This window comes from Nicotiana sylvestris, chromosome 2 (genome assembly GCF_000393655.2).
Source record: "Nicotiana sylvestris chromosome 2, ASM39365v2, whole genome shotgun sequence".
Classification (NCBI taxonomy): Eukaryota; Viridiplantae; Streptophyta; class Magnoliopsida; order Solanales; family Solanaceae; genus Nicotiana; species Nicotiana sylvestris.
The window spans coordinates 103373132-103445220 of NC_091058.1; the positions used below are offsets into that span (position 1 = coordinate 103373132).

General features: G+C 37.4%; 4 protein-coding genes and 1 long non-coding RNA gene across 5 annotated transcripts in view; 3 read left to right on the forward strand and 2 right to left on the reverse strand.

Moving 5' to 3' along the window:
* LOC104213747 (uncharacterized) overlaps positions 1 to 217 on the forward strand; it is a 1318-nt gene extending 1101 nt beyond the window's left edge. The window contains exon 4 of the mRNA XM_009763291.2: positions 1 to 217. This exon is cut by the window's left edge and continues 84 nt beyond it. Coding sequence (XP_009761593.1) covers positions 1 to 23 — 23 coding nt within the window. The 3' untranslated portion in view covers positions 24 to 217.
* A 10644-nt stretch (positions 218 to 10861) lies between these two features.
* Positions 10862 to 12781, forward strand: LOC104213748 (glycosyltransferase 6-like). The gene has a single exon (XM_009763294.2). It carries the CDS (start codon positions 11225 to 11227, stop codon positions 12554 to 12556), a length of 1332 nt encoding a protein of 443 aa, XP_009761596.1. The 5' UTR covers positions 10862 to 11224; the 3' UTR covers positions 12557 to 12781.
* A 10510-nt stretch (positions 12782 to 23291) lies between these two features.
* On the reverse strand, positions 23292 to 25318 carry LOC104213749 (putative glycosyltransferase 7). Its single transcript, XM_009763295.2, has one exon. The coding sequence runs from the start codon at positions 24717 to 24719 to the stop codon at positions 23349 to 23351; it is 1371 nt and encodes a 456-aa protein (XP_009761597.1). The 5' UTR covers positions 24720 to 25318; the 3' UTR covers positions 23292 to 23348.
* A 17313-nt stretch (positions 25319 to 42631) lies between these two features.
* LOC138885342 (uncharacterized) lies at positions 42632 to 43697 on the reverse strand. The gene is made up of 2 exons (XM_070166283.1): positions 43659 to 43697; positions 42632 to 43573 (listed from the first exon to the last, which is right to left on the reverse strand). The coding sequence occupies exons 1-2, from the start codon at positions 43695 to 43697 to the stop codon at positions 42632 to 42634; spliced, it is 981 nt and encodes a 326-aa protein (XP_070022384.1).
* A 3429-nt stretch (positions 43698 to 47126) lies between these two features.
* Positions 47127 to 48539, forward strand: LOC104213751 (uncharacterized). Its single transcript, XR_707740.2, has 3 exons — positions 47127 to 47196; positions 47384 to 47467; positions 48228 to 48539. It is a non-coding gene; the product is annotated as an uncharacterized lncRNA (long non-coding RNA).
* The last annotated feature ends 23550 nt before the right edge of the window (positions 48540 to 72089 follow it).

A 72089-nucleotide genomic window follows, 5' to 3' on the forward strand; every position in this document is an offset into this window, starting at 1 on the left:
CTAGTGAAGGCGACAAGAGCTAAAGCTTGGCGGATTTCTTGTGAAATGAAGGACCACTGGAACAGGCAGAAGTTACGAAGGATTGCATATAGATGTTCAATAACACGCCGCGGAAGACAATAACAATCCTAAAAGATCTTTTCGTGTTTTAAATTTATTTATATGTCAATAGATCGGATCTAAGACGTACCTGGTGAAGAAAGTCTCGTTTCAAATTCTTCGATAGTGCGAAGACTCTATGCGTATACATTGCTATCAACTCTTTGATCAATGAAACCCGCAAACAAATTGAACGGAAAACTTGTGCTGAAATTTTTCTCAAAAATCTCAACTCAAATTAGAAGAACAAAAAATATTTTTCTTGTAATTGTATTTTCTCTCTTGGCTTTGTATTGCACTCTCACTTTCACAAAGTGTTTTTCTTCTCTAGAAAAATTATGCAAATTTTGTTCCATCATCTTTTTATATAGCATCACTTATAAACCTCTTTCCTTTTTGGTTGAGGTAATAATTTACTTAGGGTAAAAGTTTATTCCAAAATAAACTTCAATCGAATTGTATGGAAAATTGAAAATCGCGTCTTAATTAAAACGTGACTGCCGAACCATTCCTGAACTCAAAGTTGGATTCTGGTCAATCCAACTTAATGTTGGATTCAATTTATACGTCCATTTATGGACTTTACCTTTTCAATTCCAAATTGATAAATTAATTGATATTATATATATAACCTTTATAAATCAATATTAATTCATATTATATATTTCACATATATATTTCAACCAAAAAAATAATTTATTTTCTATTCCAAATAAAAGCTTCAATTTGTTCACAATACTAATTATTCTGTGCTAGCAAAGAATATAATAATATTTCATTTGGACTAATAACTAAATTATTTGACTAATTAAATTCCTTAATTTAATTATCAAGTAATAAAGTAATTAATCCTTTAGCAAAGATCAGAACACTCATTAGTGTGCGACCCCATAGGTTCAATACTAATCTGGTAGTAAATTGACCACATCAATATACTAATCAAGGGTGGCGTCTAGCAACACTCCTTAACGACCGGATAGCATGAAGTATACAATTTACTCTCAAGAACCCGTAGAAGAATAATGTAGTAATTCCTTCTGTCCTTATAGCTCTGGATCACCCTAGGATATGGTTCAATAGTCAAATCCTAATAGGCGACCAACTATATGTTCATGTCAAATATAATCGACCATTGAATGACCTAAGAAACTCATTTTTTCTTTCATTCAATTGCTCTGGCCAAGGTCTTAATTTGGTCGTTTATAATTCATGACAACATGGAGCTTAAATTCATTACCAAGAGTTGACAGATTCCATCTTGATCAATCACTAATTCTACAAGTATTCATTCGTATCCAATATCCTTTCAACTATCGCCCTAGGGCTATAGGTGTCTAGTATTAAAGCAACAAATAACTTGTCAATTACTATGACGATCTCAGGTTAAAGGAAATTCTTATATCACATTCTCAAGAGAATATCCTATTGAAAGTTTATGGTAATTCTAACCATTAGGGAATTATCCAATGAGTCGGTTCAATGATCATATCTATATATGCATCATCTATCTATGTGATTTAGTTAATGAGATCAACTAATCTTTATCTCATAAAGATGATCACATAAATATTGATCTAACCGGATTACTAATGTCCAAATTAATAATCCTATGATCAAGAATAAATTTAGATTAAGTTGTAAGAGACTTTGCTCTCATTATCATGATCTCTATCACGATGATAAGTCTTAAAATTTAACCAAGGACCTTATCAAATTAATCAAACAATTAATAATAACTATGATAAAAGAATGTCATATATTTTTATATCGAATAACGTTCACAAAAATATGTTCAAATCATCAAATATGAGATTGGATATAGGGCATATCTACTATATCCGTAACAATTTAAACTATAACTGATAAGAAGAAATCGAATTTGATACTACTAGTGACAAAATTTTAAGAAGCAAGTTGGATTTGTATCTTTTCAAAAATATCTAAGGCATAGTTTTTATTTTGAACTGTGTGGTTCATGTTCGTGTACGTATTGCAGTCTGCAGATGTCTTTTTAGTAATTTAGTGCTTCAGCGTAATGTAGTACTGTAAATATTTGTCAATTGATTCATTTTCATTTAATGACATAACTTAATGACACGTTGGAGAAGCCTTGTTTTAAGAAATACTCATAGTTTGGAGAAAACCTGTTTCCGAGAACATTCGAAGTTTTCCGGAAAAGGCATTTGTCTGGCTTGAACTAGTGGTGTAACTTCAAATTAATGACAGTGCTGATCCATTTCCATGGAGCTCTGGCTTCTGAAAATGAGAACTTCGGGCGTCTTACTAACAAACAGAAACACTACTAGAAATCTGGAAAAAAAGGACCAAAATTTGACGACTAAAATTGGTCTGTCAAGAAAAGCGATCAACGTTGGTCGCTAAATTGGAGAAAATAATTAAATAATTATTCTAAATACATTAGCGACCAAGGTTGATCGCTTTTTGGTCGATTATTTGGTCAAAATGTTGACCGGACTGGTCAGACTTGCTTGGTCAAAGAAATACTGAAATTAGCGACCAACTTTGGTCGCTAAAGTGGGACCCACTTATAAAATTTTAATAATTATATTATTATTTAAAAAAATTATAAAATATAAATAAATATAATTTAAAATTAGCGATCAAAGTTGGTCGCTAACGAAAGGAGAAGCAGATAGAGACCAACTTTTGTCGCTAATCTGGGACCCAGTTATAAAACTTTATTAATTATATTATTATTTAAAAAGATTATTAAATATAAATAAATATAATTCAAAGTTAGCGACCAACAAGGGAAAGCAGATAGAGACCAACTTTGGTTGCTAACCTGGGACCCAGTTCTAACCTTTAACAAATATACTATTATTTTAAATATTATATAAAATATAAATAAATCTGATTTAAATTTAGCGACCAACTTTGGTCGCTAATTTTAATTTTTTGGATAATTAGCGACCAACTTTGGTCGCTAATTTGAAATTCTGGATAAATAGCGACCAAAGTTGGTCTCTTTTCAGGTCAACATTGGTCAAAATTAAAAATCACTTTTGTATTTACTATCTAAATAATATAAATGTAATATGTTAACACTTTTGTAATACAAGGGATGAATACACTAAAATATATTCCACATGCTATATATATATATATATATATATATATATATATATATATATATATATATATATATATATATATATATAGTTAAAGTAGTACAACGAAGCATGTAATATATATATATATTGAATCATCGACTTATAACCTACTTAGATGCGTCGTTGAATATTAAAAGCAAAACGTCTCGACTTATATCAATTAATCTGTTATAATTTATTCATCGACTTATAACCTAGTGATGAATGAATGTAATACATCAACTCTGTTACAATACAAATAATGAATACAATATCATGTACTATAACATGCTATATATGTAGTTAAAGTAGCACGAAGTGTGTGTGTTATATATATACACACACTAACATATACTATAACATTCAATTCGTATCCTAAAATTTTAATTTATAAACTAAAAGTCGATGAATCAATTATAACATATTAATTGATATAAGTCAAGACGTTTTGTTTCTAATCAATACTCTCTCTCTCTCTCTCTCTCTCTCTCTCTCTCTCTATATATATATATATATATATATATATATATATATAGCTTATATACTATATATATATATATATACACTATATACTATACTATACAATATATATCAAATATAGCTTGTATACTATGCACTTAGTATATATAATACACTATACTCTCTCTCTCTCTCTCTCTCTCTCTCTCTCTCTCTCTCTCTCTCTATATATATATATATATATATATATATATATACTATATATGTACATAATTTTAAATTGAATTAAAATCCTAAATTTTAATATTCAATATTTAATATCGAATATATATATATATATATATATATTTTAAAAAAACAAAATAGAATAAAAAAGTTATTTAATTTTTTTTTAGAAATAGCGACAAACTTTGATCGCTTTTTTGGTCAAACAGTCAAAAGTAGCGACCAATGTTGGTAGCTATTTTGGTCAAATAGTCAAAACTTAATTAGCTACCAAAATAGCGATCAATGTTGGTCGCTTTTTTGTAAATCCAGACTCGAAAACGGATTTTCCCCTCCCATTCTCTTATTTTCTTCCCAAAATTTTCCCAAATTCTCTCTCAACACATTCCCCTCCCCTTCTCTATTTCCCTCACACAAATCAATCTCCCCACCCCGCGCCATCACTGTGACCGCCTGAGCCACCGCCGGAGCCGCCGCTGCCACCACTGCCGCTGCCCCTTTCTCTCCTTCTCCACCTAAAAAAAAACTAGGTTTGAATTATAACCTTGAATCTTTGTTATTTCTAGTTTTTGTTTCAATTATTTCAATATTTTAGTTTAAGGATATGAATTAGTGTTTAAATTCTTTGAACATTGTATTTTATTGAGGATTAGGGTTCAGGTCTTGTTTTAGTTAGCTTTGTTAATTAATTTTATTAACTAATTAGTTTAGTTAGTGTTGAATTTAGTTTAGTTAGATTTGAATTATACTTTGTATTGTCTTGATAGTTTAGTTAGAATCTAGGGTTTAGTTTATGTATTGAAATTTTAGTTTATAAATTGAAATTTTTGTGTATGAATTGAACTTTTAGGATATGAATTGAATTTTTTGTGTATGAATTGAACTTTTGAGATATGAGTTGAACCTTTAGGATATGAATTGGACTTTTAGTTTATGTATTGGAATTTTAGTTTATAAATTAAAATTTTAGGATATGAATTGAACTTTTGTGGATATGAGTTGAACCTTTAGGATATGAATTGAACCTTTAGGATATGAATTGAATTTTTTGTGTATGAATTGAACTTTTGTGGATATTAGTTGAACCTTTAGGATATGAATAGAAATTTTTGTGTATGAATTGAACTTTTGTGGATATGAGTTGAACCTTTAGGATATGAATTAAACCTTTAGGATATGAATTGGACTTTTAGTTTATGTATTGGAATTTTAGTTTATAAATTGAAATTTTTGTGTATGAATTGAACTTTTGTGGATGTGAGTTGAACCTTTAGGAATATGAATTGAACCTTTAGGATATGAATTGTACTTTTAGTTTATGAATTGGACTTTTAGTTTATGTATTGGAATTTTAGTTTATAAATTGAAATTTTAGGATATGAATTGAACTTTTGTGGATATGAGTTGAACCTTTAGGATATGAATTGAAACTTTTGTGTATGAATTGAACTTTTGTGGATATGAGTTGAACCTTTAGGATATGAATTGAACCTTTAGGATATGAATTGAACTTTTGTGGATATGAGTTGAACCTTTAGGATATGAATTGGACTTTTAGTTTATGTATTGGAATTTTAATTTATAAATTAAAATTTTAGGATATGAATTGAACTTTTGTGGATATGAGTTGAACCTTTAGGATATGAATTAAAATTGTTGTGTATGAATTGAACTTTTAGGATATGAATTGAGCCTTTAGGATATGAATTAGACTTTTAGTTTATGTATTGAAATTTAGTTTATAAATTGAAATTTTAGGATATGAATTGAACTTTTGTGGATATGAGTTGAACCTATAGGATATGAATTGAACCTTTAGGATATGAATTGAAATTTTTGTGTATGAATTGAACTTTTAGGATATGAATTGAGCTTTTAGGATATGAACTGGACTTTTAGTTTATGTATTGGAATTTTAGTTTATAAAATGAAATTTTAGGATATGAATTGAACTTTTGTGGATATGAGTTGAACCTTTAGGATATGAATTGGACTTTTAATTTATGTATAGGAATTTTAGTTTATAAATTGAAATTTTAGTTTATAAATTGAAATTTTTGTGTATGAATTGAACTTTAGGATATGAATTGAACATTTAGGATATGAATTGAATTTTTTGTGTATGAATTGAACTTTTAGGAGATGAATTGAGCCTTTTGGATATGTATTGAAATTTTGTGGATATGAATTGAAATTTAGGATTGCGGGTGGATTTTGTAGAAGGGGTTGATGACTTTATTAGACATGCAATGGAACTTCCACCAAGAATAACTTAAATACAGTACCTGACAGAGTGGGTCTTTAATTGTTGTTCTCATTAGCGACAATGATGATGAGAAGGCAATGTCATGTGTTTCAAATAGTGATGGTGTAGGCATGAATTTAACATTTCCTAAGCAGATAAAAGAAGAGGTTATAGAGGAATTCTCTACTTCATTTTCCAAGAGGAAAAGAAGTTTAATTGAGAGTGACAAGGTTGATGGTAATGGAAAGTTGTCCGTTGCTCATCGCAGTTCCCATAAAATGAGGATCATAAGACTTTGTGATGACAAAGACGAAAGGAAGTTTTATTCTCAACTTTCTTCCAAGTCTGATCCATAAAAGCTTAATGGGATTGGTGATATTTCTTCGGATTCAGACAATGATTTTAGTGACAAAAGTATGGAAATGCTAATCAAAAGAATTAAAGGTAAAACGCTTCTCTATGGAAGAGAAGTTTGGAGAAATCTGCTGCCTATAAAGTGCACATATCACGTTCATGCAGAGTTCAACATCCTTCTCTTCCAAGAAAAAACGTTTTACCTTTAATTCTTTTGATTAGCATTTCCATACTTTTGTACTCAAATCATTGTCTGAATCCGAAGAAATATCACAAATCCTATTAAGCTTGTACGGATCAGACTTGGAAAAAAGTTGAGAATAAAACTTCCTTTCGTCTTTGTCATCACAGGGTGTTATGATCCCCGTTTTATGTGAACTGCCATGAGCAACAGACAACTTTCCATTACCATCAACCTTGTCACTCTCAATTAAACTTCTTTTCCTCTTAGAAAATGAAGTAGAGAATTCCTTTATAACCTCTTCTTTTATCTGCTTAGGAAATGTTAAATTCCTACCTACACCATCACTGTTTGAAACACATGCCATTGCCTTCTCATCATCATTGTCGCTAATGAGAACAACAATTGATCAAAGACACATCCTGTCAGGTACTATATTCAAGTTATTCTCTGTATCCAAGTTCATCCCGAGTAATAGTACCACGAGGATAATCACCAAAGCCACCAGACAGCTTTATGATGCCAATGAAGCAAGATGAGCTATTCAATGAGACTCGTATTGTAAAGAAGAAGAAAGATACTGATCCAGAAAGGTGGGTCGAGGGCCGAGCCTCGACTATACATGTAAGTTTTTTACTTTTCATTAAGTATTTTGATATACTTTTGTATAAATTTTGAAATACTAATTCAATGTAATTTTTCTTATAGGTTCGCTTCACAGCTGACATGGAGGAATTCATACGCAGTTAGCCACCTAATGAGTCGGGCGAGGCAATCCAACTTTCGGACGAGGATGTTGAAAGAACACTCTTTGAGTACTTTATATACTTTGAACTAGACAATAGAACCAGTTTTCGAATGGGCTTGTAATAAGCGTTAACTTAGTTTTGTTAGCTTAATGTGTTAGTTGTATTTAACTTTATACTTTGTTGGTTTTAATGTTGTTTTTGTTGTTGTTGTTGTGTTATTGTTGTTGTTGTTAGTATTATTGTTGTTGTTGCTTGTAATAGGGAATTTGGTATGCTGGCTGGTGGTGTAGCTGCCAAAACAGGTAGTTTCTGCCAAAATTATACCCAGAAAAGCGACCAACTTTGATCGCTTGTTGGTTGCTTTTCTTATTAAAAAAATTATTTTCTGGGCAATAGCGACCAAGGTTGGTTGCTAATTAACCCAGATTTCTTAAAAAGCGACCAACTTTGGTTGCTATTCTATTAAAAAAAATAATTTCTGAAAAATATGTTTAAAAATAATTAAATTCTTGCAATTAGCGATCAATTTTGGTCGCTTATGTTTAAAAAAATTAAAAAAAGCGACCAACTTTGGTCGCTATTTTCCAGATTTTAAAATATAATATTTCGTTTATAGACCAAAGTTGGTCGCTATATTTTGATTAATAATAAATAAATAAATAACGTAATTTAAATATAGAGACCAACTTTGGTCGTTAAATTTATATTATTAAAATACTAAAGTGACCAAAGTTGGTCTCTATATTTAAAACCCGGAATATTTGGACCAACTTTGGTCTCTAAGATAAAGCGACCAACAAAATATCGACCAAGCCAGTTTGGACGCTTTTTGGTCGCTTTTTGACCTGTAAGCAACCAACTTTGGTCGCTTTTTGTGGTCGTTTTTTTCCGGATTTCTAGTAGTGAAAGGAAAATTAATCCACTGACCATGAGAGATCATCAAAGTTACGTTATGCAATCTTAGTTTGGGCTATTGTGCAGTCTTATAAGTGTTAGACCTCCGCCACTTTGAGCTTGACTTGACAACGAGAGTGTTGTCATGGGACAGCAAGAGTGTTGTCAAGCTAAGGTGCACGAGTAGCACCAAGGCAAAAAGGGAAATGGGCAAGTGATGGCCAAGGCTTTGACGAAGGCGAGACAGCTTGGCAAGATCTTGACAATAAGATGCGAGCTAATGGTGACACTTGATCATGGCAAAGGCATTAAGGCATGAGGCAGTGATGCCAAGCCAAGGCAAAAAACGAAGTGGCAAAGGCAGGCTAAAGTGCAACAGAAGGCAGTGCGTGGAACAGACTTGTCATGGCATTGGGGCGTAGAAAAGAGCCATGTTCGTCGGCAATGGCATAGGCAAAATGTGGCTACAATGGAGCTGAGTACAACGCATTGGCGCCTGATTCAAGCCAAGGCACGAAAATGGGCAGCAAGCTTCAGATTGACCAAGTCAAGGGCGGTTACGGCGCATGTTGTGCACATGGGCAGCAGTTGGCTTTATTAAAAAGCTGGCAGATAGTGTTAGCACGTTTTTGGCCATGATTCATTATCATTAGCATGATCTTACATGATCCTAGTAGTTAGGGGATGTCAACTATACTAGGCTAAAATAGTGGATTGTGTGAGACAAGTGTCTAAGCCTAAGTGTGACAAGTGTAAGACAAAGTGGTTGTTTCATGTGTTATAAATGGGCAGCACCCTTATGCTTGTGGGCAGGAGAGAAAAACGTGTAGAGTGCATGTTTTAGAGTTAGGAAAGAGTTCCTAAGTCTTTGAGAGAAAAATCTGAGGGTCAAGAGTGATCTTCTTTTGTACACGGCTGTACTTTGAGTTGAATTTCTTTGTATGCTAATACAAAGTTGGGAAAAAAGTTTCTTATAATTGTGCTTGTGTTCTTTATTTTCTGTTGCCTTACTTATTTTCGTTGCCTAAAATTAGTCCAAAGACTTACTACATTGAAGCTGCCTAAAAATATTCTAAGTCCAAAGTTGCTGTAATTTTGCCTAAGTGTTGTGTGAAGGCTAAAGTCAAGTGCGAGACGTGCAGGCTGGTTTTCGGCAGACTGAAAACGCGCATGTGACACTAAGCTTCTTCAAGACCAAATCAATTTTTTTTTTCCAAAAAGAAGTGCTTTTGTTTCAAACTTGAGTGTTTGGTCAAACTTTTGGAAGGAAAAAAAAAGTGCTTTTGAGTAAAAGCAGAAGCAAAAAAAGTAGTTTCTTTTTCAATTTTTTTTTAAAAGCACTTTTAAAAAAATGCACTTAGAAATACTTTTTAAAAGCTTGACAAACACTAATTGCTGCTGAATAGTGCTTCAAATTAATTAGCCAAACACAAACTGTTTTACCAAACTTTTAAAAAATATTTCTAAAAATAAACTAATTTTAAAAACTTGGCCAAACATGCTGCTATTGGTTTGGAATTGGGCATCTATGTGTGATGATGATATCCGTACTCAACTTAAGGATATTGTGTTAACTAAGCCTGAATCCCACTTTCATGTCGCGTTGGCCCAATTTATTCTGAGATCAAAATGCAATGGTGATTCGTTTTTAATCGGACCGTTTCCTGGTTTTGGGTAGGCTAACAATCCATACATCAATGCAAATGCACGTCAGATTAGTAGGGTATGGTGGCAAATGGGACTTAGCCCCTTTCTTCCTATTTTTTTTTTTTTAAAAAAAAATATAACTTAAAATAGACTCGTTAGAGTGACAGATGAGAGAAGTAGAAGAGTGAGTGATGATTGGCAAAAAGTTAGTACCATTCGAGAGCTCAATTAATTTGGATTCATATGTGATAAATCTACAAATAAATGTAAAAAGTAAGAAATATTACCATATAGTTGCTCCAGCGCCAGGAATTCAGGATCTTAGCCAAGCGGAAGGTATGGCGTAAAGTACTGAGGCAGCACTTTCATATTTTAAAGGTGCGTGGTCACTTATTTAAGATTCTTTTGTTCTTATCTCCAAAAATCAATGGTCTGTTATCATTAGTCAATAAGATTACGATATTGCAATTCTTGTTGCTATTATTGCTAGCCGCCACAAGAAAAGGTGTATGTTAGTAAAGTCATATGCACTGCTGCACTTGTGGAAACTTCCACAATTTGACACTTCGTGGATTTGTTAATTCACAAAGTAAAGTTATATTTTAAGTGACTAATACAGTGTAAAAATAAATCTTTCAGCTGTATACAAGTTAAACGTTTATTTTCCTTGGACGAGAAAGATGCTTGAGAGTCACGTTTCCGTACTCAATATGCTCAATCCGAAAAAAAGTCGTAAAATGGATGAATCTGGAAAATCTAATATTCTTAGCTAGTCCCAATACAAAATCAGGAAAACTTAATATTGCACATGGTAACAGCCTTATCAGTCCCCAAATCTCAACCCTAGATAGATTAAAAACGCCCACGTACCCTGTTAGCATTAAAATCTTCTTACTCAACCAGTCCATGCCCATTTTGTCAAAATTAATATTTTATATGGAAAGCAAATGCGCGAATTAATTACAGATCTTAAGTTTCCTTGTAAGAATCAAGAAGCCCTACTTATAATTTACTATATATTATTCCTTCTCATCGATTCCACAATATTTTAATTTTCAGCAATTTTCGTTACTCAATTCCTAAAGTCCAATCAGATCCATCCAGCTGACTAATTAATATACTATAGTAGTATTTCTACTGCTGGTCCATTTAATTTCCATAGACCATTTAAAGCACACATTGCATCCCGAGACGTTCTCACTCTAAATCTAATACTACTCCCATATTTGCAATTACCTTCCATTTACGTACACCGGCCATGGCCCATAACGTGTTTCGGGCCAAACAACAATCATCTTCTTCACGAGACAAATCTCTCTTCTTAGCAGCCATAGTAGCTCTTTTACTTGTCTGTGCTATTTGGTCATTCACTGATCCTTTTCCTAATTTCTCAAATTTCTTATCCAAGCAAAACGTTACTTCACCGGAATATTGTCCACCGGACCGGGAAGCCGTTGACCGGAGATATGACCCACCGGAAAAGACATTCTACGATGACCCGGAACTCAGTTACACTATTAACAAACCTATCAAAAATTGGGACGACAAGAGAATCCAGTGGCTGAAGCTTCATCCTACATTTGCCGCCGGAAGAGCTAACCGTGTACTCCTCCTCACTGGATCACAGCCCACTCCATGCAAGTATCCTAAAGGTGATCATTTACTCTTAAGGTTTTTTAAAAACAAAGTTGACTACTGTAGAATCCATGGCTACGATATTTTTTACGGTAACACGTTTTTGCACCCTAAAATGCGTTCCTATTGGGCCAAGATACCGCTTGTTCGGGCCGCCATGCTGGCCCATCCTGAATCCGAGTGGATTTTATGGATTGACTCGGATGCTATCTTCACTGACATGGATTTCAAAATCCCACTGCACAAGTACAAGGACTACAACTTCATCGTTCATGGCTGGCCTGATTTGATTTTTAAAAAGAAAAGCTGGGTCGCCATTAATGCAGGGATTTTTCTTATAAGAAACTGCCAGTGGTCCATGGATTTCTTAGACGTTTGGGCCAATATGGGCCCGAAAAGTCGAGAATACAAGCAATGGGGCAAAATATTAAGGACAACTTTCAAGGATAAGACTTTCCCAGAGTCCGACGATCAATCGGCACTGAGCTATATTATAATGAAAGGAGAAGAAAAATGGAGGCGCAAAATTCACGCGATTACTGATTACTCCTTACACGGGTATTGGTTAGGAATAGTAGATAGATTTGATAACATCACGGGAAATTACGTGAAGATAGACAGAGACGTACCAAAGTTGCGGAGGAGACACGCGGAGGCCGTGAGCGAGAGTTACGCGGCGGCGAGGGAGCCGTTAGTGGCGGAGGGCAGTGATTGGAAGGGTGGTTGGAGGCGGCCGTTTATAACGCACTTCACGGGATGTCAGCCGTGTAGTGGGGACCATGCTGCGGAGTATGTGGGTGATAAATGTTGGGTGGGAATGGAAAGAGCGTTGAACTTTGCGGATAATCAGGTGCTACGTAATTTTGGATTCATGCACGATGATATCAAAAGCAATTCACCTGTCTCTCCGGTAAATTTCGATTTTCCAGCTGAAGAGGTAGAAGAATTCGTGTGAATTAACAACGCACACCTCAGTTTTTACTGTTGGATTCTTGCTACGTTCATAAGTCTTGTGAATTTTGGATGCGTTTTAATTCCAGTCTCTTGATCTATATTTTACCGCTATTACCGCTGTATTTGATAGTTTATTATTGGAATAGCAACAAGTTTTTATAATCCCATTCAAAAACAATGGGACAAGTTTTACCTCTAGCAATTCACTGTGGGAGCTTTTTTGCAATCCATTTTTGTTTCTGGTATTTTCTTTATTAAAGTAAACATTTCTTAGTCCAATTTCTCCCGATATCCGCATTGGGGCCCGAATATATTCGGATCCGTGCCGGGTAGAACCCCATTCGGAGAAAGCACTCCCTGCCAAGAATTTTTTCATACCCGAGGCTCGAACTAGACCTCTGGTTAAGGGAGGAGCAGTCTCATCCGCTCCGCTGCACCACCCTTTTTCGTAAGCCAATACTTTGGGCAATCAAATAGTATTAAGAAATGTCTACTAATGCGGACAAGATACTATTTTGGTCATTCATCTTTTGTTTTCCAGTTCCAAATGAAAGAATCGTTTGAGGACAAGAGCACAAAATAAAAAGAGAGTTGCCTGAGGTAATTAACAAAGAACAATGGCACAAGTTTAAGCTAAAGCAATTCAGTATGGAGCTTCTTTTTACCACTCACCCTTTTTTATTTCATGTAGAAGTGTCTTAATCCAGGTTTGTAAGTATAATAGTTTGGCAATTAATAATTCAAAATGCAAAGTTCCATATTTTAAGGAAATGTCGACAAGTGTGGGCAACACTTTCTGGGTCATCATTCAACCTATGATTTTCCCGTTCCAAACGAAAGACACGTTTGAAAAAAAGTGCGCAAAAGAAAATATAAAGAGAGTGGCCTGATTGACTGAGGATTGAGGGAGATTGGATAATAATAATTATAGAAAAAGAAAAGAATTAGAAGATGCAGGTAGCTCCCTTAATTAGTGGCGTGTTTCATCAATTACATATTTGTCAAAATTTGCACGCCAAAGTTGTGTGACAAAGCTTAAACCAAACTTTCACCAATCTCCACAAGAATTCTTTTCTCTTATTTGTTTGCTTGTGTCTGCTGTCTAGCCCCAAATTCTTCTTTTCCTTTTCTATTCGTTCTTTACCTTTTTGAATTCCACTTCAGTTGTATTTTCCCTGCTAATGCCTTTTATTCATGTTACTCTGGACAACAACAGAATGAGACTAAGAAACACAAATGTTTTTCTCCGTTATTCTTGAAATTTGATAGGTAAAACTATAAGTTGTAGATAGATTTTTCAAACATATAATTTGATCAATTTCCAAAGGCCATCATTGCAAGGTTACCAATTTATACTTAGGATAGATACTTATCCTTTTTCATTTAATAAATAATTTGAATGAATAAATATCTTTCATTAGATAAAAAGGGAAAATTTTATTTTGTGTCTCATAAAACTGACACTAGTTGTATGAAGCACTTTTTTGTCTCGCAGTTTTGTGGACCCAAATTTTGTGAATCCAAAAGTGTAAAATTTGGGGTTCACAAATTTATGAGAGAAAAATGAGCCTCTAAGTTGTGTGAGACCCACAATAAAACTTCTCGATAAAAAGTAAATGAAAGATATGTTGAATAATTTATACTTTGATGTAATTTCAATTTTATGTTTCTTACCATCCAATTCTACGACTTTGTCAGGGGAAACTGAAAACAGAAAAAAAAATCATGGTGTCAATCAGAAATTTATTGACTGGTCTCGCCTGTAAAAGCGGAGAGATCCACGTTTACCCTTCTAGGGAATGAAATTTTGAGAGACCCAAGTGGGTTGGGAACTTCCACTTGGGCCGACCAGTGGGTGGCCACATGAGCCCAAGTTTTAAATTTTTGTTTAATTGATACGCAAACGTTACTCTTGATTTTTTCTCTTATCACAGTAACCTCCTTAATCTGGCTTTGGGATAAGAAACATAAGATCAAATGACACATGAGTGACACCAACATACTTTTAAGTATGAAGCAACAAAATTCATTTTCTTTGCGTCTTTGCATGAAGATAATGCAGTAATATCGTTTCGAAAGCAACGCGTCCGAAAGAACCTATACACATGTTTATAAAATACGGAAAAATGGCCAAATATATTCATGTACTATCAGAAAATATTTAAATGTATCCCTCGTTATACTTTGAATCCAAATATACTCATGCCGTTATACTATTGATTTAAATATACCCTTTTTTAGTTATGTTTGTCCAAGGTAGACATCAAATCCTACATGACACTAACATTTGATGAGATGGATGTCACATGAATTGCCACCTCAGCACCCCTAACCCATTTTACCCTCCCTTATATTTTTTTCCACTATTAAAATTTCACCACTATTGCCACCATTACCGCTACCATGGAAAATATTGTATTTCAAATTTCAGTCTTCTATATATGGATTGGGTTGCTGGGTGGCATGCCATGTGGCATCCACATTATCAAATATCAGTGCCACGTATGATTGGATGACCACCTTGGACAAACTTAACAAAAGAGGGGTATATTTGAACCAATAGTATTACGACAGAGATATATCTGGACTCAAAGTATAACGAAAGATATATTTAAATCTTTTTCATAGTACAAGAGTATATTTGGCCCTTTATCCTATAAAATAATGTTGTTTGGACAAGATATAATAAAACAAACTTAAAACACAAGAAATATCCGGTCCATAATCGTGCAAATCAATGGAATGGCTCTCTCTCTCTGTACATGGACTGACAACATAATTGGGCTGCCTGTGCTGGTGTGGGTTCAAATCCATGCGCAAGTCCAACCTCTAAAATTTGCTATTCGTAGTTCTTTTACTCTCTCGTATTTTTTCACACAAGAAATGGACTGAAAACGTAATTGGGACCAAGTCTTACCCGTAAATTTTGGAAACGCATTTTCACATCCAAATATCTTGTAGAACATAATCTAGAATAGTAGTATTACCTTTATCCAATTCGTGTGTCACTCTTTACTTTTCAGTCTGTTCCAAAAAGAATATCACCGTTTTATATTTAAACATAATTTAACTTCAAATTTTTTATTGTACTCGTAATAAAATAATTTATAGCCAAACAAAGATTTAAGACTTGCTTCAAATCACAAGTTTTAAAAGTCTTCTTTTTTTTTTTAAACTTTGTGTCATGCCAAATGATACCGTATAAATTGTACCGTATAAATTGGGACTGATGAGTAGTATTTTTACTCTGATTTTATTAGAGTCCCACGTCTGTGTGGGATGGGATCATTTGTCTACTTATTGCTATTGCTTTGGTTAATCTTCATTTCATGAGCTAGTTTAATTTGGGTTGAATTAGGTCCAAACTTCACTTATTATCCGGTGCCTGGAATGTTTTTTAAAGGTTCTTCTTCACCAAACTTGAGGCTATTTTATTTCAAGCTTTCACATCCTCGTTTAGATGTCTTAAGTTTCAATGATGAAATTATGAACTCACAATTGTTACATGTTATTTCATCGTTGTTTATGTTCGTTTATCCATTAGATATCCACATCTTACAGTCGTAACCAATTATCAACTAATATCATCAGCCCATTTCATGCTACTCCTCCTAATTAAGTTATTACAATAAATTAAAATGCCCATTATGATCAAGCTGGTGTTTCTGGACAGCACCACATGGTGAATATGTTCTTCACCAATACAAGTTGCTTTCATTCCTTATATTACTGTTGTCTAAACATGTTTGCTCACACTAGCAAGTACCTCTACTTAAGCATGCCATGAATTTTTCTGTGTGGCTATAAAAACATATTGCAAAAGTTAAAATAAAATCAATAATTTATATTATTTCTAAATATATCATTCTTTTTATAACATATTAAGGAAAAATGTCAGCGTGAATGAAAGAGATGTAGTACTTACTGCCAAACATATGTTGAACGATATTTAACTTTATACTATTTTCTTTTAGTTTGCATTCTGAACTATCAGATTACAGCGACTATTTCTGTTTGCAGGTTCCAAAGTATGTTTAACTTGTGTCAAATCAAATAGGATATTTGTTTAATTAATTGGGTGGACTTCAATTACATCTCTCTTCTTATTTATAAAAGTATTTTTTATTAGATATAAGACACTTGTTCGTTTGTCGTTTTGTCACAATTATATTGTGGAATAGTGAGTGGGGTTGTGATAATATAGAGGTCTTTTTGTGTCTCTGATACTCAACACCTCAAAGAATCAAAATTGCCAGCAGTGACTATGCGAGTCTTCTACCAAACGACATAGCCATGCCAGATCTCAGGAAAAGATTGTTTCCCCAGACATATTTTCTTCACTATCTTCATTAGAATACGCATTTGGTTTCCCTCCCTGTTGCTTTATCTAATAATATTTGTGCTTTTATTGTTGGGTTTTCAGAATATTCAGTATCCAGCCCAAAACAAAAAGCATAGACATGGCCCAATTATTTATCTCTTGATAACATTTAGCATTAGTAGCTCTTAATAGTTAGCCCATTCATATTTTCAGTCCATCGGTTATGTAGTTCTCTAACAGGAGAGTTCTAGAACCCCTAATCCTCCATTAACAAACCTTCAATTTGTTCGATTCTTTCATTGTTAACATGGTATTAGAGCGGTGAATCCGTTTGTCCACATCTTCTTCTATCGAGCGGTGTTACCCCATTCGATTTCGTCAAGTTTCCATTTTTGCTGAAGCTTTGTGTTTTTTGGCTGCTGATTTCGGTCAAGGATGCATTTTTTTGGATTTGTCTACATTTTCTCGCAATCGACAGTGCTACAATGCTGGTTTACTCTTGAATTTCTGGTGTTCGTCGAAGTTCTTCTTCAGTCAATGGTTTAGGGTTCTTTTTCGAAATTGTTTGAAGCTCCATCGAAGATATTAATTGCATATCCATGCCTTTAATTCTTCAGGTCGCGAAGAAGGCTGGTATTCCTATCACTTATCCGTATTGTTACATACAAATTGTTAGTTCGTATCTTGTGGTTATTGATAATTGTTGACAATCGTTTGCTGGGTCAAAGTTTCTTACTTGAATCGTTGTGTGACTACATTGTGCTTTGTTATCATGACTGGTACTACTGATTCATCTACCAGTATTGGTGGATCTTCTAAGTATACTTCTGACCCTTCCTCCCCTCTATTCCTTCTTTCGTCTGATGTTCCCGGAGTGTCCCTTTTTGAGGGACTGGTTTTGGAGGTTGGAGACGTAGTATGATAGTATCCATGTCCGCTAGAAATAAGATAGGGTTTATTGATGGGTCATGTGTCAAACCTGATGCAAATTCACTTGAGTATAAGCAATAGGATAGATGTATCCTATTGCTTAACATGGTTATATCGTGGCTGACTAGTTTCTTATCTCCTGATATAGCTGAAAGTGTCCAATATTCTGAAACAGCTGAAAGTATTTGGAAACAGTAAAATAGTAGATATGGAAGTGTAAATGGGACCAAAGTGTTTGAGTTAAAGAGAGAACTTGCTTCTACTTACCAAGGTTCTCTAGACATTGCCTCATATTTTAACAAACTTAAGAAGATATGGGATGAACTGGGGGTAATGTGCAGCAGCCATGCAAACTCCTGCATTTGTGTAGCTAAAGAGGGACTTCAAAAGGAGAAAGAAGAGGACAAAGTCCATCAATTTCTTATGGGCCTGAATGAGGTGTATGTGGGTGTTAGAAGCAATTTGCTAATGATGCATCCATTACTATCTCTGGATAATGTCTACAATATTCTTCTCCAAGATGAAAAACAGAGGCAAATTAATCCAACTCTTCCATTTGTCTCTGAGTCAGCCTCATTTAATGTCAATTCTGGTGTAAACAAACCTGTTTAGCCTCAACTCAACATCCAGTTTCAGGGACACCAAAGACAATTCAATCAGAGGGTGAACTTTGATCAATCTAGGGCTAATACCTTTTGTAAATATTGTAAGAAACTTGGGCACTCAATTGATAAATGCTACAAGCTCCATGGCTTTCCTTCCACTTTCAAGGTTGCTAAAGGAAGAAGAACAGCTGCAAATGTGAGCATAGAGTCTGATTCTTCTGCTCCTGAACATCTTCTTGGTAGTCAGACATCTCTCCACACTGCTGCTTCTAGTGATCAAGGTTCTTTAGTACCTGGTTTAACTAAACAGCAGTATTCCCAGTTGATTTCATTACTACAGCAAACTCATCTCTCTGATTGTGGGCCTCAACCCAACGTCATGAGTTCTGCCAATTTCGCTGGTACTTTACTACCCAAGAATATCGTTTATAGTTTCAATTCTACTTTGCTGAGTACATCAGATTCTTTGACTTGGATAGTTGATTCTAGTGCATCTGACCATATGACTTCTAATAAAGACTTTCTTATTAATATCACTCCATTACCTATTCCCTTTCTTGTTTCCCTTCCAAATGGGTATAAGGTTAAAGTTACATGCACAGGTTCTTTTGTCTTAACTGAGTCTATCATTCTTCAAAATATTCTTTATCTTCCTTCTTTTAAACATAATCTCATCCCAGTGCATAAACTTACAGAACAATTTGATTGCATAGTTCAGTTTATCAAAATGTCATGCATCATACAGGGCCCTTCTCTGAAGAAGCCTCTGGATCTTGGTAAATTGGATAGTGGATTGTACAAGTTTGTGTGGGAGAAACCTTCTCAACAACAGCCTATCCTATCAGATGCATGCAGCAGCTTACCATCCGTGTCTGATTCTAGTTTTTTTCCTTGTTCTGTAAATATATTGTCTTCCACTTGTAATAAAGCTGCTATAAATACAACTGACATTGTTTGGCATCATAGACTTGCTCATGTTCCTTTTGCTAAAATGAAATGCATTCCTGAAATTTCTTCTGTTATTTCATCCACAAAATTATTTTCATGCATCATTTGCCCAATGGCTAGGCAAACTAGGCTACCATTTCAAGATAGTTTTATTCGTAGTTCTAAACCTTTTCAACTTATACATGTTGATACTTGGGGGCCATACCACACTCCTACTTACTCTGGTTCCAAATATTTTCTCACAATTGTTGATGATTTTTCTGGAAGTACATGGACTCATTTAATGGGTTCTAAAAGTAATGCTTTTCCTCTTTTGAAAGCTTTTGTCCTAATGATTCAAACTCAGTTTCATGTCACCATCCAGAAAATAAGATCTGACAATGTCTTAGAACTAGGAGCTAGTAAAGCTGCTACTACTTTCTTCTCTGACCAAGGAATTATTCATCAAACTGCCCACACACACCACAACAAAATGGTGTGGTAGAAAGAAAGCATAGAATCCTTCTTGAGGCTTTCAGAGCATTACTCTTTCAATCAAAAGTTCCAATAAGATTCTGGGGTGATTGTTTACTCACAGCTACATACATTGTCAACAGGCTTCCATCTCCTTTATTTCACAACAAATTTCCTTATGAATTGTTGTTTGGAAAAACACCAAGTTACTCTCATTTAAGAACCTTTGGTTGTCTTTGCTATGCTATTGTTCCAATTCCACATAGGGATAAACTAAAACCTAGAGCCATTCCTTGTGTGTTCCTTGGTTATCCTTTTGCTAAGAAAGGTTATAAACTGTATAATCTGAACTCTAGGTAATGCTTTATTTCTAGAGATGTCATTTTTCATGAGCATCACTTTCCCTTTTCTCCTGATTTTTCCTTCCCTGATATCTCTGCATCTTTCCCACCTACCTCCCCACATCCAATAAATTCTCCTGTTTCCTTCTCCTATGATGAGTACCCTCCTGTTTCCTCTTCTCTCCCCTTTGAAGAACCTGCTCCTCATGTCTCTTTACCAACTTCCAGCCAAAGTGAATCTGTTCCTTCTCCTTCTAATTCCACTTCTCCTTCTCCACCTGCTCTATCCTCACCTCCTCCTACTTGTTCTTCTCCTACACTTCCTTCTCCTTTCAATCCTAATTTTTCCCCTATTCCTTCTGACTCTTCTCCTTCCTTACCCATCAGAAAGTCTGCTAGATTTCATACCCAACCTTCCTATCTTAAAGATTACATCTATCAACTTCCCACTTCCTTTTTTGGCTCTATTACTCAGCAAGTAGATTTTGAACCTTACACATATTCTCAAGCTGCTCCTATTCCAGCCTGGCAGGATGCCATGACTAAGGAAATTGAGGCTTTAGAGGCTAATCATACTTGGGATATTGTTGAACTACCTGAGGATAAGAAACCGATTGGGTGCAAGTGGGTTTATAAAATTAAATATAAGGCTAATGGTGATGTGGAACGATACCTAGGCTTGTGATTAGGGGGGACGCACAGGTTGAGGGGGTTGATTTCAATGAGACATTTTCTCCTGTGGTAAAACTTTCCACTGTTAAATGTTTAATTGCAGTTGCTGTTAAGAAAAACTAGTCATTGTTTCAACTTGATGTCAATAATGCATTTCTTCATGGTGATTTAGATGAAGAGGTTTATATAAAATTACCCCCTGGCCTCTCTGTTACTCCTTCTTCTTCTGTTCCTTTAGTTTGCAAGTTAAAGAAGTCTCTTTATGGTTTGAGACAGGCTTCTAGGCAATGGTATGCCAAGTTGTCTCAAGCTCTTTATTCTAGGGGCTATCATCATTCCCCTAATGACTATTCTTTGTTCATCAAAGGGTTCCTGGTCATTTGGTAATACTAGCAGTATATGTTGATGATATTATTGTTACAGGTAATGATCTGTCTGAAATTTCAGTTCTGAAGCAAATTTTAGACAATGAGTTCAAAATCAAAGATTTAGGTTCTTTGCATTATTTTTTGGGGATTCAAGTTTCTGTTATGCCTTCTGGTCTTCTTTTAAATCAAAAGAAGTTTGTCATTGATCTTCTAAAGGAGTATGATTGTTTGGAAGCTAACTCTGTTGTCAGCCCTTTGGAGTTGAACCAAAAACTCAAAGCTGATGTTGGAACTCTTTTGCCCAATCCTGAAAGGTATAGAAGTCTTATTGGGAAGCTATTGTTTCTCACTCGCACTCGCCCAGATATTTGTTTTGGAGTTCAACATTTAAGTCAATTCTTACACACTCCTAGAGTTCCTGGCAGCTATTCATCTTCTCAGGTATCTTAAGGGCACTATTGATCTTGGGCTTTTTACTCTAACTCTTCTGATTTCTCTGTGAAGGCTTACTCAGACAGTGATTGGGCTGCATGCCCTGATACTCGCAAATCTGTTACTGGCTTTTGCATTTTCCTGAGTGATAGTCTTATAGGTTGGAAATCCAAGAAACAACCTGTGGTGTCATTGTCTTCAGCTGAAGCTGAATATCGCGCACTAAGCAAGGTCGTGGCAGAGTTATCTTGGTTATCTAGGCTGTTGGTTGATCTTGATGTCTCTTCTTCTTCTCCAATTTCTGTCTTCTGTGATAATATGGCGGCTATTCATATTGCCAAGAATCCAGTCTTTCATGAACGCACCAAACACATCGAGGTGGACTATCATTTCATCCGAACCACGCTGGCTGAAGGTCTCATTCAACTGTTCCATGTCTCCACTACTAATCAGCTTGCTGACTTATTCACTAAGTCACTGCCTGGAGCTACTCATCAGTTCTTTTCGGGCAAGTTGAAGGTGGTCTCCCCCTCCAACTTAAAGGGGGTGTTGGGCTTTCAGAATATTCAGTATCCGGCCCAAAACAAAAAGCATAGACATGGCCCAATTATTTATCTCTTGATAACATTTAGCATTAGTAGCTCTTTGTAATAGTTAGCCCATTCATATTTTCAGTCCATCGGTTATGTAATTCTCTAACAGGAGAGTTCTAGAACCCCTAATCCTCCATTAACAAACCTTCAATTTGTTCGATTCTTTCATTGTTATCATTTATTTGTATCCAAAAAGAACATAAGAGGAATACATCTTTCTAGAAAAAGCTGAATATGCAGTATAGAAATGTCAACTCGATCGGTGCATAAAGTATCTCACGTTCATGCAAGGTTGTGTGATGCTTAATCCGTCACGAAAATAACTTTTAACGTTGCTCCAAGACTTAATATATAAGGTAGAAGATCAGCATCTCAAAATCATTACAATGTGTCAATTTCATTGGCAAGTACTACGATACTAAGCTGTTCAATCAAATGTCCCTTTTGGTCACGCTCTCTAGGTCCATGTTACCAAACACAGTACCTCTGAATAGAACCACATGCGATTTTGTGAGTTGTGGCCATGTTCTTTTATCAATACAAGCTGCTTCCAAGCCTTGCATTTTTTGTCCTCAAAACTGTCTACTCTAACATGTGCAAATACTTCTGTCTCATAGATGTTTTTCCTTTTCCTTATACATACTGCAAGAGCTTCTATGTACCAATAGAATTTTTTTTACACTATTAACTCACAATACATGATAATAACATATATTCATCCCGGGGGGATGTAGAGTATGGAATACGGGTTTTCGGGAACCCAACAACTCTTGCATAAACTCTGTATTTATATTAAAAAATTCACTAAATATTTGTAAATATCTAACTGTGAACCCAGTTATTATTGGGTATTAATTTGAAATTACGGTAGGAACCCATAAGCCTCAAATCCTGGATCCGCCTCTGTATTCATCCATAAAAAGTGAATTAATAGTATACTAATTGTGTAAATATCTTTAAGTTGTCACCATATATAGGTAATCTCCATAATCACAAGTCACAGCTACCTCTACACGACAACATTCCAAATTGCACCATAAAATAGGAAGTTAAAAAGATAGAAAACGAAAAGATTATATAATACATGTTTATATATAGAGCTTAAAATTACAAAGTAACGAAGAAATCTATTAGGCAGGAAAGTCAAAAGGCACAGGAAAAACAGAGGAAGAATCAAGCAGATCTTTATGCATATAACCATACTTCCTGAGCACCTGATTATCAGCAAAATTCAATGCCTTCTGCATAGCATCAAAGCAAGTTTCACCAGAATACATCTGATTGTGGTCCCCACTACAAGGCTGACACCCTGTAAAATGTGTGATGAACGGCCTTCTCCAACTGTACCTCCCATACCCAGCATCCTTAAGGTGTTCCTCCCACACCTTACCATAACTCTCACTTACTTTTTCACCATGTCTCCTCCTTAAACTAGGTACCCCTTTCTCTATACCTAAATACTTGTCGGTGATATTATCTAATGTTCCTACAATTTCCACCCAATACCCCTCGAAATAATACTGGCCTTCTACGTAAATTTTATCTCCCCATTTTTCCTTCTCCTTCAACAGTAAATAAGCTAATCCCGATTGATCATCTGATTCTTGAAAAATCTTATCTTTAAACGTGGAACGTAAAATTTCACCCCATTTATCGTATTCCGGCGACTGTGGGCCCATCTTGGACCAAGCTTCCATTAAGTCCATAGACCATTGACAATTCCGAATCAAGAAAACTCCAGCATTGATACTTGTCCAGCTTTTTTGCTCGTAGATTAACTTCTCCCAACCATGCACTACGAAATTATGGGCTTTGTACCGGTCCAATGGAAGCTTGAAGTCCATGTCGGTGAAAGCAGCATCTGAATCGACCCACCAGATCCACTCAGCTTCAGGATGAGCTAACATGGCTGCTTTCACCGCTGGCATTTTTGCCCAGAAAGACCACATCTTAGGTTGAAGTAAAATGTTGTTGTAGAAAATATCGTACCCGTGGATTCTGCAGTAGTCCACTTTGTTCTTGAAGAACCTCAGCAGTAAATGATCGCCGATCGGATTTTTGCACGGCGTCGACTGTGAACCGGAAACCATCAGAACCCGGTTTTCTACTCCGGGAACAAATGAAGGATGCAGCTTCAGCCATTGCCTTCGCTTTTCGTCCCAGTTTTTCACCGGCTTCTCAATAGTGTATCTCACATCCGGGTCGTCATAGAAAGTCGGGTCGGGCGGGTCGTACCGTAAATCAAAACCCGGTGAAGTAGGCTCTCCCGGAGTTTCCAAAGCGGACTTCTTACCAACGGAAGAAGTGAAAAAACTTGGATCAGTATTTGGGCTAGTGCTCATAAACGACCAAAAGGCCCAGACCACTAGTAAAGCCACAATACTTCCACCGGCACATAGAAACCCATCGGAGAATAAAGAAGACACTTTGCTCTTACAGTTTTGCTTGGGCGCCATTGAGGAGTAAGATGCTTGTGTTTGGACTAACTGTGGAATTACCATTTTATGAGAGAGAAAACATACGTTACCCCGCCAAGCTGGCTTTTCGTCAAGTAGCAGAAGAGTTGTCACTATCTACTGGACATTGTACTAGGAGGAGTATCCAGCCTTGGTCCAGTGCTAAAACTTAGAGCAGCAATTTTGGCAGTGACTGAGAAAGTATACTAATTCGGGAAGATAGAAATGAGAAAAGGTGAATTGAGTGACGATAGAAAGTTAGAAATGAAGATGGAAAGAAGTGTCGGTGAAGTGTGTGACTAAAGACAGTGGCAGAAGGAAGTGTTCATCGAATCAGCTCACTTAACTTTCTTTTTTGTGCTCTTTGACTAGGCGTTTGGCACAACTGGTGATTTAATCGGTTTGGTGCGGCATTTAATGGAGGGTTTTTGCTTTCTAGTGCCAAATACAAAAGTACGCAGAGTTGGGGGCCCAAATGTTGGTTTTATATGGTGTTTCTGTTGTTTGTGGTGCTGAAGAGGTGAAGTGATAAACGGGGTGGGACACGTGGAAAATGTACCGACAGTTTAGGCTTTTCCCTTTATTGATTTTCGAGTTTATTAAGTACTGTTTGTATTAATGTGTTTGGGTAATGGAAAGTTGCCGTTTAATCCGAGTAATTGTCGCCTTTTACCGCGAATCAGGTCTATACAACTTTAATTAATAGCATTTTTCCAACCGTAATGATGCTAATAGCCACATCAGAAACCATATTAGGGTCAAAAAGAAAAATCGTGTAAGGTTAGGACATTGGAATGGAGTTTTTTTGGCTTCTTTTACTTCTTTAGTTAACGGTTACTTTGTCTTTTTTCTTTCTTTTTTATGTTATTCATGTTTGACCAAAAAAAGTAATCTTACCTTTTTTATTAAACTAATTAAATAATAGGATGGAGGGTAAATCCTAATTAATGATAATTAATTCTAGATTCGAAATGAATAATATGAATAGAAAAATATAGCTGAGTATAAATGCTGGTAGTGATTATGGCCAGATTTAATAGAATAAAGAGAGATGTATTAAATAACATTAAATGACAATAAAATGTAAATAAAGGAAAAAAATCACCCAATCTTGAGTGAGACGGATCCTCTTTCATTTGATAAAGATAAATAACAGACAAATACAAGAACCTTAGGACCCCTTTTTAGATCTCATGAAAGTCTGGGATCACAGATCCTCTAGTCTCTTTAAAGATATGTGTTTACCTATTTTCTAGAGAGGGAGAGGGAGAGAGCTCCCCTTTCTTTGGGAAGTCCTCTCTTCCTATTTATAAGGGGTATTCATAGAAAATTCAAAGCAAACAAGTTGTTTCATCACTGTCCGACCTCAACCTTATTGATGACTGTCCGACCTCGACTTGATAGCCTAATTGATGACTGTCCGACCTCGACCTGATTGATGACTATCCGACCTCGACCTTTTATCTCTGCACGCCGAATTTCTCTTATCTGATTTTAACCCATACCATTCACAAGAACGGTAACTTTGTCATTAAACCTAGGTGGTTGTTGAAACCGGATAAAAGCCAACCCTATGTACTTTGGTTTACGAATTGATACGCTGGTTGTTGTATATCGTCTTGCTAAATCCAATAGAGGAACGTGGCAGAAACTAGTACTAATATTTTCCTATTAGTTTAACCCCTAAAACTAACCCCTATCCGTAAACCAAAGGATTCTACCGCGTAACTAGTTTTAATTGTTAATTAAACTACCGATGACACATTAAGGATTAACCAGAGTGACGAGGTTGGGTACATTAGGTAAAGCCAAGTAGGGTGCTAATATGATATACTCTCAAATGTAAATAGTAGATATACTGTATCGTTTAGTTTAGTATCAGGAGAATAAATAAAATGCTGCAGTTGACCTGAGCGGTTTTGACTTTGATGATTGACAAAGAAATATATGCATGAATCAGGTCCATGGACAATGTACATAGGTGACGGGCAGAATAAAACAAAAGACATGCACGTGAAAGAGATAAGTATAAGTGGTTATATCTGATATTCCCTGAACGAAAATGTTGTATATTTGATAAGGAGCATGACTTCTTACTTGAAGAGAACTCTATCCAAGATAAGGGAAGAGTTAGAAGTTGAAGTTGACTAGAACTCATCCATCAAGGAAGAGTAAAACATTTGAACTCTAGTTAATCTTTATTTATTAACTCTATATATATATCAGTTGTGTTCTCTTTTACAGGTGATGCACATATACTGAAGTTAAGCACGGATTGAGAGCAAAATAGTAAGGCATTTTGCGGGCAATTCCTGTGAGATTTAAGAGTGCGATTCTGAAGCTACACGAACCAGATTGAAGAACCAGCTTCATAAAGAGTTTTATGTGTCTTTCTTTATTTCTAGTTCAAAGTGTAGTAGGCATTTTGAGTTGTACCTTTCAGCTTTCTTAGAAGCAAATTGTACTAGGTACCTGAGTTGTATCTTTCAAGTTAGAATTAACTTAAAGTAGTCGCAACAACTTGTGGCGTGTTGTTATAAGGGTTAGAGTTAATCCTTAGGTTTGCAAGAGGTTGTAAACTCGAGTTGTATTGTTCAAATTAGATTTAACTTGAAGCAGTCGCAACAGCTTGTGGCTGGTAGCTATAAGGGTTAGAGTTAATCCTTAGGTTTGCAAGAGGTTGTAAACTCGAGTTGTATTGTTCAAGTTAGATTTAACTTGAAGCAGTTGTAACAGCTTGTGGCTGGTAGCTATAAGGGTTAGAGTTAATCCTTAGGTTTGCAAGAGTTTGTAAACTTTGTTGTTGGCTCAGAGTTGTAGTGAAGTATTTGGAGAAAATCTTACTGGGTAGTAGGTCATGGTTTATTCACCTTTTGCCGGGTATTTTTCACGTAAAAATCCTTGTGTTCTTTATTTTCTATATTTATTATTCTGCAACTGTAGTGTAAGGAACACGTAAAAGAACCAGGTCCTTCTATAATTTTTACACACGAAAAATTGGACACCACACAAATTACCCCTCTCCCCCTCCTTGTGTGGTATTGAAGTATAAAACATCAATTGGTATCAGAGCGAGTTATCCTTGAAGAGGCTAACATCTTAGAAAAAGATCAAGATGAGTGAACTACTTGAAAACTGTAAAAAGCGATTATTATTATTCTTTGTAGAAGGAGAGGAGAAGAGATCACTTGCAGATGACTGATGGATGCTTCAAATGTGGTAAAAAAAAACCACATGATCAAGAACTGTCCTATGTGGAAAGTCGAGTGGAAAAAGGAGAAATCTAAAAGAAGGAACAGAAAGAAGGAACAGGTTCATGATGAGAAGAACTACAACAAAAGGTCATCCAAAGCAATGGTTGCTGCTTGGAAAGATAGTTCAGATGAGCACACTGATGATAATATTGAACGAGCTCACATAGCAATTCGAGAATCTGAAGATGAACATGATGAAGAATATGAGATAAGTTTTCTGGACCTTAAGGATAAAATTAAACTCCTTTCTAAATATAGACTATTAGAATTGTTGCCAACTTTAATTGATGGATCTAAGAATATAAGTTCCAATAAAGAACAGTTGTCAAAAGAGTGTAACTTTTAAAAGCAAAATGCAAAAACCTGGAAATAAACATTTGTAAAACTGAAAAGGAAAATATTGCTTTGAAAAACCAGGTTCATGCACTTGATACATCTATCTTAGAAATTCGATCTGAAAATCTGAAATTAAAATTAGGAACGGGTAAAAAAATAGCTAGTGACACACAACTCTCACTAGAAAAGGATATAGGAAAGGTAAAAGATGAACTTTATAAAAGGGATGAACTGGTAAGAACCTTGAAGGAGGACTTGACTAAGGTTAAGCATGAGTTAGATAGAACATGTAAATGGAACCGGTCCTGTGATGCACTTTCATGGCTACAAGAACACCATAGTAGCAACAAAAAAGGACTTAGCTTTGGAAACTCTGCACCTAAGTGAAATCACAAAAGCAAGTACCTTACACTCCCTAAGAATAAAATTTGCACACAATGTGGTAACATGGGTCATTATAAGAGTGAATGCGCTGCAAAAGAAAAAGCAAGTCAAAAGAACAAAAATTTTGTTCTAGGAAAAAATAGGCTGCCAAGTTGGGCTAAAAAGAATTTGATTCATCCTTTTGCCTATAGAAAAGGACCCAAACTAGTTTGGGTTCCTAAGACTAACCCCTCATTTCCTTTTGCAGGTCCAAGTAAAGGGGAGCAACCAAATATGGTACATGGATAGCGGCTACTCAAAGCACATGATAGAAAGCAAGAACTAGTTCCTTTCACTTGAGGACCTTAAAGGAGGTAATGTCTCCTTTTTGAAATGGAAAAAAAGGTGAGATCATTGGGGTTGGAAAGGTAGATAAGACTAATTCTCATTCTATTGAGAATGTCTACTTGATAGATGGACTGAAGTACAATCTAATAAGTGTATTACAATTGTGTGATAGAGGTAAAATGGTAGCCTTCACCTTGTTTTGTGACTAATCTTACCACTAACAAGATAGTTTTGCAGGAAAAAAGAGTGAACAACATATATGTTGTGGATCTGTCCACACTTTCAGATAATGAACTCACTTGCATAAATGTGTTGGATAATGATCCCCTCCTTTGGCACAAGAGACTTGGACATGCCAGTCTAAGCCAACTCAACAAATTAATTTTACGGAAGATAAAATTTGTGAGGCTTGTGCAAGGGGAAGCATGTAAGATCCTCTTTTAAAAGCAAGAAAATGGTAAGTACTACCAAGACGATGGAACTGGTCTATATGGATCTTTGTGGACCAATGCGAATATTGAGCAGAGGTGATAAGAGATATGTTATGGTGCTTGTTGATGATTACTCTAGGTTTATTTGAATACTGTTTTTAACATCTAGAGATAAAGCATTTGACATGTTCACTTCATTTGTTAGAAAAACTCAGAAACAACTAGGTAATCAACTTGCATCAATTAGGTCTGATCATGGTACTGAATTTGAGAATGTTAAATTTACTGAATTGTGTGATGAGCATGGTATAGGTCATAACTTTTCTGCCCCTAGGACTCCACATCAATATGGAGTAGTTGAAAGAAAAATAGGACATTAGAGGAAATGGCTAGGACTATGCTACTTGTTAGTAAATTGCCTCATAACTTCTCGGCAGAAGTTGTGAACACTGCATGCTACATCATAAATAGTTGCATGACTAGACCTCTTATTAAGAAGACTCCCTATGAGTTACTTAAAGGGATAAAGCCAAATATATCCCACCTTAGGGCATTTGGATGCAAGTGCTTTGTACAGAATAATAGAAAATACTCCTTAGGTAAGTTTGATCCCATAAGTGATGAGGGAGTATTCTTGGGATATTCTTCATATAGTAAAACTTATAAGATATATAACAAAAAAACTATGTGTGTAGAAGAAAGTGTGCATGTTGTTTTTAAAACTAACATTCTTTCTGAGAGGTAGAAACAAGATGATGAAGAGATTGGACTGACAAGAAACTCAAATGATGAAGCCACAATCGAGCCTGAAGCTGCATCATAGGAAGCAACAGGTGATGGAACATGTCCTTCCACCCAAGGCAACCTGACAGGGGGAAGTGACTAGAGAGGAACTGATCCTCAAACCTCGAGGGAACCTGTCCATGAACCTATTCCTCAGTAACAAAACCAGGAAGGAACAACCAAATAAATTAACACTCCTATTACCGCATCTACAAAATTGGATTTGGATGAACCTGGTTCATATGTTGATTAGAATATGTATAGGGGAATGATTGGCTCTTTGTTATATCTCACTGCTAGCAGATCTGACATTATTTTCAGTGTAGGCCTTTGTGCTAGATTTCAGGCAAATCCAAAGGAGTCTCACTAGACCGCTGTCAAAAGGATCTTGAGATACCTAAAAGGCACTACTGATCTTTGTCTATGGTATCCAAAAGGTAGTAATTTCAACTTAGTGGGATATACTTATGTTGATTATGCAGGTTTTCTTGTGGATAGAAAGAGCACCTCAGGTATGTCACATATTCTTGGCTCATGTCTTATATCTTGGGCTACCAAAAAGCAAAACTCTATGGTTTTGTCTACTGCTGAAGCTGAGTTGTATCCCCATATTTTGTGATAACACTAGTACAATTAGTATGACCAGAACGCAGTCCATCACAAAAGAAATAAGCACGTAGATATTGGGCATCATTTTTAAAGGGATAATTTTAAGAGGTGTTGATCACTGTGGCATTTTGTGCTACTGATAAGGAAACTGCTGACATCTTCACAAAAACTTTGAGTAGGGATCACTTTGAAAGGAACAGGTTAGAATTAGGGATGATTAAGAACACCTAAAAGAAATCGGTTCTAACTCAATGATTGGTTAGATAATTTGTGAATATTGTGAATAATTAGATTAGATATTGCTTAGTCTCATGCTTTTATTAGTATACTCTTGTGACATGTGCTAAAATATCTCACTGATGTATAATGATATTATCCTTATTTTCTTGGAAAAAATCAGTCTTACACAAGAGAACTTTCAGTGAAGAACCTGGTTCATCGAGCTTATAAGGTATATATTCTACACTACGCATAATTTGAAATATTTGCATATGGATCATGAACAGAAAAGTGTTCCACTTTATCCCAAACTACTTTTGAACCAATTAGTTACAAACGAACTAGTTTCATCAAGAGTCCCACGCGCCATAATTGTTGAAATATTTGTGGAAGAGTCGAACGTCTTTTCAAACTGAAACTTTCAATGTGATTAGACTTCTAGACTTCAAAAAGGTATCGTTATACACTCAACCTTTCCCTCTTTAAATTGGTATGACCTTACCCTCTTATCTCAAATTTTTTCGAAAGACCAAAATCTCCAAAACCTCAAAACTCTCTCTATTTCTCTTATGTTTCTGAACTGATCAAATGGCAAACACCCATGAGAATCCCCAAAACACTGAAAACCCTTCCTCACCACCCAAAGAACCTTCACCCACTCTTTCAACCACCCAAACCCCCAAGAAAAAGCATATCAAAATGATTGCACGCAACACAGTGGCCAGTAAAGAACAAGCTAAGAAATTGAGTGAGATGCTAAAAAAGCCAGTGAAGCAGAAGAACCCTAAAAATCTTATGAGTCCTTCAAGTATGCAACTGAGGGGGAAGAACCAGTTTTATCTGAAACTAAGCAGAATAACTTCTGGGTTAAAATATTCTGATATTGCGTTTAAAATTGTTGAGAGTCTTGAAAATAGGTTTGTGTTGGTTGGTATGATTGCTGGTGTAGAAACTGGTGGGTCTGGAAAAATTGGTAGTAAAAATAAAAAAGAAAAAAAGAAGAAAGTGAGGGTGTTGAAGTAGATGTGAGGGGAAAGGGAGAAGAAAGAGTGGTTGGATCTCCTTCACCCCCTCTTGTTGGTTTGATTGAAGAAGTTGGAGCAATGATTGTATCAAGTAAAGAGATTAGTGATGATGAGGAGACTATGAATGAAAGTATGGGGATAAAATCACAGGAGATAGGTGATGATTCTGGTGATAGAAGTGCAGCAGATGGGCTGGTTAGGTTAAGGAAACGGTCTCATGAACCAATTCCTTCTCTTACTAAAATAGACAAGAGTCCTGATCTGTTGCAAAAGGTGTCAAATAATTATAATCAAAAGAAGAAAAACAAAGTTGGAAAGACTAAAGAAATGACATAGGCGGCACTAAGAGAAAGAGTGCTCCTTCTATCCTTGTAGAAACTCCTCCACAAGAGGAAGAACTACAAGGAGCCAGAAGAAGCAGAGTGAGGCTAATGTAAAAAGGGCCTTACCTGAAAATGCTAAGAAAGTTGCCTGAAAAAAAGGGGCTGGTAAGACAAACGGAGTAGTCCAAATTGAGGAGAAGAACCTGGTTCTTCAAGATGAATATGAGGATGTGGAAGTACCCATACCTAGTGCCAAAAAAATAAAGACGTCTCAAAAGAATTCTCGAGAAACAGATGCTAAGGGCTCAATTGTGTCTAAAAGAACTAGGTCTACCAAAAAGAGCAAAGAGGCTCAAATAGTGGAAGAAATGGCTAAGGATACTGAGATTGAAATGCTGAAGTAGAGGCTGAGAGAGACTCTCTCAAGTGTAAGCTTGCAAAGTAAAAGGAGAATAATGATAGTGTTCTTTAAGATATATTGAAACTATTTCACGCCAAGAACCAAGAACCTGGTCCTTCCCAGTTTTAAACCCTTCCTAAGTCTAGTTTGTAACCAGTAACCCAAGTGGGATATTTTTTGTTTTTTGCTCATGGTTCTATATTTTTATTTCTTCTTATGCCTTGTGGTAGGATCTTATCAATCAATGAAATTCGCTGCTTTTTCGCTAATTTTTTGTTGATATTTCTTAGATGGCTAATATCTTTAGATTGAAAAAGAGAAAGTTGAATCCATGTTTGCATTTGAAGTAGCCCCAGTGGTGAGTGATATTTGTTAAAATCTGGTTACTTACCTTAATTATGCAACTTTTCGATGATGCCAAAAGGGGGAAGATAAGGTATGCTTTTGCTTTGGACTGTGATGTTTATACCTAATGAATCTGGTCCTTGATGATTTGTGACTTAAAATAAAAAGTGTTCTAACATTGTGTTGATGTTGAGCTGAGTTGAAACAGGTTCCATGCTTATGAGAAGCATTGAGTTTGTCATCATAAAAAATGGGGAATTTGTTGACCTGAGCGTCTTGGTTTTGACGATTGACAAAGGAACACATGCATGAACTAGGTCCATGGACAGTGTACACATGTGATGGGTAGAATCAAGCAAAAGGCATGCACGTGAAAGGGATAAGTATAAGTGGTTATATATGATATTCCCTGAATGAAAATGTTACATATTTGATAAGGAGCAAGACTCCTTACTTGAAGAGAACTCTATCCAAGATAAGGGAAAAGTTAGAAGTTGAAGTTGTCTAGAACTCATCCACCAAGGAAGAGTAAAGCACTAGAACTCTAGTTAATCTTTATTTACTAACTCTATATATATATATCAGTTTTGTTCTCTTTTACAGGTGATGCACACATACTGAAGTTAAGCACGAATTGAGAGCAAAATAGCAAGGTATTTTGTGGGCAATTCCTGTGAGATTTAAGAGTGCAATCCTGAAGCTACACAAACCAGATTGAAGAACTAGCTCCATAAAGAGTTTTGTGTGTCTTTCTTTATTTCTATTTCAAAGTGTAGTAGGCATTTTGAGTTGTACCTTTCAACTTTCTTAGAAGCAAATTGTACTAGGTACCTGAGTTGTATCTTTTAAGTTAGAGTTAACTTAAAGTAGTCGCAACAACTTGTGGCGTGTTTCTATAAGGGTTAGATTTAATCCTTAGGTTTGCAAAAGGTTGTAAACTCGAGTTGTATTGTTCAAGTTAGAGTTAACTTGAAGCAGTCGCAACAGCTTGTAGCTGGTTGCTATAAGGGTTAGAGTTAATCCTTAGGTTTGCAAGAGTTTGTAAACTTTGTTGTTGGCTCAGAGTTGTAGTGAAGTATTTGGAGAAAATCCTACTGGGTAGTAGGTCATAGTTTTTTTTTACCTTTTGAGCCGAATTCTTTCCACGTAAAAATTCTTGTGTTCTTTACTTTCTACATTTATTATTCCGCAACTGTAGTGTAAGGAACACGTAAAAGAACCAGGTCCTTCGATAATTTGTACACACAAAAAATTGAACACCACACAAATCACCCCCTCTTGTGTGGTATTGAAGTATAAAACATCACTGCCGTTTGGATAAGGGATTTAGTAGCTAATGAAAAGGGTCTTACAACGTCGTTTGAAGGAGTTAGTTAGACGGTAAAAAAGAGCAGAAGTCATTAACAGAATTTGGGAGGTTGTTAGGGATTTTTATAGTGATTAGTTGGGAATAAATAGGGAATTCTGTTGTACACATTCATTATAGCATTTTATGATGAAATAAAATCTCGTTCCCTTATTCTTCTTCACTGAATTGTCTCTTCTCCTTTCAGTTTTTGTTCAGGAGATCTCCTCTTTTAGCTCCTTAGAAGATTGAGTTTCTTATTAATTTCTTGTTTATAATCTCAGGTGTATCAATTTGGTATCAGAGCCACTAATCCTCGGAGGAATATAGCCATGGGGAAAACACGTTATGCCGAACTTTGTGAAGAAGTTGATAGTATGAAGGAATCGTTTGAGGAATTTTGAAAATCTATGGAGGTTCGACAGGGTCAGTCCATGGAGGAACTCAAAACTTTCCTGGGTTCTTGGATGAGTGAATACAGACCTACAATGAGTGAAAATCGTTCCCAAATCCCAGGGGAAATCCGAATCTCAAAGAGCACCATATGAATGATTCAGAAATTTTGATTACTCGCAAGCATCAAATTCAGTTTCCAAAATTTGATGGGACTGAGTTGAGGGACTGGGTTTCAAAAAGTGAGCAATATTTCGTTATCGACAATACGTCAGAAAATTTGAAGGTCAAACTAGCATCAATGCATCTGGAAGGAAAGGCACTGCAATGGCATCAAGGATACATGAAAAGTAGGATTACTCGAGAATGGCCGATATGGGGTGAGTATGTTAGAGCTCTTTTTGGTAGGTTTGGTACTGCATTATATGATGACCCAATGGGTGGTTTGGAAGATTTTAAACAAACTTCTTCTATACAAGATTATGTTGATATATTTGACAAGCTATTAACTCGGGTGGAATTAAGTGAAGAGTCCATCGTTAGTTGTTTTTTAAGGAGTGTAAAACTAGAGATTGGCCTTACTATTAAAATGTTTCAGCCCAGAACCCTACAAAAGCCATAGGTCTTGCTAGGATCCAAGATCAAACCTTATCCTTACATAAACAACCTTCCAAATCTTTACCTCCACTACTTCCAACCCTAAGACCAACTCCACACAAACCTTCAATAGATTTTTCTCATAATCCAGCCTATAAACCATCACCAAAGAACCCTAAAGTACTGTTCCGCTGAGATTGAGGAAAATAGGCCAAGGGATTATGTTTTTATTGTGATGAGAAGTACTTTATTGGTCATCAATGTGCTAAGAAGAGGCAGCTTTCTATATGGAATTGAGTGACTGTAGCGAATTTTGGGAAGGAGGGGAAAAAGGGGATAGTTCACAAGACTAGAGTATGATGTAATTGCCTCCAAATGAGGAGTATGATGAAGAAAATGGGGCTGTAATGATTCCCCAGGTGTCTGTGCATGCAATGACTGGTTTGATGGATTATAGGACAATAAAAATTACTGGTTCAGTAAGGGGCAAGGTTGTTCACATCTTGATTGATACAGGAAGTATTCACAAATTCTTGGACCTGAACACAGCTAAAAAATTGGGATGTGCTCTGTGGGCAATGCCTCCATTTGCAGTTGCAGTGGCAGATGGGAATATGGTGTATAGTAAATATATGTGTGAAGGGTTTTCCTGGAGAATGCAAGGTGTGAACTTTGCTGCTAATATGTTGATTCTACCTTTGGGTGGGTGTAGTGTAATTTTGGGAATTCAATAGTTGATTACTCTAGGAGATATCAAGTGGAACTTTAGACAATTGAAGATGGAGTTTATGATGCAGGGAAAAAAAGTGTCACTCAGGGGTATGCAACCTCCTTCAATGAAGTTTGTGGATCAAGATCAGATGAACAAATTACTATCCCAGCCAGCTTCTCTTTCAATGATGTCTGTAGCAGTAATAAGAACAATCCCGAAAGTCACTAGTTCAGCAGGAGCATTACAACAGATGTCTAAAGATAGTGACTCCTGCTAGGAAATTGAAGAAGTGCATGAAGTGCTCCAGCAGTTTGCTGACCTTTTTGGACCGCCCCTCATAGGGCTCATGATCACAAAATCGTATTGAAAGAAGGAACTTCACCTGTCAATGTAAGGCCTTATAGATACCCTGCAATGCAGATGAGAGAAATTAAATAGATAGTGTAGGGCTTACTAGATACTGGAGTGGTAAGGCATAGCACCATGATGACGTCCAAATCCACTACTAAAAAGTAAATGGACACGGTCGCATGCAATATAATTTACCCAACTATGAGTCGGGGTCGAATCCTACAGAGAACAATATGTAGGCGATTCGGAATGTATGAGAATTATCACTTGTTATGCAATGCCAAACACTTAGAATTATGATTATAAAAATATTTATAACTAAATGCAAAAATCTAAACTAACCTAGAAAGCAAATAAAATGATCAATGACTACAAGTATGGATACACGGGGAATTACACTCAAGTAACGATCCAATGTATTTCGATATCACAAATATGAGCAAGTTTATGTTAGTTAGCCTCGGATAATAATTCTATATCAGCTTCTTCCAAAGACTAACAAGACGTCCTAATTGAATTATTCCTAAATCAATTAAGAGATTAAGCACACCCGATTATGGCTATAAGTAGTTCAATCCTATCCCAAGGTAGAATCTATAAAATGAGGGTTAAAGCTTCAAGTTCTTGTTAATTAGTCTTTTCCAATCCCAAATAATCTTTCCCAAAATTAATTCGAAATTAATGGGCGAGTCCTAGGGTTAGTTAATCCCTTTGAAAACATTAAAGAACAAGAATAATTAAAGAAACAATAACTCACTTCATAAAAATAAAAAATCATTCAATACATAAGCACAACAAGATATTTAATCCACACTTTAAACATGAATATTTTCATAAACAAGATTCAAGTGTTGGAATAAATACTACACACTTAGATATACAATACAAAGCAAGGAAATGAAGAAATGAGCATAAATGAGTAAGAAATTCTCAACCAAAAGCTTCAAATCTTCAAGACCAAAGTGTGTGTGCAAGAACCCTAGCTCCAAAACTTGTGTGCTTCTCTCAAAATAGGTCAACGACTGCCCAAAGATATCCAAAGATGTGTTTTCAATAGGCTAGGTCGTGTATTTGTGGGTTTGGAGTTGAGAAAATGTGAAATGTCATTCCTGCCCAGGTCTGAAGCCCGTTGACCGCACCTGCGGAAGAATCCTCGCAGATGCGGATCGCCTATCGCAGATGCGAATATTGAAGGGAACTTCTGGCTTCGCAGATGTGGACTCTCAAGCGCAGATGCTCAACCGCAGAAGCGATACTTGTCTCATAGATGCGATCCCAGGCAAAGTAGCTCAGTTACGCAGATGCAGACCATTTCCTCGCAGATGCGAGGTCACTTCTGCGATCAGTCTTCCGCAGATGCGGAATCACTGAAAAGTTTTACATTATTTCAACCCGTTTTTGCTCAATTCCACTTCAATTGAATACAACTCTCTTCATGGCATCATTTACCTGAAAATCTAACAATACACACCATAAGCGCTCCTCATATTATAATTAACGGACATAAAAACTAAAGAAAAGAGACTTGAATGAATGGTAAAATCACCACTCATCAACACCCCCAACTTAAAGCTTTTGCTTGTCCTCGAGCAAATCAAAACCAACAGTTCAATGAGGTTCTACCATTTAAAGCACAAGTAGTATTGCTATCATTTACAAATCATATTCTCCAATTAAGCACCATACTTATGGATTTGCTTGGTACTAATAATTAGGCTCAAGCATATGAGTCTTAACCAAATAACTCCCTTATTTAAAGACAAATTCAGGAAATGCAAAGGCGTTTCAAAATAATCAAGTGACAACAATAAGCCTCAAGAAGTGACTCAAAAGTACTAGTCTACTACATATGCTCAATTTATTCATTTTCGGATATATCAATGTCACTAATCCATCCTAATTCATGTGCCCTCACGAGAAAAAAATCCCAAAATTACCATATTTACAATAATAACGCAAGGGAAAAATGCACAAAGACACTCACTCTCAACAAAGAATTTCAAGTGTTACAAAATATCATGCCATAAGCTTGCCCTTATTTTAATTCACCTCCTATTCAAGAACATTCGGTTGGAGATCCCATAAGGACTTTTTAAACTTGTAATGTAGGTTTAGGGAAGGGTCGGATAAGCATTTGGGATACAAGTGGTACACCCTCCTTGAACACTACTCACATTTGTCTTTCTTTTTGCATTTTTCTTCTTTTTAAACCACATAACCCTTATTTGCATCTAGTTACCAACATAGACCACCTTAAAGTACCTCTCTAATTTTCTTATGACTCCATATATATATATATATATAACTATTTTCTTTTGGAGCTTGAGTAATTTCATATGAACAACTTTGAGGTATATGTTTCTACACTCAATGTACAACCTTACCAATTTCCAACTTGACACCAACACCCCCATCTTAGGATTTTAACCTCATTCTCAATATTCAAGGAGGGACGAGTTCAAAAGAGGGAATTATTTCACAAAAGGGTAAAGGTTTGTAATGAGGTGGCCAAAAAAAAGGTTAAAGGCTCAAATGGGGGTAAACCAATGATACTATTTATGCAATGGTAGACTTGAAAGGCTAAAGAGGCTTTTTCAAAGATCACAAAGAATGCCTAAGGTCATCCCTCCAACCAAACACAACTAACATTCGCATTGAAAGACCAACCGGGTAAGTTCTACATGATAGAAGTAAACATAAGAATTATTTATAATAAAAACTAACACTCATGGCATATGAACTAAATAAGACGGATCAATTTTACTTCTTAATAAGAGAATCTAGAGCAATATCATACTAACTAATGGGCAAAGAGTCACCAAAAGAGCCAAAAAGTTATCACAAAATTATTCTTCCTCATGCAACTTACTTTTTCGATTTAAAACCAAAATTCGGAAGGGTATTTTTAATTCACATTTCACATACAAGAGACTAATTCTATTAGTACCAAATAATCCAAAAGTCTCCACATAACAAAACAAGACTAATTCCCTTAAGAAAGTCATTACGCCATCCATCATAGGGAAAAGTCACCCGGTTCAACATAAAAATGTTCCTCAGGAAAGAACTGTAGCATAAAGAAAACCCAAGAAAATACTACTAAAGAAATAAAAATAAAATAATGAAAACTACTAAAGAAGATAATTAACAAAAGCAACTAATACTAAAGGAGCAAAATTAACATTAACTAAAAACTACTAAAGAATAAATAAAGGAAGAGAGAAAAAATAAAATAGAACAACAACAATGACTAATCTGCACATATATAACTACTCACAACTACGCTAGGCAAGAGCACATGATAAGCAATAACAAAACAAGCCTGGCAAGGGCACACAATATCCATACAACAGAATGGGCGCAAGGGCACAAGTCAAGTATCAATTTATCAACAAAGTGTACTCCTTAAAGCTACCCCCAACTAACAACATTGCAGTGTCCTCACTGCAGAATATCAAAATAAAATACAAGTAGTTTGAAGGTCTCCCTAAGGTCTGCATCAGACTAGCAGACTACGGGAGGAAGGCTAATCACTGTCGTGAAGAACTCGCAGCCTCATCATCATCGGTATCATCATCGGCAGCATCTGACATGAAAGAATACTCTTCGCTATCATCGTCCTCCTCAATTGGAATCTTCATGTTCTGCTGCCCCCATTTAAAGATGGCCTTGATGCCTCTCCACATCTTAATCATGAACTTGCCCTTCTTCTTATTCTTCACCTTCTCCTTTTGGAAGTTTGACTGAAGATCTGCATGTGCCTTGACCAAGTTGCCATAGGCTGTCTCGAGTATGCCAACAGATGCTGCTATTTTCTCCTAAGACTCTGCATGCTTTTTCTGTGCATCTAAGTAGGTCTTCATGTCTTCCCTGGTGAAGTATGCGGACATAGGCTGGGAAGATGAGGGCCCGTTAGGGAGCTGTGACACTAAGTCACGAATGGATGCAAGCTAGGAGTTTAGCATCCCAAATGGTGCCTCAGGTGCAGCTGCCTGTGAGGATGACTCTGGTCCGGCAACAGTGGTGGTGACTTTCTCTTCTTGCTCTTTACTGCACTACCCTTACCCGTTACTCTCAAAGGATTTGTCAGCTAGCAACTAACGATCGATGCTACGCACCTCAACTTCTGCCCGCCTGTACAACTCTGTGATCAGTGAAGGAAACATCAACCCTGCGTTGTCGTCTAACAAATACTATCTCAGCTCCCTCAGGATGTAGTGACCAACATTCATAGGAATGCCGTCTAGAATGCATGCAATGATCAAGGCTTCAGTGTAGGAGAAATTTGAATTATTTCCATAGGGTGACACCCTGTTGCAGAGGATGTAGAGCCACATTTTGGCTACAGCTGTGAAGTCGATCGATTTCAAACCCTTTCCCTTATTGGCCTATTTTGCTGTCATGCTTGCAGGATAGAGTTTAGAACCAAGCCACTCTTCATTGTCGCAATGATCCTTTTCTCGCATTGGCTCAAGTGGATGGTTAGGAATTCCGAGTATGTCATTAATCTGCTCAGTCCCAAACCTCACTATTTTGACTCTAATGATGAGTTGTGGGTCGACGAGGTTTGTGCACTTAAGATTCACATAAAATTCACGTACCCACTCCTCATTGGCTTTGCACGGAGTAGGAATGAAGCATGACCATCCGGAGGTTTGGAGACGACCATAGAATTCTGGGAGCTGCTCGACAAATTTATCCTCGGTGATCCCTTTTTCAAGCACGATATTCTTTGTGATAAGATTGTCATAATACCAATGATGACAATCAGCGGACATGAAGCGTGAATTATCAAATGGTTCCTCAGCCTGCTCCTTAATTTCATGATGAAGCAGAGCATTTTCGTTCATGTTTGGGTCCATTTTAGCTCAAAGTACCTTGAAAAATCAGAACAATATTAGTCAGGTAGTAGAATCATGTTGAGCGATTTAAAACAATGCAATTAGGCCAAAGAATCAAGCTGAACGGGCCCGAAAAGCTCCTGCAGAAACTACCCAGTTTTCGCACCTGCGGAAGAACCATCGCAGGTGCGGTCCCGCTTCTATGGGTTTTCCTCCGCTTCTGCGATTTTGCTCAGTTTGCCAAAAAATGCACTGGTGGAACAGTCAACACAGGTGCGAGGCCGCATCTGCGTCACTTTTTTTGCTTCTGCGGTGTTCATCCAAGGGTTCAAACACCTAGAAATTTTTGACTCTTTTCACCTCTAACATGATTTTTAGCGCCTAATTTTTACTTAAGACTTCTAAATTAGTGCACTACATGAACTTATGACTCTATCGAGATTGATTTTGTTGTACTTAGCATATAATTTTCTTTTGGAAAATTCGTCAAACACATTGCAAGCGGTGAGAATTTATGCTTTTTCACACAATTGGGTTCCTAGATTTCCCAAAAATTTGTTCTTCTTCATTAGCAGCACACACAAACCTACTCTCAACCAATTTCCTCACCCTAATATCAACATAAATCATAGGGAAATGGGAAATCAGGGGAACAACCATGGGAACTCAGAAATGAGGAAGAAGAAGAAGAAAAGAGAAGTAGAAGAGAGGAGTAGATGAGAGATGCCCGTGTTGTCTTGTGTGAGAGTAGTAGAAATCAAGAGCAATGGAGAATTTTGAGTATGTGTGATATGGGGGAGTTTGGGTTTTGGGAAAAAAGTTTAGAGAATACCCGATGAAATGAGAGATTAATTCATTAAACTTGCCCGATTTTTCGTACCTGCGATTAGAGAAGCACTTCTACGCAGCCGCTACTGCGAGAATTTAATCGCACATGCGAAAACTGCGCTTCTACGAGTAGAAACCCACTTCTGCGTGGCCACATCTGCGAGAAATGTTCTGCAGATGCGGTTACACCAGATGACTGGTGCCCAGATTTCTGTAGCCACTATTTTTGTGCATTCCAAAACCTCAAACTCCTCAATTCAAGTCAAAAATTCTGAAACTTGGCAGATTAGTCAAAAATAATATTATAAGCATACTAAAAAGGAAAATTTCAAAAATGACTAAAAATTTTGAAAACGATGAGTTGCATCCCACCAAGTGTCGCATTTAACGTCGTGGCACGACGCGGATCAACTTTACCACTTTTCTCGCCACTTGGACGATATGAACTAGGCACCTAACTTGGAATCAAGCTTTTGACTACGAGCAGTGGGGGTGGTAAGTAGATGATCAAGCCAAGCATTAATTTCTTCATTTTGCACTTCTTGGCTTTCATGTGAGGAATGTCATTTTGCCTTCTTGTTTTCTCAAATTGTAAGATGCATGGCCCTTGTCTTTCCTCCTCGCAATCCCTTATTGACTCGTGTAGTTCAATTCCCATATCCCCACACAATTTCAATGTTGAAAAATGCTTGGAATGAGACATCAAACCTCCAAATTGCAATTCTTCCCGGATTTTGACATCCTCTTTTTCTCCCGAACTAGAGTCAATCTCAACCAAATTTTCATTTACACCCGTTGACTCTAATTCCATATTTTTCTTGGCATCACTAACACTCATGAAGTCGGTTGGCGGATGTTCAATTCTTGATTCCTCAAAGTAAAGCTCACTTTCTTCCTCGAAGTCAGACTCTTCTTGACTTCTTTCCACACTCTCAAGTTGGTGGGCATAGTGAGCCTCAACCAATATTTTCATTTGATCTTTCAAAGTGCGGATATCCTCATCATTTTGAGTCAAGCCTTGTTTCAAGTCCTCGAGTGTCAAGCTTTGCTTCTCCTCATTTTCAAGAATGGCCTCCAACATGAGCATCATTTTCTCATTTTGAGCATTTGAGAGTTCTTCTTGGTTTTGATCAAGTGCCAAGGAAGGATTTTCGGCTTCAACCTCCAAGGAAGATTCTTGTCTATCATTCACTTTCGAGGATTTTTGGACCTCTAAGGCTTCAAGCATTTCTCCCATTTGTGAGTTCAACCTTTCAAGCGCCAAGTCATTTTGGAGACTATTTTTCAAAAGCTCCTCCAAGGTATTTTGCTCTTTGTTTCCTCCTTCAAGTAGACATTCTAACATGAGCTTGAACTCTCCATTTCGACCATGCTCAATTTCTTCCACCTCACATCCCTATAAATTTCATCACAAAAAGTAGAATCATCATAGCGAAGACTTGGGGAAGGGAAGGACAAATAAGCACAATACTCTCAATGACCATTTTGACGTCCACACTTATCACAAATACTCCACTCATGGGTTTGAGATTGTGCGCACAATCCGCCCCCAGGAGAATTTAAATAATTTTGCCACGAGTGTGGTCCTCCACAATAAGGACAAGGGTCATTAAAATATATGAACAGCCATCCGGCCAATTTTTATTATATGATGCTATTTTTGAAAAACTAAGAAAATAAACAATAAACAAACAAGAAAAATAGACCAAGGTAAGAAAGATAATTACATGAATATTCACAAGTTTGGACCAAAGAACTTGTGCTTATTTCTTAAACAACCTAAATTACGCCAAATTGTTCCCCGACAATGTCGCCAATTTTGATGACGTTCAAATCCACTACTAAAAAGTAAATTGACACGGTCGCATGCAATATAATTTATCCAACTATGAGTCGGGGTCGAATCCCACAAAGAACAATATGTAGGTGATTAGGAATGTAAGAGAATTATCACTTGTTATGCAATGCCAAACACTTAGAATGGTGATTGTGAAAATGTTTATAACTAAATGCAAAAATGTAAACTAACCTAGAAAACATGTAAAATGATCAATTGCTACAAGTATGGATACACGGGGAATTACACTCAAGTAACGATCCAATGTATTTCACGTTTTTACAAATATGAGCGAGTTTATGTTAATTAGCCTCGGGTAATGATTCTATATTAGCTTCTTCCAAAAACTAACAAGACTTCCTAATTGAATTATCCCTAAATCAATTAAGAGATTAAGCACACTCGATTATGGCTATAAGTAGTTCAATCCTATCCCTAGGTAAAATCTATAAAATGAGGTTGAAAGCCTCAAGTTCTTGTTAATTAATCTTTTCCAACCCCAAATAATCTTTCCCAAAATTAATTCGAAGTTAATGGGCGAGTCCTAGGGCTAGCTAATCCCTTTAGAAACATTAAAGAATAAGAATAATTAAAGAAACAATAACTCACTTCATAAAAAAAATCATTCAATACATAAGCATAACAAGATATTTAATCCACACTTTAAACAAAATATTTCCATAAACAAGATTCAAGTGTTGGAATAAACACTACACACTTAGATATACAATACAAAGTAAGAAAATGAAGAAATGAGCATAAATGAGTAAGAAATCCTCAACCAAAAGCTTTAAATCTTCAAGACTAAAGTGTGTGTGTAAGAACCCTTGCTCCAAAACTTGTGTTCTTATCTTAAAATAGGTCAAAGACTGCCCAAAGATGTCCAAAGATGTGTTTCCAATAGGCTAGGTCGTGTATTTGTGGGGGGTTGGAGTTGAGAAAATGTAAAATGTCATTCCTGCCCATGTCTGAAGCTCGTTGACCGCACCTGCGAAAGAATCATCGCAAGTGCGGCTCCGTAGATGGGGATCGCCTATCGCAGATGCGAATATTGAAGGGAACTTCTGGCTCCGCAGATGCGGACTCTCAAGCGCAGATGCGTAACAACAGAAGCGGTACTTGTCTCGCAGATGCGATCCCATGCAAAATAGCTCAGTTCCGCAGATGCAGATCATTTCCTCGAAGATGCGAGGTCGCTTCTGTTACGCCCCGCAATATTACGTTGATATTACGTCCTGCAGTATTATATTAAGACGATGTCGCACCTGTAGTATTGTACATTGAATTTGTCGTAAAGTAATTGACATCAGTCCAAGGAAAAGATTATTTGGAGATTATAAGGATTATGCTATTTCACAAGTGATGAGTAAATTCGTGAAGGTGAAAAGGGAAGCAAGTCAAAGAAAATAAATTTTCGTCCAAGTTTGGCATGTGAGGATAAAGTACGGGCCGAGCGTTAATACCTGATATTTACGGACTAGTACCATACAAAGTACCATATGACCATGATATTGGGATATATAAAGTGTATTAAAAATAAGTAGAATTTTAAGTAATTTGAGATAATTCTTAATTATGCGGGTAATTAATTAATTACCGGGTAGCGGAATATTACCTAATTAAATTAATTGAAATTTTTTGGATAAAGAAGGGAAGAGTGACATGGCAGCAAGCCACTTCCAAATCTATGACTCTTGCTCATTCTTTAATATAGGTGGCAAAATCAATAAGTTAATACCAAGACACTTCATTTCTTACACAAAAAGAATCCTACAAATGTTAGCCTTTTCCCGTTAACTATAACTAACGTTGGCCATTTTGACAAGTCTTGAACTCTCCATTCTCAAAAACATTGCAAATCAGATTTTATACCTTAAGCAACGTGATTCCTATAAGTTTTAACAATTGCAGCGAGAATTTTTAAAGTCTTAACAACGGAGAAATTTTGCGGTTTTAAAAAAGTACGGTGCAATTTTTTCCAAGAAAATCATACGGATTTTTCCCTATTCCAAATATATTAAAGCTAAGCCCTTTCTTCATTTTGGCATGATCTCGTAACTACGTGAGTTTGATAACGAGACGTGAGTTTGATAACGAGGCATAAAGAGAATTTTTATAACTACATTTGGTAGTACCAGATGTAAGATACCTAGCTCGATACACTGCATCTTTTTGGTGGATATTACCGAAAATTATATTCCCTATCCCATGAACATGGAATTATTTTTCTTGGAATTATCTCTTAATAAGAAAACTAAGATAATTAGTTTGTTTTAACGTAATGCAGGAATTGGGCTAACAAAATTGGAGAGTTGAATCTTTTTTTAATTTATTTTTAGTTAGTTGTCAGGTATCTTGAATCCTAGTATAGTGTAGGTTTCTTATATAATTCTAGTCTTCCTTTTTTTATATTTTCATATCGGATAAAAAATGAATCCGGTATCATAATTGACATTTTCACTGGAAGGTCTTTTAATATTCTATCTAGCAACAATTGACAAACAAGTAAGATGATGATTAATTCGAGACCGTTAGCAATTGTCTCCATTACTTGAGCCAATGAAAATTAAACTTTGCCGAATTTATGTATATTTTCCAACAATTGACAAACAAGTAAGATGATGATTAATTCGAGACCGTTAGCAATTGTCTCCATTACTTGAGCCAATGAAAATTAAACTTTGCCGAATTTATGTATATTTTTCTAGTCTGATAAGTTACAATATTCTCCTTATCGGGACTTCATATTTAATTGAGTTTTTTCTTCTTCCCGCCAAGAGAGTAGAGAGTCTATATATACAGTATTATAGTATTTTCATTACCATCGAACTATAATCGATGGGCAGGCCCCTATTGGGCAACCTCTGATCAGATGATAAGTTATATACCGAGCCTACTATGACCAAGCACCTATGAGCGAGCCTAGTTGGTCGAGATACAAAGCCTAGTATGGCCGAGCGCTTATGAGCGAGCCTACTACGACAAAGCAGTTATATTTCTATTATATAGAAAAGGAAGATGGTCGACCAAGGGTATAATTGGTATTTCACTTTAACCTATGCTTTTCTTACTGAAACGCGTGTTAAAAGCCTACCGGCTTCTTCCGTCTTGCATCATCATTAAACAAAATATACGGAATGTTCCATTCCTGCTCTCTTCCTATTATTCAACCATTCTCTCAGGTTTATTCTTCTCTTACTCCATTTGAATTTTATTATAACTATTTATTTTATGAAGGTCCATCTCATCTAAGACCATATAAATGGAAACCGCATCTCATTCTTACTTCTCTTCTATTAATTAGTTGCTCTGCCATCTTCTTATAAGAACTTTTTGACTGATTGATTTCAAACTGGGTTAAATTGCAAGGTAAATTGGTCTACTTCATATTAGAGTGGGATAAACTTCTTCTACTCCAAAACAGGCGAGGACCCAATTCCTACTTCTCTTTAGGTAATTCTTTATATACTTTAAAAACTGATCCACATTTATCTATTGCTACTTAATGAGTTACTATTGCTTAATTGGATTTGTTACGAAATAATTGAGTCACATCAATTTTTGATTTTCCTTTAGCAGGTTGGGTCATGTTTAAATGTTTAAAAATGGTTGAGTTGCAAAAGAAATATTATATTTAATATGCCCTAAAAGTGTAGATTGACTTTTGAGTTACAATTAACAAAATATAATAATTTTTTAGTTACAAAATAAAGTAAAGTGATTTTCACAAATAATTTATTATAGTGACCTTCCGAGAAATTGACTCGGAATTTAATGATGGTTTTAATATTTTCTAATTTGTTATTATAATAGTTGAAGCGCTATCCTTTTCGGGTCTTGCTTGATCGAAGGAGTACAACTTTCATTCAATATGTTCTTTTGTTGTATGAATGCTGACACATTTCATTTTTGTGTGTTATTTCTGAATTTTAAAGTAGCATCATTCGCCCTTTTTATTCTTTGTTTTTCTTCTTTCTCACAAATTGTGTTTGATAGATGAATGAGCTCATATTTTGGAAAGTTCGAATCGGATAGAAAAATTCTATCTTTGCCTATATGCATTTAAATTTGTACTAACTGATGTTCAAAATTTTTATTCGTAGTTTTGTTTTCTACCCTCCAAATTAAGCTGTCATGTTCACTCTCATTGTCTCTGTCATGCGAGTTTGGCTAAGATATTGCTATAATAATTCGTCTTGCATCTGTCTTGAAGGTTGATATTGGTCTAGCTATGGGCTTTCAAGGAATAGGGTCGCCAAATAAAGCTTGATGTCATAATACTGGATTATAATGTTGTTGTTGTAAAGGTTTGTGTATCGATGCGTTGTCATCTTTTACTGGAAGTTTTCAGGCTCTTTTTCTTATTAAAGGTAAAATGTCTTGCATTGTTTACTTAAAGAAATTTAACATATTTTTAAAATAGTACTTTAAAGATGTCTCTAATGTTTTTATAAATTTTGTATTGGCACATATGATATTCCCATAAGTCAACCAATTAAGAAACTAATTTTGATTAGTAACAAAATTGCCTATGCTTACACATGATTCATATGAAAAAATGTGTAGCAAAACCTACTGTGATCTTGATATTTACTTAAAAACTGTTAGTATTCCATTACTTTACTGTTGAAAATCAGCATTTAGTTGATTCTTCTTAACAGAAAGGAAACTTTCCTGCATTTTACTGAAAGAGAAAAAAACATCAAGTTGATGACAAACACATACTTCCATTTAACAATATATACAGACATAGGGAGCTTTAAATATGTTAACTGTTTACCGTAAAAATAGTAATAACAATTAAATTTGATTTTGTGGCTCTAAAAATATGTGATTTATTTTTATGCTAGTTGTTAGGCAATAGATGCTAAGTGAGGAATTAGAAAATAATGTAGTAGCTTGTAAATAGTGGAATAATCAAACCAAATGGCTGGAAACCGGGGCCTCGAGTTTGCATCTTCTGGGCCTCGAGGTCGAGTCGGGCGCTCGGCTAAGGGTCGTCGATGGAGGATTAATAGTTATGACAAATTTGATGGCAGTTCTTTATGACCAATAATGAACAATGAAGAACAATGAATAGAACACAATGAATATAAGTAATAAATGTAAGTAGTGAGATCAAGATGTTAAGTTAGGAAGTAGAGAGAATGTTCTTGTATATTTAATATTGAGCATCGGATTTCCCTACAAAATGACAAGGATCCCCTTTATATATGTAAGGGGAATCCCAACATAGTACAAATGTATTTATTATAAAGATATATGGCTGATACAACCATTTAATGACATGGTACGGGCTCATGCTAGCCTAATAGACCTAGGTCAGCTTTAATCACGTGCTTTGGGAACCTACCGCCTGTCCATCATGGCCTTCGATTTGTACTGCCTCGGGGTCGACCGTTAAGAACCCTCGGGGGCGAACTCTGAGCTAAACTTCGAGCCTTCCGGGGATGGTCTCTACGAGGCGCCTTAACGATCATAAAATCGGGCCTTCGATTTTACCGTATACAGATAGTCCCCGCATTTTCTAGAATAAAGTGATAGGAAACAGTTTTGAACTCCTACTCCTTAGGCACTATCATCATGACGTGAGCCTATCAGAGCATTAAATGCCATAACTCAAAAAGCCGCGCAAGTGTCACTGTTAAACACGACTATCGAGAATCATATAACTATTGGTTCGTCCTTTCCGCTGCCCATACGACTTCTATAAATACCTCAATCGTTTAATGATTCACACTTTTACAACATCTTCAGACTTTCACATTCTTCCTTTTTCCGTTCTTGGTTCCTTACTTACTTTCTCAGAAAGGCCTTTCTACCACCATGGCTAGAACCTCTTAAACAGTACCTCGAAAAGAGGATGGTGCCTCTTCATCTCGAACATCCAAGGGAAAACCCGAAGTGGCACCCACCGTTGAAAAGTGTACCCCTATCGAGTTCGGTACTGTGAACGATTTTTCTATCGAGAGACCCCCTCATCTACACCGGGCCGATGCGAACACCTGTCCCAGTATATCAACGTCGTGACTGATATACAAAAAGTGAGAGACAACTGTCGATGGGAGAGGACAGTGCTGGTTGAGATTCCTAGTTCTAACGAGAGCATAACAAATCATAAGGCCGACTTTCTTCATGTATATACACACCTATTCACTTTGGGCCCTGCCGATTCTTCAGATCCTTCTTCTCCGGCGATAGATCCGGTTATTCTTGACTTCTGCCATAAGTATAAAGTGACGATTGGCCAAATTTATCCATCATTCTGGAGGATAGTCTATATGCTCCGATATTTCTCTAACAAAGTCGTGGGTATGACTTTTACCTTTTACCACTTGATCAGACTGTATAGCCCTCGTCTTTATCGAGGCTTGATTAAGCTTTATTCTCGATCCGCGAAGCCATTTTTCTCGAGCATTGATGAGAACAAGGATCGAGGGTGGATGAGCAGGTTTGTCTGAGTGAGGACGTCGGAGGAGTGGAATATGGAGCATAAGTATCTCTCCCTCAAACAAGCTTTATTGCCTTCTTACCTTCTTCTAAATAAAATTATCTACCCTTCATTTGTGCAGCTATCGTTTGGTATCCTGAAGTGGTCCAGGACCTGTCGGGGTGGATTAGGCAGTTGGATACTTCATTCCCTTATCTTGAACGTTCTTGGCCCAACTTGGCTAAAACGCAGTGGTCGGCTAAGAATCACGGTAAGCCTTTTTGTTGTCACCTCTACCATGTTTCAATATCTCTTTCGCATGGACAAGCTTTGATTACTATGCTTGCACAGGCCTTGGCGATGGAGTGCTGATGAGACCGCTTCCCGAGGGTGAGGAAGAGGCCCTGAAGCCTGATAAGGGCAAGAAGAGGAAGAAAAAGGCGGCTGTTGAATCTCATGTGGCAAAGAAGCCCAAATCACGCAGGCCTCGAACTGCTGCCAAGGTCTCGGCTTCAGCTTCTGGAGCAAGTCCCAGTACTGGGGATGAAGACGACGATGATGATGAGTACCATTTGGTACAAAGGACGAGGTCGGGTACCGATGTCCCGTAGGTGGCTGTGCCGAGGGCCGCTAAACTAGGAACGCTCGATTCGGTTCGAGCTCATGTTATGGAGACCCTCGAGGAGGGTATGGATACGATCCCCGAGTTCCCAACCGGACATGGTATAGTCCCTATCGAGGAGCTCGTTGCTGAAGACTTCGAAGGGCCTGGGCCCGGAGCTTTTCGGGGACAGGATTTGCCCTTTGGAGATATCGATATCTAGGGTGGCCTTAATTCGGGTCCTCGATTCTCACCAGGGGAATTCAAGGATGCGCAGGACCCATGTGTCACCAATGTGGGGGGCCCTCACGATGGAGGAGATGTGCTTGAGAACTTCCTCGATGATGTCGGTGAGGACATTGATCTCGACGCTCCCAACGCTATCGAGGAAGCGGAGAAGTTCCAGCAGCAGGTGGTACCTTTTTATATAATTTTCATGTCTCAAGTATTTTTTTCCCATTTTTCTAACTCTTCTATTTTGTTGTAGGCCAAGAAGATGTATGATCATGCATTCTGTAGGCTCCAAGACGAGCTTTCATGACGTGGAAAGGAGCTCGAGATGCTTACCTCGGGACTGAAGAAGTCGGAGGTCTCCTCTACCTAAAAGGAGGAGGAATTTAGCGGGCTTTGGGCGAATTTGGAGGGAGTGCTCCGAGAAAGGGTTGGCCTTGCTGATCAGGTAACTCGGTACTCTTAAACTCGTTCATCATCCTCACAATTCGATGCTTACCAACTTATCTTTTCCTTTGCAGATCGGGCAGAAAGATGCTCTTGCGGGGCGACTTTAGGAAGAAGTTGCTGCTATGAATGTGGAGATCCTCGAGCTGAGAAGGCGAAACGAGGTCGTGATCTCGGAGTTGACATCGACCTAGGGTCTTCTCCGAAATGCTCGGGAAGAGGTTGCTGCACTATCCGCGACCAAGTCTGAGGCCGAAGAGGATGCCGCTATATACCTGAAAGGCACCGCTACTGCAAACAAACTAGCCCGAGAGATATTAGATAAGGCTGAGCAGAAGCTGGCTCGGACAGTCGCTTATGCTTGTGCAAAGGCAAGGAGGCAGGCCCTAGAGGAAGCCAACGCTAAAGTTGTCGATCTCTCGGCTGAGATCGAGAAGGCCCGAGATTTGGAGGAAGAATTGGCATTCTCGGCCACTTCGGATGAGGATCCCAGAGATGGTTTAGAGAGTAGTGGTGGCGAAGAGTAGACGTACGTCATCTTTCTTTTTTTTCTTTTTGTGTATGTATTTCCCGGGAAAGAAGGTCTTGTAAAGATGCCCCATATAAACATATTTTTTGGCAATGTGAGAAAATATTTCAGCTTCCAGTCTTGAATTCTTTATTTTTCTGCGACCACGCGGAGTTTAGCCTTTGAATTTTGATGTCGACTCTTAGAATTTTGATGTCGACTCTCGAGATTAGGTCGATAGCTTTTTGTAGTCGATGCTTACAATAGTAGATGTTGTCCCAAGAACAAGTGAAGTTTTGAAGAATGACAAATGAACTGAGTCATGGACCAGACCCATCTTGTGCACTGTCATGATCAACCTACACATGTGAGATGCACATGAAGGTGATAAGTCCTACTGATCAAGCAGCAATATCTCCTGATCTGATCGAAAAGGTTGCATATTGTATAAGGGGAGAAAGTCTCTTTATATGAAGAGAACACAATCCGGATAAAGAGAGTGTTAGAGTTTGATATCTTCAAGGACTCAACTACGATAGAAGATCAAAAGTTGAGTCCCAATCAAACTCTGATTTCTAACCTATTAAATGACAGTGATTGTTCTCTTTTACAGGTATTGCACAAACGCAGAAATTAAACTAAATTGAAAGTAAAAGAGCAAGGTGATTTTGCAAGTAATTTATGAGAGATTTGAGTGTGCACTCCTGAAGCTACTTGAACGAGATAGAAGAACTAGTTTTATTGTGTTTTTTCTTATTCTAGTTCAATTGTAGTAGGTGGTTTAAAGTTGTACCTTTCAAATTTCATAGAAGCAATTGTATTAGGTAATTTGAGTGTTCAAGTTATAAGCTAACTTGAAGTTGTCGCAATAGTTGAGGCTGTAGGATTAGAGTTAATCCTTAGGTTTACAAAGAGTTTTTGTAAATGCTGTTTTGGCTAAATGATTTTAGTGAAAGTTTGGGAAAATCCGACTGAGTAGTAGGTCGTGGTTTTTCACCTTTTGAGCCAGGTGTTTTCCACGTAAAAACCTCTATGTTCTTTATTTTATGTACTTTTTATTCCGCAGACAATAGTAGTTAGAACACCTTGAAGAACCAGGTTCTTCTAGAGTGAAAATTGGGTACCAAACAAATCACCACCCTCTTGTGTGGTATTGACGTTTAGAACATCAATTGGTATCAGAGCAGGTTATCCTTGAAGAGGCTAACACCTTAGGAAAAGATCAACATGAGTGCACCACCTGGGAACTGGGAAGGGTAATCCACTGCTAGGCCTCCACTTTTCAATGGTCAGTACTATTCTTGGTGGAAGAACAGGATGAGGGATCACATCATAGGAGAAGACTATGAACTCTAGGACATAGTCACTGATGGTCCTCTAGCAACTGCTAAGAAGAATGCTGAAGGAGTGGATGTGCCAAAGACAAGAGCTGACTGCACTGCTGAAGACCTGAAGAAGTGGGAGAAGAATGCCAAGGCCAAGAAATGGCTTGTGTGTGGACTAGGTCCAGATGAGTACAGTAGAATTCAAAGTTGTACCACTGCTAAGGAAATCTGGGAACACCTCAAGTGAAGAGGTCCAGAGGAACACTACTGTATTCTCAGTATGAGAATTTTACCATGAAGAAAGGAGAAACCATCCAAGAGATGTATACAAGGTTCACCACACTGACAAATGAACTTAGAAGTCTCTTGGAAGGATTATTCTTGAAAAAGACAGAGTTGAGAAGGTTTTGACAAGGGTTCTGCCAGTCTCTTGGAAAAGCAAAATCACTGCTATTCAGGAATCAAAGAACATTGCTACCCTCAAGATGGATGAACTAATTGGAAACCTTACTGCCTATGAACTGAGAAAGCAAACCATGAAAATGGATGCACCAAAGAAGGAAAGAAGTCTGGCTCTCAGAATTGCTGAAGGTTCAGATCTAGAGGATGATGAAATGACTATGATCACAAGAGATTTCAAAAAGTACATGATGAGAGGAAAGGGTTCTTCAAGAGGTACAACCTTCAACAAACCAAGGGCTCTTGAGAAACAGACCAATGAGGGTTGCTACAAGTGTGGTAAGACTGATCACATGATCAAGAATTGACCTTAATAGGAAATTGAGTGGAAGAAGGAAAGGGCTGAACGAAGGAACAGGAAAAAGGAACAGGTTCAACCAAGAAGGAACAAAGGATCACCAAAGGCTATGGTTGCTGCCTGGGGAGAAACATCAGATGAGGACTCAGAAGATGAAGCTAGAGATGAACAAGCACTTATGACCATTGGAGAATCAGATGATGAACAAGAGGTAAGTATTCTTCATCTCAAAGACAAGATTAAATTTCTGTCTAAAGAAAGGCTGTCTGAGCTACTGCTAGACTTCATTGATGAGTCTGAGATAATTAACAATAAGAAGGAAGAGATGTCTAGGGAATGTATGATCCTAAAAGCCAAGTGCAAAAATCTAGAGTCTAGGTCTAATGAGAGTGAAAGTGAAAATACTGAGTTGAAGAACCAGGTTTTTCAACTTGACACTAGTGTCCTAGAACTTAGGTTTGAGAACTTAAAACTGAAATTAGGAACAGGAAAGAAGAAAGCTGATCACACACAGCTCACCCTAGAAGAAAACTTAGGAAAAATGAAGGATGAGCTGTAAAGGAAAGATGAGCAGATAAGAGTATTAAAAGAAGATCTAAGGAAGGTAAAACATGAACTAGACAGAACTTGCAAATAGAACAAGGCTTCTGATGCACTCTCCTGGCTACAAGAACATCACAGTAGCAATAAAAGAGGACTTGGTTATGGGACTCAAGCACCTAAGTGGGATCCTAAAAGCAAGTACCTCACTCTTCCTAAGAACAAAATTTGCACACACTGTGGCATGACTGGCCATTACAAAAATGAATATAATGCAAAAGAAAAGGCCAGTCAAAAGAACAAAACTTTTGTTCAAGAAAAAAATAGGCTGCCTGGGTGGGCTAGAAGGAATCTGATTTATCCCTTTGCCCATAGAAAGGGACCCAAACTAGTTTGGGTTCCTAAGACTAACCCCTGATTTCTTTTTGCAGGTCCAAGTGAAGGGAAGCAGCCAAATATGGTACATGGATAGTGGCTGCTCAAAACATATGACTGAAAGCAAGAACCAGTTCCTTTCACTTGAGGACTTAAGGGGAGGCAATGTCTCCTTTGGAAATGGAAAGAAAGGTGAGATCATTGGGGTTGGAAAGGTAGGTAAGACAGACTCTCACTCTATTGAGAATGTCTACTTGATAGATGGCTTGAAATACAGCCTGATCAGTGTGTCACAATTATGTGACAGAGGTAATCTTGTAGCATTCACCTCTACTAAATGCTTTGTGATTAACCTTACCACTAACAAGATTGTTTTGCAGGGAAAAAGAGTTAACAATATTTACATTGTAGATTTGTCTACTCTCTCAGAAAATGAACTAACCTGCCTAAGTGTGCTGGATAATGATCCCCTATTGTGGCACAAAAGACATGGTCATGCTAGTCTGAATCAGCTAAACAAATTGGTTTCTAAGGACTTGGTGATAGGGTTACCCAACATCAAGTTCAAAGAAGACAAAGTTTGTGAGGCCTGTGCAAGGGGGAAGCATGTAAGATCATCTTTCAAAAGCAAGAAAATGGTAAGCACAACCAAGTCATTGGAACTGGTCCATATGGATCTCTGTGGTCCAATGAGAACCATGAGCAGAGAAGGAAAGAAATATGTAATGGTACTTGTGGATGATTATTCTAGATTTACCTGGGTACTATTTCTAACATCTAAAGATGAAGCATTTGACATGTTCACTGCCTTTGTTAGAAAAACTCAGAAACAATTAGGAAATCAACTTGCATCAATTAGGTCTGATCATGGAACTGAATTTGAAAATGCTAAGTTTGCTGAATTTTGTGATGAAAATGGTATAGTTCATAACTTCTCTGCCCCTAGGACCCCTCAACAAAATGGATTAGTTGAAAGAAAGAACAGGACTCTTGAAGACATGGCTAGGACTATGCTTCTTTCTGGTAAACTGCCCCATAGCTTCTGGGCAGAGGCTGTAAACACTGCATGTTACATTATCAATAGATGCATGACTAGGACCTCTTGTAGAGAAGACTCCCTATGAGTTACTTAAAGGGAGAAAACCAAATATATTCCATCTTAGGGCATTTGGATGCAAGTGCTTTGTGCACAATAATGGAAAAGACTCCCTAGGTAAGTTTGATCCCAGAAGTGATGAGGGAGTATTCTTGGGATATTCTTCACATAGCAAAGCATATAAAGTGTTCAATAAAAGAACTTTGTGTGTAGAAGAAAGTGTACATGTAGTATTTGATGAAACTAACATTCTTTCTGAGAGACAGGAACATGAAGATGAAGCCATTGGATTGGTAAAGGATTTGACTGAAGCCTCAGCACAAGTCAAAGTGGCACCAAAAGAAGGAACATGTGATGGAACAAGTTCTTCCATCCAGGGCAACCTGATAGGGGGAACTGATCAAAGAGGAATTGAAATAAATCCCCTAAAAGAACCTGTTCATGACCCTGTTCCTCAGCAACAAAACATGGGAGAAACATCTAGCAGAAACCAGTTGGTTGTAAAACCTCACAAGTATCAAAGTTCTCATCCTATTGAGAACATTATTACTGATCCAACATCTAGAGTCAAAATTACATCACAATTAAAGAATCTATGTGCTTTTGATGCCTTTTTATCTCTTATTGAACCTAAAAATGTTGTTGAGGCTTTGCAGGATGCAGATTGGGTGAATGCAATGCAAGATGAACTCAATCAATTTGAGAGAAGTCAAGTTTGGCATCTAGTTCCAAGACCCAAGGACAGATCAGTTATTGGTACAAAATGGGTCTTCAAAAATAAACTTGATGAAGATGGAACAGTTACAAGAAACAAGGCAAGACTGGTGGTCCAAGGTTGTCAAGAGGAAGACATAGATTATGATGAGACTTTTGCTCTAGTTGCAAGACTAGAGGCAATCAGACTCCTCATAGCTTTTGCAGCACACATGGAATTCACTCTTCATCAGATGGATGTCAAAAGTGCCTTCATGAATGGCTACCTGAAAGAAGAAGTGTTTGTAAAACAACCTCCTGGGTTTGAGAGCAAAGAATGTCCTGAGCATGTGTACAAGTTAGACAAGGCTCTCTATGGACTGAAGTAGGCCCCAAGAGCATGGTATGAATGACTGTCCAAATTCCTACTGGAGCATGGTTACAAAAGAGGTAAAATTGACAGTACCTTATTCTTAAGGGAAAAAGGTAAGGATCTCCTTGTGGTACAAATATATGTTGATGAACTGATAAGCTAAGTAAGGACTTTGCAAAATTAATGGGGAGTGAGTTTGAAATGAGTATGATGGGTGAGCTTAACTTCTTCTTAGGCTTGCAGATCAAACAAAGTCCTAATGAAACCATGATCCATCAGCAGAAGTATGCAAAAGAGCTTATTAAAAAGTTTAAAATGGAAGAATCAAAAGAAATAGACACACCCATTGCAACTGCCACTAAATTAGACATTGATGAACCTGGTTCATCAGTTGATCAAAAGTTGTATAGGGGTATGATTGGTTCACTCTTGTATCTTACTGCCAGCAGACCTGACATTGTTTTCAGTGTAGGGCTTTGTGCTCGTTTTCAGGCAAATCCAAAAGAGTCTCACTTGACTGCTGTCAAGAGGATACTAGGATATCTGAAAGGCACCACTGATCTGTGTCTTTGGTACCCCAAAGGTAGTAATTTCAATCTAGCCTATGCTGATGCTGATTATACAGGTTTCCTAGTAGATAGGAAGAGCATCTCAGGTATGACACACTTCCTTGGTTCATGTCTAGTGTCATGGGCTACTAAAAAGCAAAATTCAGTGGCCTTATCTACTACTGAAGCTGAGTATGTTACTGCTGCCTCTTGTTGTGCTCAATTGCTATGGATCAAACAGCAGCTAGTAGACTTTGGCATTGAAGTTGGTTGCATTCCTATATTCTGAGATAACACTAGTGCTATAAGTATGACAAAGAACCCTGTTTATCATAAGAGGACTAAGCACATAGATGTTAGACACCATTTCTTAAGAGACAACTATGAGAAAGGTTTGATCTCCATAGAATTTTGTGCTACTGATAAGCAAATTGCTGACATCTTCACTAAAGCATTGAGTAGAGAAAACTTTGAGAGGAATAGGTTGGAATTAGGGATGATTAAGATCACCTAATATATCCATCTCAGAATGCACAAAAAAATGAATTCTGTTTTGGCTAGGAATTCTAACCTTGTGTAAATATCTAGATTAATTCGTACTCAGTTTCATACTTTAATTAGTATACTCCTGTGACATGTGTATATATGACTCATTGATCTCTTACAACATTTTCTCTATTATGGCATTTGAAACATGTTCAAGAGAGTTCTATATGAAGAACTTGGTTCATCAGTATGGGTTCATATGAAAGCTCATGTATGTTATCTATACTCTGCATAATTAGAAAGATTAATAATTCAATCATGAGTAGAAGTCCTATACTTGTCAAATTCCTAGAAAATTCTATCCGTTAAGCATTGAACCAGTTCCGTCCATCTAGAACTCTAAACCGTGATTTTTGCCTAATATCTAGGGAAGCCAAATCTATCATTAAAATTCTGGAATTTCAGTTTGATTAGACTTCTATTTGACCCCTGAAAAAGCTGCTGTTACTTATTTAATGTCTAATTCACTTTAAATACACACCACATATCCAGTCTTCTTCATAATTCTAAAACCGTCAAAATTCCTCTTCAATTCTAATTGTCCTTTTCTCCAAAATTTCCAAATTCTCTCAAGAAAGAAAGAATCATGTCTAACCCACAAGATCATCCTGGCACTCCTCCACCACGATCTCCCTCAAATTCATCCTCATCTACTCCACCCAGTGTATCTCAAAAACCTAGGTTTCGAAGGCAGAAAATGTTTGCTCGAAAAACTGTAGCATCTGGGGCTCTGAGGAAGGTTTTAAATGAAAGGTTGAAAGCTATCCAAGTGAAAGAAAGCCCAGCTCCAAAGTCTGATTCTGGATCTGAGTCTGAATCCTTTCAATCCGCGACTTGGGGGAGATGGACATGGGTCTTCTGACTCTGAAAAGACTTAAGAATCTCTTTCTGAGGTAAGTTCTTCTGTGGTTGAAAACTTAGAAACTAGGTTTGTTCTGGTTGGACCCATTAGGGATGTTGAGTTGCCTGAGATGAGTAGGAGTGGAGGTAAAAAGAAGTCTGAAAAAGAAAAAGAGAGAGAGAGGGTGCATATGGTGAAGAGAGGGGAAAAGGGAAGGGAGCAGTTCTTTCTATATGTGGGGTTGCACAAGATATGTTAGATGAGAGTGGCATGAAGTCAGGGGGAAGTGGTTCTGGGGAAGCAGCTGAGGGGTTGGTTCATCTAAGCAAACAAAGAGATGAACTTGTTTCATCGACTGAAGAAACCTTGGCTGACCTACTGAAAAAAGTTGGGGCAAGTTATGACCCAAAGAAACGCAAAGCTACTACACCAAAAGCCCCAAATGTTCCCAAGCCATCCAAGAAAAGAAAAGCCTCATCCCCAACACCTACTGCCTCTTCAGTGCCTAGGGTAGAGCCATAAGAAGCAGAGTAAAATAGAGTGAAGCTGATCTACAAAAGGCTTTAGACGAAAACAAGAAAAGGAAAAAGGATAAGGGAAAGGGCTAGGTTGCAGAATCCTCAGAGGCTGTTGAGGAAGAAGAGATGGAACTAGTCCATCAAGAGAGGGGTACAACAGTGGAGGTTCCTACACTCAAGCCTAAGAAACCCAAGACTTCCTCCAAGAAGTCCTCCTCTGTGCCTGTAGCTGCTGAACCTACACTAGCCAAGAGGACAAGATCTGCAGTGAAAGCTAAACAAACCAAAGTTTCTGATGATGATGATTAGAATGGAGAAGAAGAAGAAGAAGATGAGTCTGAGAAGGAACAGGATAAGCTTGCCATTTTTGGCAGAAGAAAAATCTTAAAAGGTAGATTGTTGAAGGACCTGGTGGAACCAGGAATGATGAGATTGGTAGACTCTTTGGCTGCTCAGGGATGGAAGGACATGGTCCTTCAGATGGAAGGTAGGCTATCTAGAAATGAGTTGATTGAATTTATGGCAAATGCTGCTGTTAAGGATAGAGTTGTCAGTAGCTAGGTGAAGGGAGTTCAAGTGAGGTTTGATGCTATGAAACTGGGAGAGATTCTGGACATACCCTCTGAAGGGTTTGATGACTATACTAGGTAAAGGTGGCCATGCCTGGACTCTCTCCCCACTGCCCTTGAAATCACCAAAAGGTTCTGTGATTCAGAGAATGTGAATGAAGCCAGAGCTGTGCAGAAAAGTGAGATGAGGCCTCAGCACGAGGTGGTGTTTGAGTTTGTCAACAAGTGCTTATTGCCAAGATAGGAGAGAAGGCACACTGCCAACTACATGGATCTGCTTCTTATGGAATGCCTGGAGAGAGGAAATCAAATCAACTGGCCTGCCCTCATAGTCAAACTGCTAGACAGGGTCATAAATGGTTCCAAGGCTCATGCTACCCCATATGGCTTCATATTAACCATAGTTCTGGACATGCTCAATGTGCCTCTAAAGAAATGGGAAATGGCCTCGAGTAAAGAATACTTTGGCATCAAAACTCTTCTTGCTTGTGGCTATTTAGTCAATGCCATCCCAGTTGAACCTGGTTCATCCTTGAGGACACCCATCAACAGCAAGGTTAGGACTTTGGTTCAAGAATGTGCAGCTAAGGATGCTGAAATTGATAGGCTCAAGGCTCGTGTGGTTGAAGTGGAAGCTGAGAGGGTTGGTCTCAGAATTGAGCTTGCAAAAGAAAAGGAGAAGAATGATGGAATTCTTCAGAGCATGATGAATCTTCTCCAAACTCAACCCTCCAGTTCCTCCAAGCCTTAGAACTCCTAGTTTCTGTCTCCTGAACTAGTTCTAGCACCCCAGTGACCCACGTTAGGGATTTTTCTACTTTTTGCTCATGGTTTGGATGTTTTTCTTTCTTTTTGTGGATTGTTAGTGGCAACATATCTATCTCAATGATAATTGCTATTTTCTCTTATTCAATGATTATTCTGACCTTGATAGTTTAAATATGTTTGTTTGATTACTGATGATTGCACCATGATTGCACTTGCAGTTGCCCTAGTGGCCATGAGTACTTATTAAAATCTGGAATTCACACTGTGTATGCAACTTTTTGATGATGCCAAAAGGGCGAAGAGATATTGTGCTTTACACATTATTCTAAAATAAGTGATATTTATAACCTAATTAACCTGGTTCTTGATGAAAAGAAAATTTTCTAAGTTTAGCGTTGATGGTTAAGCTGAGTTCTTATAGGTTTTTTGATCAGTAAAAAGCACAGAGTTTGTCATCATCAAAAAGGGAGAATTTGTTGGCCCAAGAACAGGTGAAGTTTTGAAGAATGACAAATGAACTCAGTCATGGACCAGGTCCATCTTGTGAAGCACTGTCATGATCAACCTACACATATGAGATGCACGTGAAGGCGATAAGTCCTATTGATCAAGCAACAATATCTCCTGATCTGATCGAAAAGGTTGCATATTGGATAAGGAGAGAAAGTCTTCTTATATGAAGAGACAATCCGGATAAAGAGAGTGTTAGAGTTTGATATCTTCAAGGACTCAACTATGATAGAAGATCAGAAATTGAGTCCCAATCAAACTCTGATTTCTAACCTATTAAATGACAGTGATTGTTCTCTTTTACAGGTATTGCACAAATGCAGAAGTTAAACTAAATTGAAAGCAAAAGAGCAAGGCGATTTTGCAAGCAATTTATGTGAGATTTGAGTGTGCACTCCTGAAGCTACTTGAACGAGATAGAAGAACCAGTTCCATTGTATTTTTTCTTATTCTAGTTCAATTGTAGTAGGTGGTTTAAAGTTGTACCTTTCAGCTTTCATAGAAGCAATTGTATTAGGTACTTTGAGTGTTCAAGTTATAAGCTAACTTGAAGTTGTCGCAACAGTTGAGGCTGTGTGCTACAAGGGATTAGAGTTAATCCTTAGGTTTACAAAGAGTTTTTGTAAATGCTGTTTTGGCTTAGTGATTTTAGTGGAACTTTGGAAAAATCCTACTGAGTAGTAGGTCGTGATTTTTCACTTTTTGGGCCAGGTGTTTTCCACGTAAAAATCTCTGTGTTCTTTATTTTATGTGTTTTTTATTCCGCAAACAGTAGTAGTTAGAACACCTAGAATAACCTAGAGCGAAATTTGGGTACCACACAAATCACCCCTCCCCCTTGTGTGGTATTGATGTTTAGAACATCAGTAGAAATCTTCGGGGCCTCAAGATCTCCCGAGCGCTGTGTGATAGCATCATTTATGCGATACGGTCGTGAAGCGACCGGGGTGGTCCCACCGGTACATTTCCCAAAAAAGTGGTACTGACATGGTTAGAATTAATTGGTCTTCAGGACAGGCGAACAATCGTTGCTTGCCCCTATATGCATTTGCTTATTTCCTAATTGAGGATTTCCCTACTCTAAGTAACTCTCTCTCTTATAGAACTCTTATTCTTTGTGATAGTTCTCTTATCATTTCAACTCAAAGCTTTCGCCCAAGTCTTCATCCTCCTCTTCCTATTTTACTGTAACTATGGCTGCTGTATCAAAATCCGTTCATCAAGGAGAGGAAAGTTCTGCCTCCGTTTCACGCTTGGTCGGTGGTACGTCACCGGTGTCTGGTGAGCTAACCTTAAGGTGCTTTGTCTCGAGGAGAAACTTTACACTGGAGAGACCTCCCAATGTTCAAGGCCATCGGGAGCATGCATCAAGATTCATCTCCTCAATAGGGGAGGAACATCTCGAGATAGTTAGGAAGGATTGCAGATGGGGAGAAGAAATGGTACTGCAGGTACCTTCCCCGGAGGAGAGCGTTATGGCTCATGTCGAGTGATTTTTTAAAGTGCATACGTATCCCTTTACTTTAGGCCCTCTCGACAAGGTTGTGCTTGAATTTTGCAGAAGATACCAGGTTACTTTAGCGCAGATCCACCCGTTGTTCTAGAGGATAGTGTTGATGATAAGATATTTTGTAGATATGGCTGGACTTGAGTTCACCCTCAGCCTCTGCATTATTAGGTTGTATCGGCCTCTGCATTATCGAGGCCTAATTGCTCTGCGTCATCGATCCACCCGACCCTTTATTGCCAGCAATGAAGAAGATGGGGATCGTGAGTGGATGAGACATTTTGTCCGAGTGCGAACTGGCGACATTATCCCTGCAGAGTTTCTTCCATTTCTTGAGAAATGGAACCTTACATGTAAGTGGTATACGCATATTCTTATTGCTTTTGTCCATGGCGGACGTGGACCCTGCAAAGATGCTTTCCTTTCCTTTTTTGCAGCGATCCCGTGGTTGCCACACAAGGTTTCTAACCTGGCTTATTGGTCTCGGAAACTGGAAGCTTGCTCGACTTACGACGAGCATAAGTGGCTAGATCTGGACAAGGTAGATGGGAGGCGAAACATCATGGTACGTGCGTGTAGCTTGATTTCCTTGAAAGGTACTTTCTTTTACGCATGCTAACTCCGTCACCGCAGGCATTGGAGATTTTTTCGAGATGAGGCCATGCCCCCTCGGGGAGGAGGAAGAATCGTCGGCCTTGGAGTCGAGGACTGATAATAAACAGAAGGAGCCGTCGAAGAACGAGGGTGCTTGTAGCGAGGTAGGCCCCCTGCTTAAAGGCTTAAAAAAAGGAATTGTATCTGCTGGGCCCGTGGCATCCGAGGCTTCTCTCTTTGGAGAGGTGGTTCCTCCTTTGCCACCGTCTTCATTTCCCGCCGAAGGTACTTCGGGGGATACAGGTGCTCAGCCGTCGTCCTCTCCCCCTGATAGCATCCATGGCAGCTCAACATCATTAAAGGAGAAGGATGAAGCTCTGGAAGCTCCAAAAAGGCCCATGACAAGGTCTCAAACAAAGAAATTTCAAGACAAGCTTAATGGGCTTCAATTGGCAATTAAAAAGTGTCTTATAATAGAAGAAGAGCTCCAGCACAAGGAGGATCTTTGGGCCAAGTCTTACAACTATTTGGAGACCCATATTAAAGTCCAAGAGGAGATGGAATGAGGCCCAAATATGCCCCAAAAGAGAGGAATTTTCAGCAGCCCAAATAAGCCCAAAAATAGTTTCTTGAATATATATTTAATAGTTGTTTTAATCTATGTTGACTTGCATTGGTCTATGTGTATGTTGACTACATTGGTCTTAGTGTGGGTAGTGTTCTATGCTTCTAGGGAATGTAATTCTCATTTATTGAAGTCTTGACTAGCTCCTTCTTTACTACTATATAAATAGGTGCTTGTCTTCCATTGTAGAGGAACATTGAAGATTATTATTATTATTGTGAGTTCTTTTGAACCTTTATGAACTTTACTTTGAGATTTATCTTGCAACCCTAACTAGTTCATAGCTTAAGGTAGTAAGATAATTTTCTTTCTTGTGATATCTTTGGTTTCTTTTTGATATTCTTCGAAGGTGACTAGTTTCTTTTACTAGTTGTTATCGTAAGTTATTCAAACTAGAAGTCAAGATCCGAATCTAGTTCTTGATTAGCTTATCTCTAGTGAAGGCAATTGGTTTCATAAACAACTTGCTGTCACTAGGATCTTGTCGAAATCTAAATTAACATAATCTCGGGGTTCTTGGACCTTTCCTTGAATTTCAGACATATCTAGTTTATTTTTCTTGCTTTTCTTAATCCGCTTGCATTTCTTTACTACTTCCGCATTTCATCAACTTATTTTCTTTAAGTTCTTGGATCTCCCAACCTTTGTGTTATCAAGTGGTATTAGAGTGGTTGTATCAAGATTCTGTTCTTGATAAATCTTGGGGATTTCTTGAACAAAGGAGCAAAAAAAAAGTTACTGTAGCAGTGTATAGTACACTATAAAAAAACAAAAAAAAATATTTCAAAAAAACAAGAAGGGAGAAACACATTTGCTCTTCCAGAAATCAGATTTTATTTGTGTTTGTTTCCAGAGTCAAGAAAGGAAACAAGAAGAGGGGATCCTAGATCTTTAAGAATAAGAAAAAAATCAATTTTTTCTAATCTTTTGATCTTGTTCTAAAAAAATCCTTTTCTTTGTTCGAGGTTTGTTTCAACTAAATCCTACTCTTTCTAGGATTGGTTCTTCACTTTCTTTAGTGCCCCAAAATTCTTTGTTTTACTAAGGGCTTTGATACGAGTTGGGTTTAATTGTAAATCTACAAGGTATTTTCCAAAGTTAATTGAGGGAGAAAAGTCAAGAGTGGGTGAGAACAATTGAGGGAAAGAGCCAAAGTTTGAGTGATAACTATTATTATTATTATTTTTAAAAAAATGTCTCATACAGGTGCTAGTGATGATGAACAGAGGGCTCTTTAGGAAGCCGAAATTCGAGCAAGAAATGATTTCACTCTACAAGCTATGCATCAACAATTTGAGAGATGGAACTTGCAATTCCAAGAGATAAGGAATACTATTGCTGAACAAAATGAGACAATAACGGCACTTAGGAGGGGAAATCAACCTGATGTACAACCTCGAAATAATCCTAGGCCTCATAATAGAAGAAATGTACCCATGCCCCATTGTAAATTGAGAAAACCCTATAGATGATTTTGTTGATGATCTTGATGTAAATCTAGATAGGGTGGGAAGAGATAGGAGGGGACAACGAGGTGTAGGATAAGATGATAATATTAGCAACATAAAAATGAAGATGCAATCTTTCAAGGGCACAAGAGACCCAGACTTGTACCTTGACTGGGAGCGGAAAGTTGAGGCCATCTTTGACTGTCACCACTACTCTAAAGATAAGAAGGTTAAGCTTGCTGTTGTTGAAATTTTTGATTATGCTTCTATTTGGTGGAAAAAGCTTACAAGAGAAAGACAACAAGATGGAGAACCACCCATTGCTACTTGGATCGAGATGAAGAGAGTCATGAGAAAGAGGTTTGTGCCTTCCCACTTTCAAAGAGACCTGCAACTGCGTCTTCAAACCTTGAAGCAAGGAACCATGACTGTTGATGAATACTTTAAAGCTATGGATATGGCTATGATCCAAGCAATTGTATGAAAGAAGAAGAGGACACTATGGCTAGATTTCTTAATGGTTTAAATAGAGAAATAGCTGATGTAGTAGAGATACAACAATATGTAACTATAGATGAATTAGTAGATTTGGCTGTAAAAATAGAAAAGCAAAATAAAAGAAGGCAGCAAGCTAGCTCATGGAGAAGTCAGCCAAACACCAATTCCAAGAAGCCATGGCCAAAACAAGAAGTGATTTCTAGACCTCAAGAAGAAAAGGGGAAAAGTAAAGTTGATGAGAAAGAGGGAGGTAAAGCTTTCAATTCTAGATCCTCTAAACCTTCTAGTTCCATTCAATATCACAAATGTCATGGAAGAGGCCATATGATGCATAAATGTCCAAATAGAAGAAATATTGTTTTGAGAGAAGATGGAGGATATGAGAGTGAAAAAAGTGAGGAAGAAGAGGGAGGAGTAAGTGAAGATGATGTAGAACTTCTTAATTCGTTTGGTTGGGGTAACTAGGAGGACTATAGATGGAGAATACGAGGGAGAAAAAAGTGAGGAAGAGGAAGAAGATGAAGGTGTGAGTGAAGATGATGTAGAGTTACCTTTCAATGATGGTTTGGTTGGGGTAGTTAGGAGGATTATGACTATTAATTTAGGAATCAATAGAGAAGAACAAAAAGAGAATATATTTCATACTAGGTGTGGAATAAAGGGGAAAACTTATTCTATGATTATTGATAGTGGTAGTTGTGCTAATGTGGTGAGTTCACACTTGGTGAACATTTTAGAGCTTGCATGCATGATGTTCCCTAAGCCCTATAGACTCCAATGGTTGAATGATAGTGGTGAACTAAAAGTCAACAAACAATGCATGATCTCCTTCAATATTGGTAGGTATGTGGATGATGTTCTTTGTGATGTCCTACGCAAGCTTGTCACATCTTGTTAGGTCGTCCGCGGCAATATGATAGGATGTTTTTTATGATGGAAGAAAGAATAGATATTCTCTTGAGCTTAATGGCAAGAAGTATACTCTTTCACCTTTAAGTCCTTCTCAAGTGTTTGAGTATCAAAAGAGATTGAAAGAAATAATGGGAAAACAAAGGGGAGGAAAAAAAAGTGAGCTTGAGGGAAAGAAAAGAAAGAAGGCCAAGAGGTAGAAAAAAAGAGAGATTGCCAAGAGAGAGAGAGAGAGAGGGCAGCAACTTGAGCAAAGTGGTAAAAGAGGGTTTGAGTGATAAAAAGGAAAGTTTTGATGAGCGGAAAGAGGCAAAGAAAAAGAAAAAAGAGATTTTGTACATAAAAGCCAAAGAATGTTTGAACGCAAGAAAAGAGGGGCTGCCCATTATACTACTTACTTACAAAGAAGTTTTGATTAATTCTGAGTTACTAACTTCTTTTTTACCAAGTAGTGTTTATTCTCTTTTGCAAGATTTTGATGATATCTTCCCTAAGAATATCCCTAAAGGTATACCACCTTTGCGTGGCATTGAGCACCAAATTGACTTTGTGCCTGGAGCACAAATTCCAAATAGGCCTACTTATAGGAGTAATCAAGAATAGACAAAAGAGCTTCAAAGGCAAGTTAAGGAGCTGTTTGAGAAATTTTTGTGAGAGAGAGCATGAGCCCTTGCTCCGTTCCTGTCCTTTTGGTACCCAAAAAGGATGGAACTTGGAGGATGTGCGTGGATTGTAGAGCAATCAACACGATAACGGTAAAGTATCGCCATCCTATTCCTCGTCTTGATGACATGTTGGATCAATTGCATGGATCCAAAATCTTTTCTAAAATTGATCTAAAAAGTGGTTACCATCAGATTCGAATGAATCCTAGAGATGAATGGAAAACTGCTTTTAAGAACAAATATGTGTTTTATGAGTGGTTAGTTATACCTTTTGGCTTGACTAATGCACCCAGCACTTTCATGAGATTGATGAATAATGTTTTTAAGGATTTTCATGGGAAATTTGTGGTGGTTTATTTTGATGATATCTTGATTTGTTCTAAAAATCTAGATGAGCATGTGGAATAGTTAAAACAAGTTTTTGAAGTTCTTAGAAAGCAACACTTGTTTGTTAATCTTAAAAAGTGTACTTTTTGTGTGGATCATGTGGTATTCTTGGGTTTTGTGGTTAGTTATAAGGGAGTTGAAGTTGATAAAGAGAAAATCAAGGCAATCAAAAAGTGGCCTAAACCTAACAGTGTAACTGAAGTTAGGAGTTTTCATGGGCTTGCTAGTTTTTATAGGAGATTCGTTAGAGACTTTAGCACTATTGCTGCTCCTTTAACTGAAGTTGTTAAGAAGGATAAGGTTTTTCATAAGGAAAAGAACATGATGATGCTTTTAACTTGTTGAAAGAAAAATTGTGTTCTGCTCCTCTTTTGCAATTACCCGATTTTTCTAAATCTTTTGAGGTTGAATGTGATGCCTCTGGAAAAGGAATAGGTGCTATTTTGATGCAAGACTCGAAGCCCATTGCATACTTTAGTGAAAAGCTGAGTGGAGCTACACTGAACTAGTTAACTTATGACAAAGAGCTATATGCTTTGGTAAGGGCTTTAGCTACATGGCAACATTATTTGTGGCCAAGAGAGTTTGTGGTTAAGACTGATCATGAATCCTTGAGATATTTGAAAATCCAAGATAAGCTTAATCATCGCCATGCAAAATGAGTTGAATTCATTGAAACTTTCCCATATGTGATTGCTTACAAGCAAGGAAAAGAGAATGTGGTTGATGATGCACTTTCAAGAAGGTATGTCTTGGTTTATTCTCTTACTTCTAAATTGATGGGTTTTGATCAAATCAAGGAACTTTATTCTAATGATTCTGATATTGGCAAGGCTTTTGCAGAATGTAAGTTGGGTCCTTATGAGAGGTTCAATCTTCAAGATGGGTTCCTTTTTAAGGAAAGTAAATTTTGTATTCCTAATTGCTCTTTGCGTGAATTGTTTGTTAGGGAAGCACATTGTGGTAGACTCATGGGACACTTTGGAATGCCCAAAACTTTGGATATACTTGCTGAACATTTTTTTTGGCCTGACATGCGAAAAGATGTTGAAAAAGTGTGCTTTAAATGTCTTGAATGTAAACAAGCCAAATCAAAAGTGTTACCACATGGTCTTTATACTCCTTTACCTGTCCCTACTTCTCCTTGGATTGATATTTCTACGGATTTTGTGTTAGGACTTCCTAGAACTAAGTATGGTAAGGATAGTATATTTGTGGTGGTAGATAGATTTTCAAACATGGCTCGTTTTATTCCATGCTTGAAGACTAATGATGCATTACATGTGGCTGATTGATTTGTGAAGGAAGTGGTTAAATTACATGGCATACCTAAAACTATCGTTAGTGATAGGGATGCTAAATTTTTAAGTCACTTTTGGAGAATTCTTTGGGCGAAGTTGGGGAACTAAATTGCTATTTTCTACATCTTGTCACCCACAAATTGATGGGCAAACTGAAGTAGTTAATAGGACCTTAGAGAATATGGTGAGAGCTGTTTTAAAAGGAAAATTAACTTCTTGGGAAGAACATTTGCCCATGGTAGAGTTTGCCTATAGTAGAACTATCCACTCTTCTACTGGTAAGTCTCCTTTTGAAGTTGTTTATGGATTCAATCCCCTCACTCCCCTTGATTTGTTGCCTTTGCCTTCTAATGACATTGTTAATCTTGATGGTAGGAATAAGGCTGAAATGATGAAGAAGATTCATGAACATACAAGGCTTGCAATTGAACGGAAGAATGAACAAACTGCCTTAAGAAGAAATAAGGGGCGAAAATTTGTCATTTTTAAGCTTGGAAATTTAGTTTGGGTGCATTTTAAGAAGGAAAGATTTCCTTTCAAACGTAGATCCAAATTAGATCCAAGAGGAGATGGGCCATTTGAAGTCCTTGAAAGTATTTGAGACAATGCTAACAAACTTGACCTTCCTAGTGAATATCAAGTTATTGCTACCTTCAATGTTTTTGAGCTTTTCTTGTTTGATGCAGGCTCGAATTCGAGGACGAATCCTCTTTAAGAAGAGGGGAATGATAGCATCCATGGCAGCTCAACATCATTAAAGGAGAAGGATGAAGCTCTGGAAGGCCCACGACAAGGTCTCAAACAAAGAAATTTCAAGACAAGCTTAATGGGCTTCAATTGGCAATTAAAAAATATCTAAGAAGAGCTCCAGCACAAGGAGGATCTTTGGGCCAAGTCTTACAACTATTTGGAGGTCCAAATTAAAGTCCAAGTGGAAATGGAATGAGACCCAAATATGCCCCAAAAGAGAGGAATTTTCAGCAGCCCAAATAAGCCCAAAAATAATTTCTAGAATATATATTTAATAGTTGTTTTAATCTATGTTGACTTGCATGGTCTATGTGTATGTTGACTATATTGGTCTTAGTGTGGATAGTCTTCTATGCTTCTAGGGAATATAATTCTCATTTATTGAATTATTGACTAGCTCCTTCTTTACTACTATATAAAAGGGTGGTTGTCTTCCATTATAGAGGAACATTGAAGATTATTATTATTATTATGAGTTCTTTTAAACCTTGTGAACTTTACTTTGAGTTTTATCTTGCAACCCTAACTAGTTCATATCTTAAGGTAGTAAGATAATTTTCTTTCTTGTGATATCTTTGGCTTCTTTTTGATATTCTTCGAAGGCGTCTAGTTTCTTTTACTAGTTGTTGTCATAAGTTATTCAAACTAGAAGTCAAGATCCGAATCTAGTTCTTGATTAGCTTATCTATAGTGAAAGCAATTGGTTTCATTACCAACTTGCTGTCACTAGGATCTTGTCAAAATCTAGATTAACATAATCTCGGGGTTCTTGGACCTTTCCTTGAATTTCGACATATCTAGTTTATTTTTCTTGCTTTTCTTAATCCGCTTGCATTTCTTTACTGCTTCCGCATTTCATCAACTTATTTTCTTTAAGTTCTTAGATCTCCCAACCTTTGTGTTATCATCCCCCATCGAAGGTACTTCGAGGGATGCTCGAGATCAGGGACTGCCTAAATCAAGTGGGGTCTCGAGCGACCATATCCCCATCGAGATCGGTTCAACTAGGGCCGGTAAGACCGGGTCGGTGGATGCTCGCTCAACCTTTGAGGAGGCTTGGTGTCTTTGTTCGGTGGTAAGTTTGGGTTGACTTCGTAGATCTTTTGATTTTGTCATTTTCGTTTTCTCATTGAGCTTCTTTTTCATAGGCCTTTGATAAGCTCAATTCTGAGTTGCTTCGCTGTGAAGCTCGGTTGAGGAAAGCCTTGGACGGGGGAAATCCCTCAGGATTTTTGTGACCAAAGGGGGAAAGAACTGAGGCACCTTCAGTGCGAGGCGAATCAGAGCCTGAACTATGAAAGCCACCTCGAGAAACAGGTAACCTTCGCTCCGAGGGGATGCATGCTTCTTCTTCTTTCCTCAAAGATTAACATTTTGATACTTCAGTTGCAGAACAAGGTGGAAGATCTGAAACGCCTTTGGGGCGAGGTTGGACAGGCCAAGCATTAGTGTGATGAGCTAAGGGCACAGATGGACGTCCATGTTGTGGCCAAGGAGGATGCTTTGGCCAAGGCTTCCGCCCTCGAAGTGCAGCTCCGGAACGCTCATGCAAACAGCTTGGTCCGAACGAGCATGATTGCGAGGCTCGAGTCTGAACTTCTAAATATGAAGGCCGAGGTTGTAGATGCTCGAGCTGCAGGCGAGGAGATCCGGACCAATGCTGATAAGAAAGTGGCCATCTGTTTGCAAGATGCTGCCGACGCTCGAGCTGAGCT

Bases quoted from the DNA above. Each gene is read 5' to 3' on its own strand.
- LOC104213749 (XM_009763295.2), bottom strand. From the start codon at position 24,719: ATGGTAATTCCACAGTTAGTCCAAACACAAGCATCTTACTCCTCAATG.
- LOC138885342 (XM_070166283.1), bottom strand. From the start codon at position 43,697: ATGAGTGGAGTATTTGTGATAAGTGTGGACGTCAAAATG. The intron at 43,574-43,658 runs GTCATTGAGAGT...TGAAATTTATAG, and splicing joins TAAGTGTGGACGTCAAAATG to GGATGTGAGGTGGAAGAAAT.
- LOC104213748 (XM_009763294.2), top strand. From the start codon at position 11,225: ATGGCCCATAACGTGTTTCGGGCCAAACAACAATCATCTTCTTCACGA.